The sequence below is a fragment of the Alosa alosa genome, chromosome 14 (assembly GCF_017589495.1).
Source record: "Alosa alosa isolate M-15738 ecotype Scorff River chromosome 14, AALO_Geno_1.1, whole genome shotgun sequence".
Lineage (NCBI taxonomy): Eukaryota > Metazoa > Chordata > Actinopteri > Clupeiformes > Clupeidae > Alosa > Alosa alosa.
The window spans coordinates 25,712,959-25,772,076 of NC_063202.1; the positions used below are offsets into that span (position 1 = coordinate 25,712,959).

Below are 59,118 nucleotides of genomic sequence, written 5' to 3' on the forward strand. Positions count from 1 at the left end.
CTTCACACTGGGTCCGTTTAACTGGACCGTACCCGAGTGCGATTACTCTCCCCTAGCCCTGAACCAGCTGGTCTCCGTTCACACATTACATCATACACAGGTTTGCGGACCAGGGGGTCTGTTTATGTCATAAACACTAGCTTCTTTTCACCAATATTGCTTGGCAACATCGCAAAAACAGCAGTTGGAGTAAATAGCATTTAAACTGCAGCAGAGTTCAAACGAACAGTACCCCAGACCACTGTTTTCTAGCGGACCCTGGTCTGGACTGCGTTCACATTAGCAAAAATCACCGAACCATCGGTCCAAACAAACTCGGGTCTGGGCCAAATGGTCTAGTGTGAATGCGCCCTTAAAGTAGGTATGCTGTGTATAAGTTTTGTGGGAGAAAATATGGTAGAAACCTACAATACTTTTAAGATTTTATGCCATACAGTTTTACTCAGATGTTTAGAAGAATTTCAGAATAATGACACCAAGAAGAACTTTCAGAATAAATTCAGAAGAGTTCCAACAGTTTTCCTCTTGAGGACTAGTAAATTGAAATCCACTGACAAAACATTTTTCTGTGCAATCCAGGTAACAACCGCCAGTCTGGATTTACCATTTGCAGCATTTGCACCCCGGGCCTATGACCTAGAGGAGAATGACCCCATGGTAAATCCATCCCCACTCTTTAAACAGCCTGGTTGCCTGATTCAGCCTTATTCACCCAGTGGCCAGAACGAGGCTACAGGGTATGCTTGCCATCACACTTCAGTCCAGCAGATGGTGGTAATGCACTCCGTTTGCAAACCACCAATATAAACTCGAAGAAGGTTACTCTGGCAGCATCTGACACATCTGACCGGGCCAGCGAACCCTTCTTTTTCTGTGAGCTTTTTTTTTTGTCAGTTTGCAAATAGATTGAGTGCATTACCACCATCTGCTGGACTAAAGTGTAATGGCAAGTGTACCCTGTAGCCTCGTTCTGGCCACTGGGTGAATAAGACAAATTCTTGTGTATCATTGTTTTACTTTGACAGCTGATTTGTGAAGAACATTAACCACCCTCTCCCCCCAAGCCTCCCCTTGCTGTTAATGTCTCAGCTACCTGCCCCTGTCATTCTTGTTTTTCTGGTCATTCTTGATATTTTACTTTATATACAACCCCAAATTAGAAAAAAAGGGAGATTTTGTCAAATGCAAACAGATTTCACATTCTGAAAACAGAATGTGAAAATCTACAAATCTCTAAAACCAATATTTAGCTGCAAAAAGGACAAAGACAACATATCAAATATTGACAATTACAAATTTGACTATTTCATGGAAAATATATGTTCATTTTGAATTAAAAAAAACTTGGGATAGGGGTATATTTACCACTATGTGGCCTTACCTCTTCATTTAACAAAATTCTGTAGATGTTTAGGAACTGAGGAGACCAGTTGCTAGAGTTTTGAGAATGAAATGTTGTCCCATTTCTGCCCGATATAGGATTTCAGTTGCTCAACAGTATGGGGTATTCTAAATCATGTTTGTCATTCCATGATGCACCTAATTTGACAAAAAAAAAAGCAAAAGTAGTAAAAAAAGTAATAAAAGACAAGGTAGAATCATTTTCACAGTGATGAATACCCCTACATCTACTTCTAAGAGACCCTGCCTCTCTGGGATGCTCTTTTTCCTACCCAATCATGTTGGCAATTACCTTAATTAGCTGTGAAATATTCCTCCTTTTGGTTCTTTATCATTACACAACTTTTCCAGCATTTTGTTGCCCCGTCCCAACTGTTTTTGAAACGGTATCAAATTTAAAATGAACATATATTTTCCATGAAATAGTCAAATTTGTAATTTATTACATTCTGTTTTTATTTGCATTTTACACAATGTCCCAACTGTTTTGGGGTTGTAATAAAGTACATTCATATGAAGTTACTGTATGATGTGTTCTCGCCCCAGGTCCACCCACCAGACTCTCCAGCCACATCCTCACCTCTGCAAGGCAGCCTGCATTCCCAGGGATCCAGTGAGACTGGAGAGCAGGCACAGGAGGACTTTGTTATGGTGGATTTTGTAAGTGCTCTCTCATTACATATGGGCCTGAAATCAACTAGGTACTATGTTTTTAACTAACAGATTGATGTGGACGGTTAGTTGGAAATGTGGGGGACATCTAATCTAATGATGTAGAGTTATGAGGTGGATTTTCTTTGTAGCTTAGATGTGGGCTGAGGAATTTCAAAATGTAGTCAAGGAATCAAGAAAACATGCTTTCAAAATGCAGCTTTCAGTTATCTTCAGCATGAAATATCATTCAGTCAGATATTTAGACTACAAGAAAGACAAGAATGCCCCTTTGTGAAGGATTGTTCTTTTATATCATAAATTATGACTAGGGTGGTCCTATTAATTTTCATTGACAAGTAATAACATGGGAAATGCAAATGCTGGTTTTAATTGGGGCAATTTAACAAAAGCAACACTTTGGTTAAAATTCCATCCCCCAAGCAAATACTCAGGGTTTTTTAGCATAAAAGTATGCTAATATCAGATGTTAACACTTTCCTGTTGATATATGTATGAGCCATGCCAGTGCCTAGAGGATATGTAACACAGATGAGCCATGCCAAATCCGCAAGTGGTTACAAGTATAACATTGCAGCACTTACAATTTGATCAATGGGAAGTAAAGCCTTACTGTAATATAAAATAGGCTTACATTGCATGGGCCTACAGTGATATGCAGAGAATAAATACAGTTGAATATTTAAAATAATCAAAACATGAACTGCAATAATGGTATACTGTAATTGTCTCATTTGTCTTACCTTTCAAAGTATATTCCCAGTAATCCAGTTTAATAAGTCTTTTGGCTTCGCTGATCTGATGGATCTGTCCCTTTAATCTCTGTCCAGAAGCCAGCTTTCTCCAAGGATGACCTCCTGCCCATGGACTTGGGCACATTCTACAGGGAGTTCCAGAACCCCCCACAACTGGCTAGTCTTACCATAGATGTCAGTGCACAATCTATGGCAGAAGATCTTGTAAGATTATCACATTTCAGTACTACTTTCAGAAAATAGTGTATGTACAATTATTCCTCTAATGCTTGCAACTGATTTTTTTTTTATCTTCTTTCCACTTTTTTCAGGACTCACTTCCAGAGAAGCTGGCTTTATATGAAAAGAATATTGATGAATTTGATGCATTTGTGGAAACCTTACAGTAGGGCCACAATCAACTGTCACTGTCAGCTCCTCTTCCAAATCTGCCAAAAACTACAGTCATTTGTAAACTCTGTAGTAGGGTTTTTTTAAACTTGTCCCAGTTTTGGTCATATAATGCAAGACCTGCAGTTGAACAATATCGTTGTAGACATGTAGATATTTCTGAAACAATGAATGTGAGCTGTGAGTGCACATTGAGTTGATAACTTACAAGGATATTTGTTTAAATGAAGAGGGATAATACACCGATTCTTGATTAGGGCCAGAGATTCTTGATTAAAATCAGTACCATTACAGTATATCTTATCCTATCCAACAGCATAAAATATTAAATGGATGTGTTTATTCATCCTTTCTGAGACATCTCGACAAAATTATATGAAAAAATATATGTTCATTGCACTAAACACTATTGCAACGCCAGCCCGTAGACTATTTGCAATGCTTAAACTTAAGTGAAAAATATCAGTTGTGTTAAAAGACTGTCCAAAACTTCACATCATGCCTATAATGAACACTAGTGTACATTACTAAGAGCTTTGAATAGGCTAGTTTGTGATTGTTCACGTCTAACCTGCTTTTGTAATCAGAGAGAAAAAACGTTGAAGGTGTTTCCATGTTGTGTGCTTTTTGTATGTAATTAAAGAGGGAGGGAAATCACAAATGTCTGTCAGATTGAGCTCAACTAGTGTAAATCGTCATTTACCGTTTCATGATGCTAAAGTGCACATTATTATATTCTATCTTAGACAATTCATTTGAATTCCTAAATAGGGCCCACTGTATGTTCACCTAGACAATTCCTCTGGCTCTCTCCTGCCTTGTCAATATAGCATGTACATGTTGTGTAATAAATTGTTTTATTTCATATCGTGTGTCACATGGGCCCATAGCTTTTCCTCTCAACTTGTCATATGACGGTTACGAAATGTGTTTACCCTACGTTCATAACACACCCTCCTTCACATGTGGGAGGAACCAAACTAGTGTCAACGTTCGCAGCTTCACGTTTTTGTAGTATCAAAGAATGTCCGTAGACGGGCTCTGGTAGTATGAAGTGACGTTGTGTTACATTCAGTTTGGACTGGAAGCACATGACGGACTGTTTACATTTCGTTTTGAGTCAAAGGCATGAAAAAGAGGAGGATTTGGGAGTTCCTGGCTGACCACGAATAAGGTAAAGGGGAAAAAAAGGTTCAGCCTGTAATGTAATAAACTCAACGTTAAAACGATTGTGAAGGTTTGATATAGCCTATGTGAGAACGTTATTAGCTAGTAACTGGTAGCTTTTGGCTTATTGTTAGTTATATTAATTCATTTTGTGCACACCCGTGACTGAATAATATTTTGCCATAGCAGTTTGTTCAAAGATCCTTGATTACTAGCTCCGCTTTAACTCTCTCTGGTTTGTTCCTTCTTGAAACTGACCAAAAGCCCCTATTTGTACGTTTTCCGATCATTTGTTGACTTCATGAAATGTGACTTTACCAGAGGTGGACAGTAACTAGCCTACATTTACCGAGTAGCCTACTTAAAGCGATGGTTCTGAGTAATTTCACCCTAGGGTCCTTTGCACCATGACTCCGAGCCAAACACCCTCCCAGAACCTGTTTTCCCTTGGTCGAGTAGCCCTGTCAGAAACTAATGAGTTTCTGCAGGCGTAATAGAACCAACTTTTATCTCGTAAATGACTTTTAATGCCCTGAATGGTACGAAACTTCTACAGTATGTTCTTTACTCATAAAACGAGACATTGAAAAGTTTGTAAGTACACCAGGAGTTTATTTAAATAACACTTGCCTGATGGATGCTATTATCTGCTACTAAACCGCTGCGTCGACGTTACTTCCGTGATTTGGGAAAAGCCGGTAAAACTCCTGGCAGGAAGCATGCATAAGGATGTAGATCCAGGAATGCACTAATTGTTCGTAGTACCAGTTTGCAACAATTATTAGTTAACACTAAGTTGTAAACACTTCGGAAAAAAATATATTAAAAGGTCCAAAGGGTGACAAAAGACTTCTCTCATGTCCAGTCTTTAACATGATGGTCTTGCCACGTGCCTGTGTTTTCTTTTTTGACTCATGCTTGTAAATGTATTTAATTTTTGCTTTGTCAATGTATCATGGAATTTGTGCTTAGGTGTATCTGACTCCAGCCTCTATGTCATGATCTTTGCCTGTAGTATGAGCCTGAATCAGATCATCCCTAACCTCTTGTGTTGCTTTGCCTGCTGTAGATATGCAAATGAACTCATGTTCCTCTGAAAATGGATTGATCCAATTTCAGTTTCTGTCTCATCAGATCTGTGTAGAATTTTTAAAACTCTTGTAAATGTATGTACTTGTAGATCAAGTCTTGGAAAATAGTTATTATTTCTTTTCAATGGAAATTATTTTAACATCAGATGAAAGACAATTTTAATTATGATGATAATAATAATAACAATAATAATAATTGTACATTATAATAACAATGTGTAAAGTATGAATTTTCACCAACCAGTTCATCTCATTCCCACATTCTTACTAGTCAAAAGTACAACTAAAATGTATAATGTAGATCATTTTAGCACCTGTGATGCAATTACCATAATTTCCCAACTATTAGCTGCAGCTTATTTATGATTTTGCAAAATGTCTTCAGCTATGAGGTTAATACACGGGGGCAGTTAATATGGTATATGGTTTTGTTTCTTTTAACTTGCATAAAACACTGTCCTGTGGCTTATACACAATACGGCTAATACACAGGAAATTACTGTATGTATTTCATGTGCCCTGGACATTATAAAATTATAATATTTATGTTAAGATGGGTACATGTGGTGATGTGAACAATTTTCATATGGTATTCCTTGAATGTAAAGGTTATATGTGATTGGTAATTATGATGTTTTGATCTCTTGGAATATCTCTTATGGGTAGTTTCAATAAAATACTAATTTACTGAATTTTGGGGTGTTTCCAAATAGTACATTTACAAATAGTAAATAGCATAGCAATGCAGACCTATGTAATCACTTGTATTTCAAGTCTCTGGTGGGAGGTAGGAAGGTATAAATACATTGATTAATGAGGTAGTGGACATTTCAATTAGTGCTGCAACACGTGTCTCTGAAAATGTAGATTTGCTCATTATTACACATAAATCTTGAATTTTATCAACCAAAATGAAGGGCAAAATCACATAATGATTCAAAATATGTATGCCAACATCAAACACCACATATGCATCAGTAAAAATGGGGTTTGGATTATTTTCTGGGCTCTTATGAGTGGTTTAACAAAAAAAAAGCCAATAGGCGGAATTTCCTTTTTTCAAATCAGAGGTCAACTTTGAAGGCCTGTACAGCCACAAAGCTACAAGATCCAACTTGCTATCATACCATTTTATACTCCAGAGATATGTAGCTTTCAGAAAAATATAGTGAGAATTTACCCCCCAAGTCGTAGTGACACGCCCCTTTTTGGGCCTGTGGCTCATGGACTAACTAGGCTATGCTGGCGACCCAAATAAAATCTCCTTTGGGAACCAATGGCTTACAGTATCAAGCGGAAAGCGCGAATGAAGTGGACACTTTTAAATGGAACCCAACCCACTGTACAGTAGCTCAAGGTCTGTGGCTAAATCAGCCATAATGAAAGCGTTATCATTGTTTGGATACTTCACACACACGTGTTTTTTAATCGCATAGACTATAAATACCAAGCTGGAATCAAAGCACACCGACTCCCCTCTCACACCCTAAACACGCACTTTGAACAAACAAAAAGCATCTCAGTCTCACGGCAGCCATAGGCAAAACTGTATCGGACCGGCAGCTTCACAGAAGAGAACTTCTGACGGCAAATTTGAGGAAAAGTTGGTAAACCACCCTTCTTACCTAATTTGAGGGTGCTGATTCTGAATATTTTGTTTACCAAGCTCAATTCTGAGTTCTAAGCCGCATAATCAGCATTTTAACATAAAATAGCGATTATTTTTGCTTATTTTTCCCTAAATTGGGTTGATTTCAAAAGTAATCACTAAAACCAAATAAAAGTGTTCTCTAAATACATGTTTGAGCATTAAAGAAGCCATACTATAGTTTATTAATGTATTTAATGGGAACATGATTACAGTTAACATGTAATAAACTCGGAAATTCTAATTAAAACACAACCATATTTTTATTGCTAACATAGTGAGTCACTCGTGGTGCTAAATGCATTTCATCACAATAACAAATTACACAGATAACCTTCAACTCAGAATATATCCTACTGTAGGCCTACATATGAACTTAGATAGCGGGAATAAGCCTAATGCAGAACTGCATCTACCGTCAGCAACAACCGACAAGTAAAAAACATTTTACTTCTAGTAACACTGGATTTGGCATGTGTGCTTGCCTCCATACTAGAGCTTGATAATGTGCTCTTCTAATATGCCATTGAGCAGCATCACTTGTTGGTGGTAGAGCCTCCGATCCTCGACATCTAGAAAACAGAGTGGCTCTGTCATAGTGTTGTCATGATACCAAAATTATGACTTCGATACAATACCTGCCATAAATATCTCGATACTCGATACTGAAACGATATCCAAATCCTAAAATATCTGGAAAAAGAAAGGACGCAGGCCTCCTCCAAGTGTATTAAGTCATTTGTGTTGAATTTGGTGCACTTTTGGTCAATTCTGGGTTTTAAACTTCTAAACTTCCTACATAATTATTATTTTTGTAGTCAGTAAAATAGTAGTTTGTGTGTGATTATGTCCTTTATTGTTTGTTATAGCTCATTTATATTGTGTGATGTTTTGGCAATAAATTACCTTTAAATAGCCAAAGTAGGCTAGATCATGGTCAGTGTTCAAATTACTGCATGCCAATCACTTAATGCTATGCAGAAGAGCCTAATCTTTAGGCCATCTGATGTAGGATAGCCTAGGCCTTCCTGTGTTTATGGGATTTCTTTGACAGTTGCAAAGGGAAAAAAGTGAAGATAGTCTTCTTTGCTCCCTGTGTTATTTAATAAGTATGTTTCAACCACTCTTTGGGTCTTAATCAGATAGGCCTACACCATTATTACATTACATTACATTACATTACATTTGGCTGACACATTTTTAACCAAAGCGACTAACAACATGGTAACAGTTAAGTTTTAAAGCAATTCTCTCAACAATTTTAGGACAATTTAAAAACGGTAGAGTACAGTAAGAATAAGTGCATCAGTGAGTGCTGTTTTTAAACAGTTGAGTGTCAGTTCATGATGGGTGGTAAGTGCTAGGATCAGCAAGACTTGTTGTAAGTGGTGCTATGAAAGGAGATGTTCTCTAAAGTGCTGGGTCTTCAGGAGTTTTTTGAAAATGGAGAGGGATGACCCTGCCCTTGTAGGTACTGGCAGTGTTCCACCAACGAGGAACAGATGAGAAAAGTTTGGATTGGCCTGAGCGTATCTGTTGCAATATCTGTGTGCATTCCTACATTAGGTCTATTTCTTTGATAGTCAACATCATTTGCTACCACATAACAAATACCAAATAACAATACAAAAGTTTCTTACAAACTTTCCTGCATACTTCTTAAATGTGCTGCAGTCAGATGGGCGTCCTAAAGACATAACTCTTGAGCATCTATTACCAGTGTTGAATGAGCCGTTTTTGCAGTGATCACTACTGGACATTCCACATTGCTAGACAGCACCTGAGTGAGAATAAGACTTATTTCCACTTCACAAATAACCATCGCTATCTGCAATTGCTACAGTACAGGGACATTAATCAGTTCATAGCTGAGGATTCGTTCTAGGTCCACTTCCCTTTCAGCATCATATGCAGTAATGATGCACTGGAGAATGTTTCTTTTTGTTGCACTATAAAGGATATCTTGTCTAATTTTTTTGCAAATAATGCAATCTCCATAGCACTCTTCAGCAACCCTCAAATATGCACACTCTTCCATTTTTTGCATGGCTGGAATTTGAATGATAAAGAGCACCAGTGCGATGTTTTAACTAGGCAAGCACAGTCGGCTTTACAGTAAAAAAAATACAGTGTAAATCCTCTGTAAAGACTGACAGCTGTTCTTAATAGTTAGTGACAGTACTTTCAAGTACTGTCACTAACTTACAAGTACTTACAAGTACTTTCTACAGAAAAATGAGCAGTCACCTACTATTTTATCAATTTATTATCAAGGAATCTATTTAGCTTCTAAACGTCATACTGAATTTTAGCTATTATTTCAATTTATATTTGAATTTTAGCTTATTTTCATTTCCTACATGAGGGTCATTGGGGTAATTCCTGTCCTGTCCTACAACATATCTGATACATAAAGTATATTAATGCCTTATTTTTGCAATTCCTATGATAATGGCCAAAAAGTATGTGAATTATGCTTTATTAAAAACTCAAAATTCCTATTTGATATCAAATTGTGTGAAATAGGACTTTTCCTCAAATTTGCCACCAGGAAAAGCTCTCCCTCTATGTGTTTGTACTGATCATTATTGATTTTTGTATAACGTAAAACAAATATGTGTAGGTACAGCCCTGCCCTGGATACATCTCTCAAATAAAACATTTGGTTTAAATGGAGATGTAGATCATTGTTAATAAATCTACATGGGCGCGAGTTGGCACAAATTATTCACTTTGACAAATGTAGTTTCAGTCCTAGTTACTTTACTTTGGGCCATGCTCTTCCTTACTTGAATCACCTTTGAAAATAGAGGATTGAAGTAGCCTATGGGTGTTTGGGAATGAACGTTGACTCAGATGCTTTTTGAGACTTTGAGCAGAAATGTCCCAGCCCGGTGTTTAGGATGCATCATAGACAGGTTATCTTTTAGGTAGCCTATATATTTTACATTAAAAAACCATCACGTAGCGAACGTGTTGTGGCTAACTCACTTAGCTCCTGTTAGTAGCCTAGGTTATGGTCATAAGCAAATGAGATGACAGTCGAAAGATACAATTAGTGCTGCTATCAATTTGCTTGGTATAACCGCATAGTTTTCTACAAATGCAATCAAATGCATCAACCAATCACTCAACCAATGCTAACGGTAACATTATTGTACCTAGGTCATATAGCTATTGATATAAGATTAACGTACCTGCAGTAAAAACCAAGCATGTCCGATAAACATTCTCAGATTTATTTCGGCTTCAAGAACAAATGGGAATTACATTTCATGTGAAAATCGTCCTATCCTTATTAGACGTTCTCTGCGGTAAACTACAGTCCTTGTAGGAACAAGTTCCAACAAAATTACGTCTCACTGCAACGATGCGCCATCTGGTGGACAAACGACTACGTATCGCCAATACTGGAAATGCAGCCATGATGATGATGATGAATATTTGGTTTTCCTTTAATCCTACTGAATTTGTAATTATGTATCGGCCGTTCTAATTGCCGGTACCGATAGTATGTGCTGTGCCTGTGTGTGTGTGTGCGTGTGTGTGTATTATGTGTGCACCACCATCTACAGGCCAATGAGTGTACAGTCACTAAATGTACACATAACTTAACATTTTTTAGACCCCCCCATGGATGATATTCTACGAAACTTGGCATACCCCCAGAGAATGCCAGGTTAATTATACACATAAAATTTAGTGCAGTTCTGAACATCTTAACTGAAGAGAGGGGTGATTAAAGCAGAATGATATTGCATTTTCATTTTTTACCGGGGGGTGTGCAAATCACAAATGAGTGATTATGGGCTAGGTTGATGTGGGCCCTTGAGACCAACATACCATAAAAATTTCTTCATCCTCGGTGCCACGGTTCAGGTAGTTATTTAGGAAAAACTGCATTTTTTGGGTTTCGGGGGGCCCAGCGCGGAGGAGGAGTGGCCCCCGGGGACCAAACTAAATTTTTCCGTAAAAGTCTAGTGGGGCTACATACCCACCAAATTTCATGTGCCCCGGTGTTTCGGTGTCCCGGGTATCGTTGACCAAAAATTCAGGAAGTAGATGACAGAAAAAAAAGGAAAAAAAAAAACTTTGACAATCATTATATGACATAATAAACTGGTGTACCTACAAACTTTTCAATGCCTCGTTTTATGAGTAAAGAACATACTGTAGAAGTTTTGTACCATTCAGGGCATTATTAGTGGGGTAATTTACGAGATAAAAGTTACGCCTGCAGAAACTCATTAGTTTCTGACAGGGCTACTCGACCAGGGTTCGACCAAGGGAAAACAGGTTCTGGGAGGGTGTTTGGCTCGGGGTCATGGTGCAAAGGACCCTAGGGTGAAATTACTCCGAACCATCGCTTTAAGTATGATTTTTGATCTTTACTTGACTTGAGTATTAATATTTTTGGAAACTTGTGACTTACTCGACTACATTTGAAAGATAAATATTGTACTTTTGACTCCACTCCAAGGCTACTCATTACTTTTAACCACATTTAATTCTTAAATGCAATAATGCATCTTGAAGTAATTATTTTCAATAGTTCAATTTGAACTTTACGGAGCCCCTAAGGGGACAAAAAAAATCTAAAGTTTAGTTTCATGTGCTCGCGAAACTTTCATGTGCATGTGAAACATTCATGTGCGCAGATGCAGTTTCACGTGAGCCTTTTTGTGTGCGCACATGAAAAGGTTTTACGTGCGCACGAAACTTTCATGTGCTCACGAGAAACTTTCATCCTCTACTGTATGTAGCCTGGGTGAATCCAGACAAACCTGTTAGCAATTGAGATTTGAGAAGTGGTCTGGTGTTAACCAGGCTATCCTCCATGATCATTGCGAAATTGGAATGAAATTATTGACCACACAGCTAGATCTTTAGCCTAAATTATTAAACGATAAATAATCTACTCATAATTGAGGTTTTGTATTCTAAGTCGACCGACCAAAGGATGTACACTCTAATGACTAAATAAACATTTCAATACATTAAAAAGGAAAAATACTTGTACTTCTACTATACTATACTATACTTGTACATAAAAACAAATTTAGGACTTATGTGAAAATTTTCACATAAAAACAAATTTAGCATTTAATTTGGATATCAGGGTCCAATCAAGATCCAAAGTCTGGGGGAAGAGTGGAGAGGAACAGAATTCAAATTGCTTGAAGTCCAGTTTGATGTTTCCACAACTTTCTACCAGGAGATTTTAGAGCCCACAGTGCCAAAACTGCTAGTAACTGGTTTCCCAATCATGGTATTACTGTGCTTGATTGGTCAGACAACTTGTCTGACCTGAACCCCATAGAGTATCTATGGGGTATTGTGAAGAGGAAAATGAGGGACACCAGACTCAACAATACAGACGACCTTAAGACCTATCGGCTTGAAATATTTCAGTTTATATGTAATGAATCTAGAACATGAAAGATTCACTTTTTGAAATAAATTAGGGGGGGAAATTTACTTTTCTATATTCTAATATTTTGAGACCTACCTGTACAATATTAGGCCTAGTGGCCTAGTAGCCTTTTGCAGCGTCATAAGGCGTTCTAATAAGGTTGAACGCCGAGGTGTGGCAGAGTACGGAACCCAGGACGTGTCATTGCAAGATATTTTTTGTGTATATCCAGAAAATGTGCGCTCATGTACTAAATTGTGTGCTCATTTTATTCATTTGTGCTCTCAATTTACTAGATTGTGCTCTCAATTTAGCAACTTAAGTAATTGTGCACAGGTTTTACTAAATAATTTGCTCATTTGACTTAATTTTTGTAAAATGATTTAGTAAATTGCGTGCTCGATTTAGTAAAATATGTGCCTGCTTTACTAAATTGAGCGCACAATCTAGTAAAATGAGACTGCAATGTAATAAAAAAAAATCTTGCAATGACATCTCCTAGGCTCCGTACCAGAGAAACAACGGGCTTGTTTAAAACTCCTCAGCCGCAGAACAATGACCTCACATCCAGGACGCTTGGGTCATACGTGGGAGTACTGGCATTGGGATGCGGAGGCCAAGTCCACGGCTGTCCAGCTGTCACCGTGCCAACAGGCTGTTTACTTTCACACTAACATGCTCTTGGAGAGTGAAGGATCCGCAGGGGTCCGTGGTACCAAAGGTGAGGTCACATAGATCTATAGGCTATAACATTATGCTATGCAGTTGTGTTTCTGTTGATACACTGGACAATGTTGTCCCAACTAAATGTCTGCATCCATACAACTGTAAAGAAAGCTTGAGATGAAATAAGTTATTACAGGCCTATATCAAAAAAGTGTATGTATAGCCTATACATTGTGCATCACTCAGTCAAAAGGAAGGGTTCTTTCAGTTCAAACATCTGATAATCCTTTAAATTTGGCAATCCTGCAGATTGTATGCATACAATTAAAATGTTTAGAGCATCCTCTGGCCACTATCTGCAATAAAGATTGTGACGTTAATTAAACAAATTGAATGGATTTTGGTTTTCAGGTTTCTGTTATGGAGAACATTACTGGGAGATAGAGTTCATCGAGCCTCCATATGGGACTTCTGTGATGGTGGGGTTGGGGACAAAGCAGGCTCTTCTGCACTCTGGCAAAACGCCATTTCTTAACCTATTAGGTGAGTCTGTTCTGTTTCTTCTTGTCATCATGGCACACTGTTGATCAACCAGTCAATCAGTTCATCCATAAACATTTACCAACTAGAAAATAATTGCCATGTCATTGAATGAAAACATAGGGAAAAAGAGATGTGTTTTCTACTAAATATATAGTTTATCAACAAGTTTCAGGAGTCATCTGTATCATAATTTAAAAAGATGATGTGCTATATGGTCTTTGTCCCAAAGGGCTATATTTGTGTTACTCAATGTGTGTTTTGTAACTGCTCAGGTATGGATGGGGAGAGCTGGGGTCTGTCTTACAAGGGCTCTCTCTGGCACAATGGCAAGAGTAAAAAATACACAGAAGCTTTTTATGATAAAAGCACTGTTATTGGTGTGTTGCTGGACCTTGAATCTGGAGCACTGAGATTCTACCGCAATGGAATAAGCCTTGGGCTTGCCTTTACTGGTCTAGATAAGGTAGGGGTCAAATACCATTCTGCAAAACAGCCAACATCAAGCCCAAGTGTACATACTTTACTGAGCAGCTTGCATGCCTCATTTCCTGGCCATATTATCAGTAACATTAACGCATAAACTACACAGGTGAACATTAATTTGTTAAACTTTACTCCATACAGGTGGCCAGGCCTCTATACCCTTTAGTGAGCTCCACAGCTCCTGAGACAGAGTTACGGTTGGGGCTGCGCACCCATCGTCTAACTTCACTCCAGGATTCCTGCCTCCATGTCATATCTAAAAGCATTAGGCCTCAGGCCCACCTCGACTCACTGCCTTTACCTCTGTCTATGTGTGAACAGCTTCATATTACCACAAACACAGGACAACATCAGAAGCTGTTTGGTCAAGTGTAAGAGAACCTCTCAAATACATCATGACTCTACACCCACACAACTCACACAACACTATTGCTACAGTCAATCAGAAACTGGTGCCATTATTTCTGAAGGGTAATTTGGCCATTGAGTTCAAATATCAACAATTTTTCTCCAGTATTGGTGACTCTATCTTTAAGGGTTATAAACATGTATATTGTCGTCAGTAGTAGCATTATTTTTAATACTGTTATGGCCAGCTCAGGAACTGCAACATAAAGTGAAGATGGACAACAGAGTTTATCAACAATAGAGAATTTCATTTCAATAAATAATCATTCAGGTTACAATCTAGGGGTTGAATATAAGTAACACACAAGAGCATGGTGTCCTCAAGTGTGGGGAGAAATGCAAGCCTTCTCTGAAGAAAAACCCATAACCTTTTTATCCACACCTTCTCGGGTATAGAGAATTAAGCTGATTCTGCCTAAAGGCTGATGCTGTGCCATTGCAAGTGGGGGTGCAAAGTATGGAGCTAAATTTGTCTCAATAATATTTGTATATGCGCAGAGGGGGATCCACAAATATTTCTTGATTTGCATGTGTGTTTTGATATCTACAAATAAAAAAATTATATTTGTAACTCGTATATTGATTTTTACAAATATAGATGTGCATTTGTAAATAAAATGCCATTTGTAAAAATGAAAATTTGATTTGTGAAATGTGATTCTGCATTTGTGGATCACCAGCACACGCATTCTTCATTTCCAAAGTTACATATTTTTGAGACGTTCTTCACATATCATGTCAAATACCCTAGCAACAGCCTTAGCAACCATGTCAAATACCCTAGCAACAGCCTAGCAACAACTTATACAGTTACAACCTAGCAACCAACATAGCAACCAATGAGTTTAACCTAGCAACCAGCATAGCAACCACCACAACTGACCTAGCAACAGCCTAGCAAACCCACCTAGCAAACCAATGAGTTTAACCCTAGCAACCAGCATATAGCAACCACCACAGCAACCAATGTAGCAACCAAATAGCAACAGCATAGCAACCATGTCAAATACCCTAGCAACAGCCTAGCAACCATGTTAAATACCCAGGCAACAGCCTAGCAACCACTTCCACAGTTACAACCAAGCAACCAATATAGCAACCAATGACTTTAACCTAGCAACCAGCATAGCAACCACCACAACTAACCTAGCAACAGCCTAGCAACCACCTCAAGTACCATTGCAACGGCCTAGTAACCATGTCAAATACCCTAGCAACAGCCTAGCAACCACTTCCAGTTACAACCTAGCAACCAATATAGCAACCAATGAGTTTAACCTAGCAACCAGCATAGCAACCACCACAAGTACCCTAGCAACAGCATAACAACCACCATAACTACCCTAGCAACAGCCTAGCAACCATGTCAAATACCCTAGTAACAGCCTAGCAACCACTTCCACTGTTACAACCTAGCAACCAACATAGCAACCAATGAGTCTAACCTAGCAACCAGCATAGCAACCACCACAAGTACCCTAGCAACAGCATAACAACCACCATAACTACCCTAGCAACAGCCTAGCAACCATGTCAAATTCCCTAGCAACAGCCTAGCAACCACTTCCACTGTTACAGCCTAGCAACCCTAGCAACAGCCATGTCAAATACCCTAGCAACAGCCTAGCAACCATGTCAAATATCCTAGCAACAGCCTAGCAACTATGTCAAATACCCTAGCAACAGCCTAGCAACCACCACAACTTCAACCTAGCAACCACAATAGCAACCAACAGGATTACCTAAGCAACCAGCATAGCAACCACTTAATTTGGCATAACAACCAACATATGTACCCTAGCAACACTATTGCAACTATATCTGCATTATTTGTTTTTACTCTGTATGATATTTTACATCATATTTTTGCATTTTCATGCACTGTATTTCTTTCAGGAAATGCTTTTCTAGTTCTTCTTCTAACGCAGTTAATGCAGCTTCAACCGTTTAACGTAGAAACTTCATTCAAACTATGTTACGTAGGTCTTACTTATGACATGTGGGCTTTGTATTTTTCATCTTTGTAACTTTTATACTTTTTAAACTATTAATTAGTGATGACATCACAATAGAGCAGTTAATCAATTAGAATCCTATGCCAGGTGGTCATGCCACCTGGCTCAACTGCCAGTCTCAGGCTTTAAGCATACAAACTGGCTCTATTAAGACTACACACCCTGTTCAACTGTTCCTCTGCCAAAAACTGTTTCAAAATAAAAGTCCTCACTACAATATTTCACTGTTAAACAATTTAACCCTTTAAACTACTGAACTTTTTAACTGGTCAGCCATTGTAACTGTTACTTGTCATCAACTATAACTCCTACCCACTGTAGCTAGTTAGCATAGTTAACATGTTAGCATTGCTAACATTGTTAGCATTTTTAGCAAAACTGCAAAAAATGATTAGCTAAGTTAGCTAAGTACCATGGTTGGCATAGTTAGCATGTTAGTTAGCATAGTAAGCATAACTGCTAAAAATGATTAGCTAGGTTACCTAAGTCACATGGTTAGCATAGTTAGCATGCTAGTTAGCATAGTTAGCATAACTACTAAAAATGATTAGCTAGGTTAGCTAAGGGCTTTTACATACTCAACGCACCCGACCGGTAGCGCGAAAACGTGACGTCAAAATGACGTAGGTCTTGCTGGCGCGCCAGGATTTAACCCAGGTAGCGCGAGGTAGCGCACCACTCATTTTTTTTCAGACGAGCGCGACAAAGCGGAAACAGGAAGATGGACTAGTTCGAGGGCAAGCGAGAGTTGCATTGTTTTGTTACAGTCGTGAATTTGTAATAGTTTGCTGGATAGGTTAACAAAGTTACCAGCGAGAGTTGCAACACATGGAATTAAGAGGAAAGAATAGAAACAATTTATTTTCAAACAAAGGATATCTATTAAGGCCTGAACAAAATCTCTTTCCACTTCAGGAAATAACACAAACTCAGCCAGCTGCTAACTAGCTAGCCAGCTAACTAAACTGTTTAAATTATTAAAATTTCCCTCGGGATGACTAAAGTATCTATCTATATATCTATCCATCTATCTATCTATCTATCTATCTATCTATCTATCTATCTATCTACCTGTGCACACACCTTGGAAACTAGATGATAATGATGATGGTAGTTGTGAATAGTAGCAACCAAAGTACAATCACAGAGGCTAGCTACTAGTGTTTCTTACTGCAGCTTCTTCTGCTGTGTAACGTAGTTAGCGTTAATATTTTCACAACAGTGACACCTCTGTATAAATGGTTACGGCACTTCTGTGACGTCACATTGTCGCGTTACAGGTCGGGTGCGTTGAGTATGTGGGACGTTTAAGTCACATGGTTAGCATAGTTAGCATTTTAACATTGTTAACATGCTAGTTAGCATAGTTAGCATAACTACTAAAAATGATTAGCTAAGTTAGCTAGGTCACATGGTTAGCATGTTGGCATTGTTAGCATGCTGGTTAGCATAGTTAGGTTAGCATGCTGGTTAGCATAGTTAGCATAACTACTAAAAATGATAAGCTAAGTTAGCTAGGTCACATGTTAGCATGTTAGCATTGTTAGCATAGTTATCATTTTTGACAAAACTATTAGAAAACATTAGCTAAGTTAGCTAAGTAACATGGTTAGCATTGTTAGCATTGTTTCTAAAAATGAATAGCTAAGTTAGCTAAGTCACATGGTTAGCATGTTAGCATTCTTAGTATTTTAGCATAACTGCTATAAATTATTAGCTAAGTTAGCTAAGTCATATAGTTAGAATTGTTAACATAGTTAAGTAACTTGGTTAGCATTATTATCTTTGTTAACATAGTTAGCATAACTGCTAGCAAACATTAGAGCCACTCCAACTGTCAGTTATCGTCAACTATCCACCTATTTAACTGTTCAGTCATTCCAACTATATTAAACCTCATCTACCTAGCAACCAATATAGCTTGTATTTACTCTGTATGATATTTTACATCATATTTTTGAATTTTCATGCACTATATTTCCTTCAGGAAATGCTTTTCTAGTTAGTGATTGATAGCCTATCTTATGCGCTGTGTTTAAGCAGGCCATGAACAAAGGGTTAACTTATAGCCTACAGGTAGAAAAAAGAAAAAATGGTGATAATATAACGTTAGCTAAGTTAGTTTGCCTGCTAGCTAGCTTATTAGTAGGCTATACAGTCTCTCAATGGGAATTTATGTGATCTATTTACCAGTGCAATAGCTACTTCTGTCTAAATAATAGGCCTATTTACCTCTCTTTATTCAGTGTAAACTTGGAAAAAGATCAATTGGGCCTTTCACACGGTCAGTTCTTGCAGTTCATTACCAAGTAAAAAAAAAATGCATAAAACCGTCAGTTTGTAATGTAGGCCTACAAGAAATGTGGTAGGACAGTGATTAGAGGAGTGAGCTCTGACCCCAAGGATTGTTGGTTCAAATCCAGGCTCAGCGCAACATTTCATATACAGTTCCAATTCTATGAGCCCACCTGAACAGCTGTTTTAACGTTGCCAGCTGTTGTTTTTTTTACGGTAATGAACTGCAAGAACTGTGAAAGGTTGCTAGGTAACTATAAACAAACTCAAAGATCATAATTCTTGATTTCGCTTGCAAACTGATGGTTTTATGCATTTACTAAACAAAGATTATGGAAATTAAACACCACTTTTCCATCAAAAAGCTTGTTGTAAAAGGCATAACTTGTTAGATTTAAGAACTAGGTTCGCTAGCTCTGTGTGTTATGAGCAAAGAATCTTTAGTTATGAGTCAGTTTGTGGATGTCAAAACACGAATGCAAGTCTAGAAATATTTGTGGATGTCGCCATCTACTGGATTGCGATTTCTGTGTGCCGGTGAATTAAAGTAGGCCTATTTACGTGTGGATTTGTGTGACTTTCATGTGAAGAACGCCTCAAAAACAGCGTGAACTTTGGAAAGCTTAAGAATCGTGTGCTGGTGATCCACAAATGCAGAATCACATTTCACAAATGAAATTTTCGGTTTTACAAATGGCATTTTATTTACAAATGAACATCTATATTTGTAAAAATCAATATACGAGTTACAAATATGATTTTTTTATTTGTAGATATCAAAACACACATGCAAATCAAGAAATATTTGTGGATCCCCCTCTGCGCATATACAAGTTTTATTGAGACAAATTTAGCTCCATAGGCAAAGGAGCGTAACCATATGTACTGTATGTTCAGGGGTCCACTCCATTACTGCTTTCTTTGGAAGCACAATGCCATAGGCCACATTTCCAAAGTGTACTTCTTATTTATTTCAATTTTGCATGCCTTCATTTTTCTGCGTTAGTGTTTTTTGTTAGGATGAAAAAATTGTTAAGGTGTCTATGGTGCTATTTAGCCATTTCTATTTCTACAACTCAGCATACACAAAAACTGAATATCAAATGAAGTCTCTGCCAACAGTATTTTTAAAACAAATGTATAAATGTATGTGATTATTGGATTTTAGCTGTATTATGTTGATAATTGTGCCATTAATTGTTTGCCATGAATTTCCAATAAAATAGTACTTGTTAATCATCTATTACATTATCTTCTAAGGTTGAAAGTATAGAACATGGAATTTGAATTTTAACTAAATATATCTCTATTGCAAGGAGTCCGTGATGACATGACAATGTTCCTAGTGTCTTTGTATAAGAAACAGACCACCCATGTTTGTTGCCAAAGAGCACAATGTTCTCATCTGACCAAAAAATACCAGTCAATGTACCAGTGGTTAGCTAACTGACCACTGGTGATAGTAAAGGCATTTCCACTAATCTGTTGACATGTCTTGAAGACTGGGTGATCTCATGAGGCTACTTTTGCTCTACATCTTCTACAGTGATTCTTGGATATTTTGCCCCTCTTTCAATCCTCACTATGTGGGGGAAAAGTAAACATGTAGCCTGGCGAGCCAGACCCACATTAAAATGTAGGGTCTGGGCACTCACCGTTCGCAGTGCTCAGTCCGAGGGGCGGGATAATCAGTTGTCTTTCAAATCCCTCTCTGCACTAATGGGGACTTAATAGGATATTTGTTTTCAAGTAGCAGGGAATTCAAGCCAAATCGTTGCAACTCTGCCATCAATCATTACCAATCACCAAACGACTCTAAACACTATTTCAATGCCCTGATTAAGTTTCGATTTCTGGAGCTCACAAGCCAACGGAGAGTTGCTAGACTAGCCCTGGCAGCAAGGGGCACGTCTAGATTTCTAGGCTAGTAAACATGGGGACTTTTCAATGATTGCCTTATATGCACATTTTCAAGTAGCTGTTTTTATAGTCATTCCTTGACTTAAGTCAAGTCAACACACTTATATTGCATGTCTGAATGGTATTAATGGTGCTAATAAAAAATAATGTCAACAAACTTGATTTGTGTGTTCTCTGTCTTTCCCAGGTTGAAAACTGACTAAATTGAGCCTTTGTGTTGCCTCATATTTACCTCAGTGAAACAGGAAGTCATGGAATATTGCATGAAAGTTCCTGTACTCTGATCTGAACTTTAAAAAGTGAAATGAAAGTGGAAAAAGGCTAATTGAAGCAGTTTTGAGTAAAACCAGAATATAGCAAGCCAGCTGAATAGCAGATATAGCAAGCCATTCCATTTTGTGTAACCTTTAGCGAACCTATAAGGAATGTTCCCTTAATGTTACTTGTTTTTTGGATCTCACCCCTATAGGAAAATCTGTTGTGTGAACTTACATAATGTGTAGCTTTGCCAGTCAAAGGGACTCCTGTGCTATGGATGCCTTCCAGAGCGTGCTACCAAGAAGCATTCCCACAGCATAATGCCAACAGCCTTCTTCTGAACTACTTGTACTTCTTTTGAGCTTGAAGTCGTCCATGTCTTGGGTGAACTGTTGTCAAGATTTAGTATGAGCTTTTCCCTCCCATGAATCTTTGATTGGTGAAGAACCATGGGCAAAAGTTGTTGTATGCAAAGTATCTTCCATCTCAGCTGCTGAAGCTTATAACTCCTTCTATTCAGAGTTGTCATAGGTGTCTTGGTGGCCTCCCTCACCAGTCATCTTCTAGTCACTGAGTTTGTGGGGATGATTATTTTACATTATGTATTTCTAATTAATTGATATTACTTTGTAGAAGTATACTGATTCCTATAATAATATATACTGCTCAAAATTAAGGGAACATTTCAATCACTAGATCGGTACTCTGACACTGTTTGGTTCTGAGCACAAGTAAAACTTTTGAAGCGATTGCTTTATTTTGCAAGAACTGTCAGACATTCTGTGAATGTAGTTTGAGAATGGAGAAACGGGTGGAAGGTTTCAAAAAAATGTGTTTTAACAATTGTGGAAAACTGTAAGTGTTCCCTTAATTTTTTTGAGCAGTATATAATATTATATATACTGCTATATTAACACTACATGGGCTTTGTCCCTATTCTTTCTGCAGTGTGTCACAGTTCTGCATGGGTGCAGCCCCTGCGTTATCTGCTCGCCAGGATAGCAGTAATCAGGGTCTGAATCAGTGTGGTCCATGTAAGATGGACTAACTAACACCATCTCTTGACAACCTGGAAGGATACTGAAACCCTGACTATTTGCTTTAGAGCAGCTGGTGTATCTTTATGTGAAGGCATGCTGTCTCCTTTGATTCACATCATGATTAATAAAACTGTTTTAATGTTTTCTTACCATTGCCTGACTGGATCTTCATCTGTTTTGTGTATCAAAATTGAAGTAATTTTCTCTGTAAAATCATATCATACAGCCACAAAATTCCTGAAGGGACATATGCGAAGCATTCTTGGTATGCACCAGAAAGTTTCAGATGTCTACCAGAAACTCAAAACCCTTGTAAGTTTCTGGTGTGCATACACATTTCTGGACAAATGTTCTTACAGGGGCTCCATACACAGTCCTAACAACTGTTTTTTCTTCTACTTCCCTCAAATTCAATGTTCATTTTTTTTTTAAGTTATCTATACTCTGTAATAAATAAATTAAGCAAGTAACTGGGCCATGCTATGAAGGTATTTCTATTTCTTCTGGCAAATGGTCTTATAATCTATAATGCTAATCAGATGGTAAAAGTCAGTAATAAAAAATACAATCAGTTTTTCACCTTTTATAGTTTATTTATCTTTGAATTCACTTACCACAGATGATGTACAAAACTAGAATTTCAAAAGCCAAACATTATAATTGAATAGCCTTGATGCAAACAAAGATCTTCGCATAAAGAAACACTTTTTTCCCCAAGCAGAAAATTGTCCACATCACAGGTAAACAGATTGGTGTTGGAATTACAGTAAAAAACCAAATGGCACAAAATTCCACGGTACTGGATCAGTTGATTTTTTTGATGGCTAAAATAATGTCCTGTCCTTTTTAAGGCACACACACACACAAAGGTTGATGAGCTAGAAAACAACATAAGCCACTGATGTACAGACATGAGTTCATACACTGAAAACAATACGTTCACTTGAATAAGAGACATACAACACTTTAATGAAAACAATTCATCTGGCTTTTTAAATATCTACTACCTGACAAGGTGCAACACGATGCAAACTCTTTCAATTTGCACTGTTCTAAGTTTATTGAAGACAAAGATTGTGAAACTCCAAATACAACTTGAAGGGAGGAAAACCACTTTAAATGCCTTTGCCTGATAAGCAATAGAAACACTCCATCCACAGACTGACACAAGAAAATGTATCTTTTGTACGGAAATATGAATGATCTCAAAAGCTGGATGCACACATCTTGTGTTTTGTACACTCAGAGGATTTAGGTATTGTGTGTTCCTGTAGTGTTTAGGTAAGATACTCTTAACACACCATCAATTAAATAAATGTTGAGATCTTTGTCCTCACTGACTAAAACTACAGTTCTGCTCCAGGAGCAAGGACTACACCTTCACAGACTGGGGTTAGGAGGAATCTACATCTTTGGAGAACACCACAACACAACAAAGCACAAGTTCAAACACAGGACAAGAATGGTGATTGCACAATAATATCTCTATTGCATTGGGTAGGGAACATAGGAGGTATCTTCTAGGGTGCCACAGTCATATCACAGGCCAAGGAAAACTTGGCCCAGTGCTCCCAGGCTCACGTTTATTCTAGACCACTGCCTCGCAATATGGTGGCTGGAGAGCTGTTGAAGCTGATTAATGATGTGGATATAAAGGGGCAAAGGGGTGAACTTGCTGGAGTGACACGGAGGGTGATCAGCACTAAACAAACATCTTGCAGGTAGATGCTAAGATATGCTAAAGATGCTAAAGATATACCCTATCTGAAGTCAATTTTTGGAATGCTTTGATTAATCTGTATGCATATAAGATTTGGGATGCACATCATTCAAATAATTTATAATCAAAAGTCATTTTGGTCCGAACTGCTTTTACAGATTGGCAGTATCATTACAGTCTGTAGTTATATAAACATGCTACATCTACTGTTAGAAAAAATAGTAGAGTTAATGTTTTAAGAGAGTACAAGCAGTGAGCCATCAGGCTGCCCAATGCCACAGGCCTTAAAACTTTGTTAATTTGTGGACAAACAGTCATGAGGATGATGTGATATACCATCCTATATCATCCAGATATATGTAAATATATTGAACTTTTGAAATAGCTGGATACACAAGGGGCAGTATAGCAGCCCCAGACATGCTTTGCAAGTGGATTTGACAGCAGTGGGAAGTAGGACTAATCAAGTGGGACTAATCAGAGCATAAATCTTTGAATGTTTTTACTGATGCTCTGCAGCCCTTGTGCATCTCAAATCAGCATGTACTTTCCAGATCATTAACATTAACCCATGTCATAATATGGTCCCCTGTGGTTACTGAACCGATAGTCTGTGAAGCAGTAAAGTTGTTAAATTTGGATAAAATGAATAAGCTACAAAATATTGATATTGACCCTTGAGTAAGGCCAAAACAAAAACATAACTTACATGAAATTAAAATAATACTAGAAGATGGATTTGTTTAGCATGATTATTTTTGGAAAGGAAAATGCATTATAAAGATAACTAGATGATTAGACTATAATGATCTATAGAGATAATAACATGCCCTTCAAATATCTCAAACCCAAACATCCCCAGACTGATTTACCATGTTGTACAGTCAATACAGCTCACAAAAAGAAAAGGTATCAAGGCAATACACAATGTATACAAGTATCATAAAATATATTCATAAATTTAAAAACCATTCAAGTTTTTAAATTTTAGTGCTTTATATGTGTACATAATTTTATGCAAACTATGTATCTAGGTGAGACAACCATCAGCTATTATTGTCCGTAATTGCAAAAATAAGACACGGAAACAAATTCCCTGACTAACATTTCAGTCTCTTCAGAGGATCCATTACTACTGTTTCATACCTGAATGAAAAATAAGCCCTATGAAAGTCATCTCAACGTGAAATAATTTGCTGAATTTCACACCCCAATTATTCACCCCACAAAACTGATTATACTTCTAATGTTCAGTACCTTCAACGTAATATCGTCTAGGACAGCAGCTCTCAACAGCTGAGGCAGTTCAATGGGAAAGGGCTACAACTGATTGTCCACATGTTTACAGTACCAAAATTATTGACCTTTCATATTTCAAAAAAATTATTTGCTGAGTTGGTCCAGATCAAGGTGAAAATTCCCTGCATCTTCTCATCTTCTCCGACCACTCGTCCTTTTACCCTTAGAATCTTTGTTTTACGTGTGTCCTCTGCCTCTCACAACACTCATGCATTTGGCAACACAGAGTACGAAGGGGAGTAGGGTCACATCGAAGCTACACTGAGATGGATCTAATAGAGGAAGAGCATAGATGGGCCAGTAAGGGGGGAATGGGGTGGGGTAAAGTTCTAAGCAGAAAAGACCTCTTGGTGGTTGTCCAATAGGGTTCTTGTGAAGTTGTTGATGGGTCCGATGGCACTGAGTGTCATGGCAGCATCCTGGCCCCATAGCAGATTGGGCCCAAACACCACGGCCAGGTTAGCGTTGTTCATCTTGTTCACATCACTCCGTGCTGACACCTACAGGAAAAGCAAGCATGTTGATGTAGTCTGATATCAAATATGATCACAAGCATGCTCATATAGTGAGCGGTAAAAGGGGTGAGCATCAAGGGACAACAATTCTAGCTAAAGGTATTTGTACTTGAATTTTTTCCCTTGGGGATCAATAAAGTATCTATCTATCTATCTATCTATCTATCTATCTATCTATCTTGTATGTACAGGTAAAACACATGTAATATTTTGTGGCAAAATAATGCCACTATGGAAAATTAGTTTCCTTCATGCAACTTACCTCAGCTAGAAACTGGCTGAGGTACTTCAGGGAAGCGTAGTTCTCTTGTGGGAGCATTGCCAGCAAGTTTCGGATGGTCCCTACTTGAGAGGTGCCTTCAACATCTGGTGATAAAGCACACATCCGAGTTATAACACATACAGGTAAATGTTACTGTTCAAAAGATTGTAAATTCTGAGAACATCTCAGTTTTGTAAGACAATTCCAATTGTTTTAACTGAAATGTATTTGTTAAATTGATCATAGACGACAGATGACAGATTTTGAACACAGCATTTGCAGACATGTGCGATCTAATTTTTGAGTAAATCCTGACTACAGGCCACAATGTGGTAGGTTAGAGAAAGGTAATGACTTGCTTTGGAAGTTGATGATGTCATTGTACAGCTGGTATGTGAGCAGGGGTTCAGGAAGTTCTCTCAGGAATGTCTTCAGAATGACCGCAGCTAAGTGCACATCTTCCATCTGACCAAAATTTACTTCCTCACCTGAAAACATTCACACAAACCAACCACCATCACAGCCTAGTCCAGGTTTGGGACACTGCAGGCATTACTGGACCATCTCAGTAAAGTGACAGGACAAATATGGACTTAAGGCACAAAAGGAAGTGCACACAACGATAACAAACTGACAGTAATAATAAAGTGCAACAGGCATGATTGCTGATACATGACCACAACATGTAGTATAAGCAATCATTACAAAGCATTACTGAACTATTTAATAAAAGAGCAAAACAAGAAAAATATAAATATAAACAAATATAACACATAATTTGAAATAAAACACAAATAAACAAATATGATTTCTATTTTACTATAAGTACAGCATGAGTTTAGAACTCAAGCATGACACAGGTCAGAAACTCATTCCTCTGGAGTCAACCAATACAACCAATTACTGCAAAGGAAGTGCTAGCTATAGATGACTGGATAGGCACTAGAGGCTTGAATGAATGCAGTCATGTCGCGCTGTTTCTCCAAGCAAGTCTGTTGATACTGGCAGCAATAGTCGCCATATTAGTTACTTTGCATCTAAGCGTTGACAACTTCAACTCTGAATCACCTTTGGTTTTCTGAGAGCTTGGCATGTTCCCATAGTGGGAATTCAGTAATAGATGAAAGAAAACAATCTTCTGAAACCGTTAGCTTGACGCAAGTTAGGGAGTTTTAAGGTAAATAAATCTAAGCTATGGGGAGACTCTTGTCCCTACATGTTCCAAACCGGGAGCCCTGAACTTCTTCCTAATCAGACAACTTACCAGAGTTGTATTTCTCTTGAACAGTCTTCACCAGAGTGACATTAGCAGACCGTCGGAATATTCCCTCCATCTCCAGACCTGATAAGGTATATGAGAGTAAGAATGAACTCTGTGTTGTATACTGTACTTACAATAACTGCCTCTTCAAGTGCCTTCTCAAAGACCACACATACAGTTATTAAAGGAAACAAAACGACAAGCAGAGTAAAATAATGAGAATGAAGCTTACCTTGTTCCTTTAAGAACTCAATGGTATCTCGCATTACCAATGGAATGCCTTCAGGATCTGCGGACCTAAGTTTGAGCCTAAGAAAGAACAAAAGCATTAACTGCATTTAACTGCATTTAGAACAACTTCCTAAATAAGCTGCTCTATTGCAATTCTAAATATTAAAAACAACAAAAAAAAAAAAAAAAAAAAAAAAAAAAATCACCAAAACATTTCAGGTAGACCAAGCAATGCAAAATACTTGTACAAATAAAAAAGAGTCCTGTTCAACAACTTGTGTTCATAGTTTATTATTATTATTATTATTATTATTATTATTAACTATAGTGTCACCTCACATCAACTACATCTCTGACAAAAAGACCACAGCCAACAGACTCTGCAGTTGAAAGGAAATAACTCTATACCAGCAGTACGCTATTTGATGGCAATTGAAGGTGTTTTGTTGGTGTGCCTGATCATTTATTATTGTTTGTGAATGCACATGCGAGTAAAAATAATGCCGTGCAAGTGCAAAAAAATATTTAGGTGCACTGGTGCGAATGACTTCTAGCCAAGTCAATGTTTGTCTACAAAATACACCGCAACATCGCGAAACATTACTGGTCAGACCTGTTCCACAGTGACATGCAAGTTGCCGACAGCTGTATTAAAGTACACGTCTGCTATGAATGACCATGTAAAGATGAAAGATCTGCTGCCAACAGCTAGCACTAGCAGTAATGTTAGCACCAGCACTGCACCAGTACATAATGACTAAATCGACTGCTGCTATGAAATACTTGTCAATTAGTACAAATCAGTAGTCGTGAAGACCCTATTACAGGATTCACGATTTTGAGCTGTTGTCATGACGCCTGCTATAATCTCGCACTTATTGCTTCTTAACAAATTATCAGCTAATACGTCATTCTTGTGCATGTAACTGAATTTAGGTTATGTATGACTCCTAGGTAGTCCAACTAGTCCAAACATACTGTACAGGACACACTGCCAGCCAACACTCACCGATGACTGACAGCTGGCAAAGTGTATCCCAGGCCTAATATGCATACCATAAATAATGATCCATAATAATGGAATATATAAATATAATGATGTGTGTAGTCAGTGATGATGTTAGATGGAGCTGAGAGCACATACGTGGACAGGGGAACTCCAAACTGCTGATTAGGCAGAGGTGGACTGCGTGGAGGAGACTTTGGGACCTGTGCAGAAGGCTTCAAAGCCTGCCGGATCTTTGCATCATATCTGCAAACCAAGAGGCATTATATGAGGTAACAATCCAATCATTTTGTTCAAATAAAGTTGTTGCACAAACAAACATACATGGATATATCCATTTTTTATACATCTATCCTGTGGAAGTGGAGGTAGATGAAACAAACATATCAACATAGTAATTTGACATAATTCAAAGATTTATAAGAAGACACAAAGCTCTTACTCTCTCACTCGGGATGGAATGACGAGCTGCTCACACTTCAATAATTCATCTAGCTCACTCAGGTAGTTGATGTAACTAATCTTGCGTCCAAACTTGAAGCTGAAAAGCAAACACAACAGACATCAGCAAAACACAGACAAGTTAACAATTCAAAGGTTAATTGAAAAGTATGTGTTTTCGAAACCAACATGCATTAACTCAACATAAAAAAATGAAAATCACAGATTTAGGCACTGCAGGAAAATTGTGTGCAGAGGTACTTACCTAATTAGAGGTTTAAATAAGATGAGGAGTGTTCTAACAAACATGGTGGGGTGCACTATGACCAGGGATTTGATGTTCTTCTTGTATCTTAAGTGAGCAGAAAATAATTTGTGTCAAAATTCCAATGCCATAGATGACTAAGTAGACATATGGTGACCCAGGTGAGAAACATCTAAAAGGTTTTTCAAAGGTTTATATGTACTCACTTTCTGTCAAATTCCCGGTAGGCATCCCTGAGCCAGCTGAGGGAAGGCTTGTTCTCGCTGGTGAGACCATGGTGGAAATAGATGAGGGTGTAATCACTCTCCACATATTGGTCCAAAGTGTGCTTCAGGTACCTGCAGTCAGCAAAAGATCAACATATCTGATGCTGTTCATATTAAAGTTAGTTACAACTACATGCACATTATAGTCCAACTAAGATGAGAACTGCGGTGAACTTGGACTTAAAGAGGCTAACTGACTATAACCTACATCAGCAACTTCTGATGGTCCAGTTGGTGGTGTGGAGGCATCCGGCAGGCACTGAACACTATGACCTTTCTGCCAAAGTTGTCATCCCCTAACACAAAAAGTCATGGGATTAGCATAAGATGAAAAGTAGGAAAATATAGCTTTAATCATTAAACGCATCATTTCACTAGCAATCTCATTAGTAGAAACTGGAAGATCTGTTTTAAATAACTGATCATCATTCACCCATGGTGATCTACAAACATTTACCTTACACAATGTTTCATAAAAGGTGCACAAAATCCACACCTCAAGGAAAGTTATACACAGATGTTTTATTGTTAGAAACCACTTTTGTCTGCCTTTTTAAAGGCTATAATGTATTGAGAGGTTGTGCTATTTGGGTGGGGTCACATAGGCTAGCGATTCTTACATTTTGGGCACTGAAATGGGTTTCAATAAATTTAAATTGTATTCAACTTGAATATTGTATTCTCACAACTGACTGGTTTATCTCTGCCAAGGGGGTCATGTTTTCTGTGAAGTTTGTCTGTCTGCAAGCAGAATTATGTCGCACAATCAAACAGCCCAATTTGTCTTAAACTTGGTGGAAAGGTAGCCTGTGCCTGTGGGAAGAGCCCATCACATTTGGGAACAGATCCCACTCAAGGTGACTCTACAGATCTAGTCACTTTAAATAATGTTGTGCGAGGTGCACACTGCCCGAGTGCCCTTCTGGTTATTACTTTTAGGCTGTATGGGCTCAAGATATTTCCCTACTCTGCTTGTGTTTACTGTAAATGCCAATGAGCTAAATGTCACATACTGTAGGTGCGTCAACCCAAAAGGCAGAAGAAGGTCCATGACAGCAGAATGTCCATTTCAAAAGGGTACAGCATTATTAGAGGCGCAAGTAAAGATTTGAGTTTGCACAGACATTTCTCTATCAATGCCAAATTTGCCTCTAGGGGCTACTGGATATAATGCCATTTGTTTTTTTAAAGAAAACTTGTTTAATATTCAGACAAAAAGGAATTTCGCAACCCCTCACTGCAGCTGTCATAGGCTACTGTCACAGAGCAGGCATGTAGGCAAAGCCACACATTACCAGAGGATGGTTTCGTACTGACAAATTGTGGATAGTAAAATTTGTTTTATTCTGACCAAGTTTGCCATGTCTAATCGATCATGTAATTTAAGAAAGCAGACAGCAGATTTTCACAAAACACACACCAACATTTGACATAACTGTGTGCAATTATCCTGCAAAGAACTGTTTTCTTAATTATAGCAGTTTCATAAACACTGAAATATGTTTCTGTCTGTGTAACAAATGCAACAGAACAATCATGTCCAGCACAACCATGGAGGAAACATTACCCATCTCTGGACCAGAACCTAACCACCCTGGCCTAAATAGGCCATTTACCCACTTGTACCAAAGAAATCATTTGCAGCACTAAATGAGTGCATCAAACGGCACATTGTAATACAGCAGTCTACAACTAAGGATAGAACTCACCGGCCACCTCAACGATTTGGTGTCGAGCAATGTCATAGTAAGGGTCATCCCAAGCCAAATGAGAACCCTGACCCAAATGTTTCATATCTGTTTCTGAAAATAGGAAGAAAGGAAAGAATGTGGCAAAACAGTTATTTCAAATATACCAATGAAAACTATTGTAGGTCAGTAGAATGCCTTCTATGTTTTCATAACTATGACATTTTCTGTTAAATACCCTCACTGTTCCCATTTAATTTCAGTCAGCAAAATGTAGTGACTAAAAAGAATTGCTGCAAGATTGTGATATAACTAGGCTCTTTCTAAAAAAATCTCACTGCATCTACTACAACCGAGAAAACTCGTGACAAAGTGTGATTACTACGTGCTGAAATCTAGCTGTCAGCATCACTGAGGGAGGGAGTGCGCTGAGCTGAGCAAACGCACACCATTAGTCACTGGCGCAAAGTGCCCTTCAGGCTTCCATACAACTATATGCAATCATTCACACCAATAATCTCTTGCAGCTCCAATGCTGAATTTCACGCACTGCTGTTTCCTCCAGTGTAGCCATAAAGCAGTAAGACATGCCTTGATGCCTTAACAGAACAACATGCCTCACTGAAACGGATGTCACTGCATTTCATATCATGGTAGCCACCCTCCCTTAAAGAGACTGAGGGTTGGATTTTTTTTTTAAAAATAGGCCTGCACAACAGACATCCACCGTGGCAGTGATTTGCAATGTAATTTGTATGCAGTAGGCTAATTTGATGTATGCAGCATTTGCAGGAATTTGTCTTACAAAAAGCATTGAAGAGAATAGCAAGGGGACTCTTTGACATTACCATGGTGCATTCCTCTGAGGCTAAGCCCAGCATATGCACACACAGAGAGAGAGAGAGAGAGAGAGAGAGAGAGAGAGAGAGAGAGAGAGAGAGAGAGAGAGAGAGAGAGAGAGAGAGAGAGAGAGAGAGAGAGAGAGAGAGAGAGAGAGAGAGAGAGAGAGAGAGAGAGAGAGAGAGAGAATGCAATCATGCTTTTTAACCAATGTATTCTGGGACCAAAATAGATCCAGTTCTCTGTAACAGCTTTGAAATGGGAAGATCTCTTTTCTGTGGTTAATTCAATACTCTCGCATTTTGACAAAGCTATGCTGAGAGCAAAAAGTTGTATTTATGTGACAGACATTTGCTATCCTAGTATTCAATAAAGTACTGTTATACCACTATAACTATTATTATCAATGTAGCCTAAACTGGAATAGGTGCATAGAAACCCCATTCTCTCCACCCTCCAAGGCTCTTACCAGACTTGCTCATGCTGGCCAGGTCATCGGAAGGCCACTGCTTGTCTTCCATGGGTGACAACTTAAGATGGTCTAAGGCAGTGCTGGGGGTGTCATCTACAGCAAGGTCATCCTGGAAGTCGACCAGAATTTCTGAGGCAGAGGACATGGCGGTCCTCTGGCTGTCACTGTGTAGCACTTGCAACAGATTCCTTCTCTATCAGTGCCCTGCCACAGAGGAAAAGGAATTTTCTGTCAATAGTTTTATCAACTAAACAAAGTCTGATTTAAGGTGTAGGCTACACATTAGGGGTGTAAAGGTACACATATTCGTACCGAACCATTTAGGTACAGGACGTTAGGTTCAATATAGATGTGTACTAAATGCAGTCTAATGGTAATCAACAGCAGGTTTTTTGTGCTTATGGACCATGTTTCAAATTTGAGTCCCCACACAAACATAATGAAGTGGTGGACCATACGTCAGTTTACGTCAAAAAACTTTGACACCTTTCAAAACACTATTCCCGTTGCGCATCAGCAATTTTGTAAGTGAATTTTAGGTAAGCATTCCCTACAGGCTTACTGTACCGAAATTTAACTGAACCATGACTTCAAAACCACAGGGCTAGCCAAGGAAAACAGGTGAATCTGAGAGTACACTGGATATGCTCCCTCTCACTGAAAATTATTTCCAAATCAGAAACCTCAAGACCCAATCAAAACTGTTTATCCAGTATGGGACAGGCTTTATACAATGATGGACAGAGGAGCACAACCTATGAGCACAACTGAGGGACTTTTGCAAATAAAGACCAACGGCTGTACTAATGGTGTCAGTATTAAACAACATAAGTATCCATGTTTAAAGCCTTTGTCGGAAACTGAACATTAATGACAGGTGTCTGGTGTTAGCCAGGCTAGGGCTACAGACTCTTGGTCCCTGCTTGAACCCTACATATAAAAAATGCAGACAAACCCAACATAGACTATGTGTGCAAGAAGACTCGCCACTCTAGACAATCCAACCAAGAAATTTCCAATACAGGGTTCCTGCTCCCACATCATAGAACATTTTGATTAGTGAAGAAAGCTTGGCAAACTCTAAATCTGGTTGAAAATGACAACGCTTAAAAAATTAAAATAGGCCTACACTTTCATGCTACATTAAAACTAAAGTGGAGAAAATCTGTAAGTCGCCTTTATGTAATCCGATCTGATGCCACAAGTAGGCCTAATAGACCGCTTGATAAATTACATCTGCTGTGACATTCCGTTTCTTGAAATATCACGGTCATTCTGTAGAAGTCGCTGACCATGCGACAGAAAAGGATTAAGGCAGGATTCTAAAATGCGACACAATCCGAGGTTATTTTCAGTGAATATCCTACGCAGATATCCTAACACATATATAATGAGAAATAACCAACAACTGTACAGTCATAGTAAAGAACATATCCAGGGTGTCTGGAGTGCAGATTCTATAGAATAAGCTATTCTGGTAGGCCTACACTACTCTTGGTACAAGATGCTGTGTGCACTTTTTAATGTTTGCGGTACCTAGGCTACTTTTTCACAAGCAATGCACCAATATTATGTCATCACAACATTTGAAAAGGCGAATAGTAGGCCTAGCGTGTGTATGCTTGCAACCATTTGTATAAAGTATATGCTTGCAACAATTGTAATTTCGCAAATATCCATGTTTGGATTAGCCTATACTGGCCAAAAGGTATAATGTTAATAAGATCGCCATTCTCCGTCTAAAAAAACAAAGTGGACTACTCCTATGCCTAGTGATCACGACAGCATTGACTTGCGAGTTTAAAGGAATGAGAATGGACCTTGTGCAAACGGGTTAATTAAAACAGTCAGCATATGTCAATTTGCCGTATCATCACAAATCCAATGTTAAGACCACAGCTGGTCGCATGGGTCCGTGTCAAATCATAATGCTATTTATTTTCCTTTCGTTCCCTATTCAATGACAACGTTATGCATGTGACGTTAATGACACCAGGATGCAATACAAGAGCGTGATGCTAATCACATACGAAATTTTTCTTTAATGACAGAGTATTGAAATGAGCGTCGCTCAGTCATAGCCATTTTCTTGAGCCCTTTTGTCCGCTGAAAGAGTTAGCTATATGATGACAGCTAACTAAGCTATCAAAAGGCACCAGAACTGGCATCTCGTCGAGCAGGATAATGAAGGAAATAAACAGTAACGTTAACGACAGTCAATCTTAATGAGCTAAAGCTGACCCTGCTTGGCTGGTTCACTGCAGCCAACAAGAAGCGCCAACTGTTACCCATACCCATCTAACGAATCCTACATTGCCGTGGTCGCATATAAGTAACTTAGATGCCAAAATACATTTGCGCTCACATAGTTATGAAAAGTCATATGATAATGTTGACTGATATTAGTCTGTTAATTACGTCCATGTAATGAGCAAGCCGAGTTAGCTTGAAAGCTAGCTTGCAGTGGTTATCGTGACTGTTCTAGCCAACGTAAAAAGACGTTAAACAGCTATCTGTCTGATATCAACTCTACGGATTTGGGTATTTTAGACGTTTGTTTACTATTCGTTATAAAAACGGTTGTATCTGTTTAGGTGTGTACAACTCCGCAGTTTACCTTATTTCCGGTGATAGGGCTATCTCGTCAGTGACTTCCCACTTCTTTTTTCTTTCTTTTTTGACATCCACTGTGTCACAAACATCCGGTAACGAGTAGGCGGTCACTGTATTAAAGAACCAATCACTAACCATTGTCCAAATCCAGCGCGCATGCTGCCTTTACTTGCCTTCACGTGCCCTCCGAAGGTCCGTATTTCGTAGTGGCAAAGGATGTCGACTTTGGTGTGTTCAGGCTTTTAAGTCGGAATGAAGAAACTGCACAAATGTTCCAAATAAGATGTATTGCTCTGTGAAGAGCGTTTAAAGGTAGGCTACATTGTGCAGGTTTATATTTTTGGCGACTGTAGAGCTCCCTCTAGAGCCTTGCATTTCCCCTGGGGATCAATAAAGTATCTATCTATCTATCTATCTATATTTACTCTGCTGTTGAAAATGGCACATTTCTCCTGACTTGCCCCCCCAGTCGAAAATTGTGTTGAGGTGAAAAATCTCCAAAGAGTTATATCTACTGACAAGGTAGGCTAAGGTAGCCTATGTTTCACGACAGGGGTGCCATCACTTGTGTGAAAGTATTGCCACATTTCTGACCAAGCTCAACGTGTTTATTGTATCAGAGAAAAATAATTTGGAGTGGGTCATGCAAGGAGCTTCATTTTCTTTTTGATTGCCTCTATTACATTGTAAAACTACAATCTTGCCAACTCCAAGTGAATCACTGCTGTTTAGCCAGGTGAAGAAACTTTATAACTGCTTCAGGTGCATATATTTCCATCACGACTATGAACTGACAGGTGTAAAACAATGTATTGTTAACAGAATAAAAAAGAAAAGTTACATAAATGGTATTAAATGTACAAGAAAATTGACAGTAAGTGACAATTTGAAAGTGTACAGACTCAGGGGCGGAACCATAGGGGTGGCTTTGGGTGGCACAGGCCATCCTTGAAATTCGATTGGCCACCCCAGGTGCCACCCCGAAATCCTAGTCTACGATTGACCATTATGACGGTCTAAGGCGGGACCTTTCTTGACGCATTTGCAGCGTTAGTTTGAAGTGTCAGACAGACTTAGGAAAGTGGCAAACACGCTTGCCATTATACATGACTTATTGTTTTTAGCATGTGAGTTTAGGCCTACAGGCTACTGCTTGTGCTAACACGCAAAGATATCTATTTACCTATCGCATCCTAGACTAATTTTCCTACCTGCTTATTGTAGGCTACCTACCCTGCCCAGCCAACATTTGTTAGGTCATTAGGCTAAGTGTTAACTGTGGGCCTACTTTTGTAAAAGCGTTTAATGATAATCCTGTCTTAATCAAGGTTTGAAAATCGGAGGTTCACAGGCCACTGTATTTGACAAAAGACAGATGTAAGTTATTGCTAGTGACAAAATATTAACTTTCGGTGTGGTCTCTTTGTAAATTATGTGTAATTAAAACATGTTTTGATCGTCCCAGTTGTCCCCTATAGTGCATGGTGTCCTATATAATATCCAAGGGCAATATTCTCACCCCTATGTATTGCCACTCTGTTTCGAGGGACAAGGGGTAGGCTAGGAGAAGGGGAAGAATGACAAATGGGATTGAGCCTTAGGGTCTGTAGCATTATGAATGTAACGTTATGATTAGATTAAGGTTAGTCTTTAATTGGTGTTTCATTCCTGTTTCATACAAAAATATTTTAAGCATTTAGTTGAGAGGTGTTTGTTGATTTTGGATTACTTTGTTATAGCTCTTTGCCAGCTCAGACAAAAAAAGCAGGTCAAATTATTTCAGCTACAAAAATAGATGGCCATAGATAGCCATATAATATAATAAAATATGTTTTAATGTCCCTATGATGGAATTTGTTTTAGCTCAGCATGACCCATTGATAGACAACTTAGATTTAATATGTTTGTTTATTTGTATTTGCATTTTATTCAAATACAAAGACATTTTACAATATGTGAGGGTATGGTCTTTGTCCTTCAATTGATGATATGGTGTTTGGTGCATGGTTTTCCTAATGTATTTGTGCTAATTTAACATCTTGAGCCTGTTTCTATTTATCTGGATGTTTTGCCTCATGCCACCCTTGAATTAATCAGTGCCCCACTAGGGCCACCCTTGTTAAAAATGTCTAGAATCGCCACTGTACAGACTTGAAAATTATAGAAAATCTGAGCAGTAATTTGACAGCAGCCAAGAAATTAGACAAATGCCTTCCGGGCACATTTGACCACTGTCAATTTAAGGTCTGCTCTGGCAAGTTCATACTTCACAAGAGCTAGTCTAGATAAAAGTTCAGATACAGATTTATATTAATAAATTCACTTTAATAAAATGTGCACTAGGTTAGTTCATGTTAAGACTAAAATTGCTATAATGCCATTTACCTTCATTACTAAGCCAGTCGATACTTTTTGGCTTCATACGCGCATTCATACGGAGCCAGGAGGTGTCATTGCAAGATATTTTTGTGTATTGAGAGAATGTGCGCTCATTTTACTAAATTGTGCTCTCAGTTTAGTAAATCGTGCACACGATTTAGTAAATTGTGTGTACGTTTTACTAAATTGTGCGTTCAATTTACAACAGTTAAAATGAGAGCAAATCTCTCGATTGACAGACAAACAACTTGATACCAAATACCATTGTAAAACAACATGATAACAGGCTGACATTTTTGTATAATAGTCATAAGACATGGGGAACTGTTTTGACAAATAATGAGCAGAAATCTGAGACCATGGTGTCAAGGCTGATTGAACTGATATGGAATGATCTGTATTTGTTTGTCAATCATCTTCGATTTCACTAGACATAGATTCCTATGAGTCTAGAGTCCTATGCTTGGGCAGGGCATCCTAGCTTTACACACCAAGTCAGGATGAGTAGGCTACATGTGACTAGGTCAAGCCAGGATAAGTAATTTGAGATACATGTTTGTTCACAGCTTTCCTCAATGGCTGGAATAAAACATTTGTCTCCTTATATGTTATACTACAGCAGTCCCACCAGAATCTCACAAGAGTGTCTTGTTATTGTTATGCACAACGGTGACTGAATTTGCTATGGGAATTCTCAGAAATGGTGTGACTTTTTTTTTTTTTTTAAGTATATTTTTTGGGCTTTTATGCCTAATGCAACAGGATATTGGAGAATGACAGGAAGTGAGAGAGTCGGGGTGAGATCCGGAAAGGACCACGGGGCGGGAATCGAACCCAGGTCGCCGGTGTATGGTGCAGGTGCCCCAGCCAGTTGCGCCATGGCTGGAGCCAGAAATGGTGTGACTTTTATCAGAAATATTATGTTTACGAGTTAATATGGCAACCTGTAATTGTTATGATGGGAAATCCTTCCACATGCAGGACTGGAAATCATTGTGAACCAACTGAGTTATTTCTTTCAATATTTTTTATTCAATTCCCAGTAAGGGCTTGTAGATGTTCCATAGATGGCATCTTCACTCAGGGTAGCAATGGGAATTGATAACACAACAGGTCAAGCTATTGTTCTCACTTTGACATATTTAAGTCAAACTGGATAAAAATGGGAACACATCTCACAATGGGAAAAAACACTCCATTATTCATCATCGTCATCTGTATCCTCAATGACCTTCCTCATCCACCTTCTCATGCGGAAAAGATGAGTGTAGAATCCATATTTTCCATCTCGGTCACAGCCTTCACCCCAAGACACAATACCAATCTGATACCAGCGATTATCTGTAGGACTCTGAAGAGGACAAAAGCCAAAAAGAAACTATTCTTTATTGATGAATAAATATTAAAAAAAACATAATACAGCAAATGAGTGGCCTATATGTAATCATGCACACAACACAAGACTTGTTTTTCATTCTAGAAATAAGAATAAAAGTTTATGATATAGTCTACCTTCATGACAAAGGGACCGCCACTGTCCCCTTCACAAGCATCACCACTTTTGTTTTCCTCTGGTTGGAATCCTAAAATTTCATAAAAGAAATAATTTGATTGCTCCATTCCATTCAACAAGTATATTCCAAGCAGTATATCACCACCGCTCAATAGTGTGTTAAGCCCCCAACGTTGTCTTCCAGGCAGCGCTGCCACTGCCGACTTAAAGGCACCTAATCCTAAACCTAACCCTAGCGCCTTCCAGGCAGCGCTGCCTTGAAGACAACCTTGGGGGCTTAAAACACCAAGAAACATCACCACCATGCTTTGTCAAAACCATGCAAATGTCACCCCACATGTACACACATGGGCATGTATTCCTAATGCTATTCCCCTGGTAGGAGGAAGAATGTGTGGTAATCAGGTATGTCTGTTTGTAAGTGTGTCTGTTCACTAGTCCAAGTCTAGTCCAATGTACTGCTGATTTTTAAGGCAGAGGGTTACCATATCTCCTTACCATATGCCCATCTATGAGTTTCTGTTTCTCTATTCTTTTAAAACAAAATTGGCCAACTCTACATATAAAATGACAAATAACCGTTGTGCAGTTGTCTGACTGCTGTTGGTTTTTTGTATATAAGTAATATGTACAAGAAAAAGTCTCAGAACTTGAATAGAGGAAAAAACAGTTACAGTTAATGTCATTCGCTAGATGAACACGTTACATCATTAAATGAATATTAACTCAACTGGAAGTAAAAAGAACTGCAGACTAGTGTAACATGTGTGTAATGTCGAGAACTTAATAAAGTCAATGCTAATGGCATGATCTAGGAAATGAAAAACACTATAATATATATTTCTAAAACAAAAATGAACTGATTTACAATACATAACACATACTGTAAATATAGTACCATTATCTGGATTTAGCACAGATTTAAGGGCAACCCCTTACCAGCACAAAACATGTTGTCTGTAATACGAATTGAGGTAGATTTCCGACAGGTTTCTTGCTCGACAATGGGCAGCTGGACTTGCTGAAGGACTGAAGGGATTGCTTTTGGAGAAGAAGACCATGTCTCAAAGAGGTTCCCCCAACCTGTTACACGACCCAGAAATCCAACCATCATCAAACTATAGAACAAGAGAGAGAGAGAGACAATTCTTTTTCATTATCAGCATATATGACAGTGTCTCAATTGTGTTTGATTTTAAATACTACTGTTTTTCCATAAATTAGAGATTTGACTTACTCTTTAGCCACCTGCCTGGTGGGTAGGCAAATTGGATGGATATGAGCTGAAAATTCTATGGGCCTCCTCATATGCAGGAGAGCAATGTCACGATTAAGGTTCTCCTTCCAGTTGTATTTAGGATGGACAATAATTTTATCTAGGGCCACAATCTTCTCAATCCCTCTCTCAAACCTAAGATTTGTCCAAAAAAAATAGACATATGATTACATTCATATATATATATATATATATATATATATATATATATATATATATATATATATATATATATATATATAAAACAATGGTGGCAATCACATACTCACTTTGAGCGAGAGTATTTGCCAAGCCGAACAAGTATGTCATTAATGGTGAAGTTCTTGTTCCATGGAGGGTAGAGGATACAGTGGGCAGCAGTGAGGACCCACTCATCGCTGATCAAACTAGCCCCACACAGCAGCTCCTGGGGACTACGCTTGTACAGCATCACCTGCCTATCACAAGTACAGGTGACAATTTCATTTTCAAAAAAGGTTCAGTGACAAAAAAGGGGTACAAATATGTGAGATCAGATTGCTATATACATCAGATTAGTGGTATTTGCTCTTTACCATGGGGCGCTTCCAAGCTCTGCATCTTCCCCTTTCACAATTCTCTGTTTACGATAAGAGTCAAATAATTCCTTTTCTTTTGAATCTGTTTGACCTGCTTTCTCAAACATTGGGCGCTCTCCACACACTGTGAAGACAGGAAGAAGGATATACATTAATACAACTGTATTCTATACCAGTGGTTCTCAAAGTGGGGTCTGGGGACCGGGACATGGGTGTGACGGAGTGATGTCACTACAGTTGAGTATGCGCTCTGGGCCTGGCTCTTTGGCGTTGCGGTCAAGCTGCAGGTTTAGTGCCCCGGAGACCCGGGTTCAAGACCGGATGGGGTCACTGCTCTCTCCCTTCGCTACATATGGTGTCAGAAGTGGGATGGCTTGCCGTGAGGTCATCGGAAGCTTGTCCAGTGTATGAGCCATATGAGGGACCCCCAGGATAGGTTGACCCTTGTGTGAGGGACCCCAGAGATGGGTGAAGCACTTGTGTGTGGGGCACCCTGGGATGGGAGAAGTAGGGCTGGTGGTTGCGCGAGGGACGCTAGTGTGCGCTCTGACCAACGGGTCAATTGAGTATGCTTTCTGACCAACGGGTCAATTGAGTATGCGCTTTGACCAACGGGTCAATTGAGTATGCGCTCTGACCAATGGGTCAAGCTGCAGGTTTAGAGACCCAGGTTCAAGACCGGGTGGGGTCACTGCTCTCTCCCTTCGTTACAATGGGGGTGCAACCCATAGCTGAAGTTGTAGTTTATCATTTTTAAAATGCATATCTACAGATGATAACCCTTTTCACCAATTCGATTGTGTCCATCCATATTAACATTTATCTTGAATCAGTTAACTAAGAACCATTCCTACAGCTGCTTATGGTTATTTGACAACTAGTTAGCTGATGAATATAGAGTATGTTTGAATCAGACCATGTTGTCAAGTGATGCAAAATCTAAAGTTGACAAAAGACAGATCAAGTTCACACTTGCCAAAAACACAGGATAGTGAACCTGGCCACAACTTCAGAGAATACAAATGGCATATGCTTTCTATAATCATGAGGGGGTCCTCGGAATATTTTCTTCCACACAGGGGATCCTTGGAACCAAAAAATTCAGAACCTCTGTTCTATACACAATAAGTTATACCAAGAATAATTTCTAAAATAAGAATACATAAGCTTCGGACGTAATTATGCTTTTGACTCGGGTACATTCACAAAAACACCCTAGGATGCATTTTGGCGAGAGTTACGCTTTAAGCTAATGCAAGAAAAGATTCATTTATTATTGCACTTTCTATTTATCTTTGCCAGGGTCCCAATAATAATGAAGGGGTGCTATATGCATGGGTTATCTACATCTGAGATGTGACCTGTTTAGAAAAAGGTGATGACCAGCTTGCCTAGCAAATATGTTCACTCTTACTTACCCTGCTCCCCATTGCCAAAACTCCGGGGACTGAAGAAATCCTTTTTAGGACCAGGTCTCACAGTTCGCTGGCGAACTTGCTCAACACTTACTTCACTATCTAGTGGATCCTCTGACAAGAGAAAAACAAAAATGCAAATAATAATAATAAAAACAATGATAATGGCGTGGCAGTATGACTTAATCTAGTATCCTTAATCATATTGAGTTAAAATGCAGTTGAATAGGGAACACAAAAATCATGCCTGTAATAATTTACAAAGAAGTGGATTTTAAACAACCAAAAGGCCTCAAGGTTACAGTCTTGAGAATATTGAGGCAAACAAGACAAGCACTGCATTGTCCCTCTTGGCCATCTTCTTACCACACAAGTCCAGGTCACAATAGTCCATGGTGACATTGGGGTAATCTACAAAGCACCATGGCCCTTCTGTGTCATTATCTGGATTTCTGCAGTAGTTGGCGTCCAGTACAACATTGGGGAGAAACTCCACTCCTGAAGCCTTCTTTTTAGCTTTAGGGGAATTCCAGGGCAAACATGTGAAACCCTTCATAGTGACAGACAGGGTTCCTTTATAGTCTTTGCCATTGTCAGTTAGACAGTTTGTTGAACTGGAGTAATCGATAGTCACAGTGACTTTTGTAGGGGGAGGTACAGCAACAAATGGTCCGTCTGATGACAAAAAAACAACAACAAAATCAGGAACATGTACATGGAAGGCCCTAAATGCATTGTGTAAATGGACTGTAATATTGGATATTTTTCATTTTTAATATGTGTGTGGTTCAGAATTATCATAAATCAAGTCATAATTTCTTTTTGAGCTGCTTTCTTGTTCTCTATCCTTGTCTTTCATAGCAAATATGAACACATGATCCACCATTATTTTGGTTTCCCATTGAAAAACATGAAACTCATATTTTATGAACAATTACCACAGTTTGGAATAGCACAGCTCTCTCTTCTGACTGTGGGATCACGAGTGAAGCACCAAGGTCCATCAGGACTTTGATCTGGATTTCGGCAGTAGTTCTCTTTCAATGAATCATCCAGGGATGTGTTGAATTCTCTACAGATTTGGTAGAAATACAAGGGTACCATGATAATAAGCCATCAATGTGATGATGCAATTCACATTATTCAGAGAGAAATTAGTAATAGGCCTATTGCTCAAACACAAATAAACAGTCTCACAGAAGAATGAGCAATTAAGTTGATAATGCAGTAAGAGTTTAGTTCATACGTGATTCTGTGTGGAAAGTTGCTGCTCCAGTACTGGCATGCCTTTCCACTGGAGGTGGTGGACACCGCTGCACTATACGTTTCTCCTTTTTCATACGAACAGTCGCCGGATGCTGCACATACATTTCATTTAGAATTTCAACACTATTGTGGAGACAACTGATTAGGACTGATAATAACTTGATGGCAAAAATAATCAAAAACAGTGATTTACCATCCAAGCATGATCTGAGAGTCTTTATAGATTTTGGATCTCTGGGCAATGTCAGGCCATTGCAGCCTGTAAAATAGCCAAGCACATCCTCAGTGATTCGACATATTTGTGGTCTACATTTACATGTATTTATTTAACAGTAATATTTGTTGTCTGATCATATTTTAAATATGAAATGGGATATGGAGGTTCTAAATCATTTTCAATTTAACACGATTAATCAATAAAATTGTGTTCTGGTGGTCTGTGAACATAGTTGTACTTTGTCCCTAGTTCAGCTGATCTATTTATTCATCTAGAAATAGATTAGCCTGGGTGTTCCCATGCTGCCTTGCGCGCGATTTGATTCACGCTGCTAAGGCAGCCTGGAGACCATGGAGCAAATTTTCGCCTGAGATAGAGAACCAATCACAGAACAGGGGGGAAAGCAAGACGATGATGAGCTATGCACAGACGCATTTGATAGACATCCGTGGCACCCAATAAACGGATCTGGGCATTTTTTTCAAATACGAGAAAATGAACGTTTGGTTCCCAGACCACGTCTCATTGAGAAGTGGTGGCGCTAGCCAGGCTAGAAATAGATCCTATTTAGACAAAAATCTAACTAAGCATGTTGACTGATGAGACCAATTTAAACAATGACATCTTACCCTGGTATTTCCACCAAAATTGTTTCTAAATGGAAAGGAAAAATAATTAGTTCCTCAACATTGTTATCTGTACTCGGATAAACATTACATTACAAAGTTTTAAACACTGAAATCTGTGGTCTTCACCAGTCTCACCGTTGGCTGAGGTTTTTCAAACACTTCACGGGCTTCCTCATGATCACATATCTCTTCCAGACACTCACGCTCCAGGTTACCAGGCTTCACCTCCTCAAGAAAGGTATTTGCTCGCCTTGCTCTGATGAAAACCTCAGAGGCTCTTTTGGTGTCAATAAATACTAACAACAAAACAAGACCTTAGAGTAAATATCAAGGCCACCATTTGAGTAGTCTTAGCATGTGTACCGCTTTGTGCATTTTATCTGTGAGGTGAAAAACATGTCAATGTTTCATTTGCAGACAGGAATATCTCGATATCTCTCCATCATAATTTCATCTTACCATCTTTACACATGCCCTGAAGAACCGAGCTGAAGAAGAGGCTGAGGAGTAAAGTTGCTGGAATTCCACCCATTTTAAATGTGGCTGAAGAAATCTTAACAAAGCCTGCATGAGACCCTGGACCCCACACGTCCCAATGCTTTGACACAGACCTCCACTCTCAGAAACAGGGTAGTGACTAGTTAATATTTAACTACTGGAGCTCAAAAGTGCCCTACCTGACCTGAAACCTCATTGAGATCAGGGAAGGGATCAGGCAAAAGTGAAGCTACTGTATATTGGTGTATGTTGATCGTGCTTTGCATACTTATTGTAGCAGAAATTATGTTTTTTTTTTTCATTAACAAAAACATCTTCCCATGATAATAATCAGGACATATCTCTGAAATGGCTCCCTGACGTATCACTTTGTCATCATTTTTATTTTACGACAAACTAATTTGCAGAATGAACAACCTGTATCAGTCCACTCAGTATAGAGACTAAAGTGTTATCTGATTCCGTTGTTCATTGACTTGTCCTGGACATCTAAATATTTGTTGCCAAATATTGAACAACTTGTGGCTTTAGGGACATAGTATCCATTGCTGTGTTAAGTTTGTGAGCTGAACATGATTCATTGCATATGTAAACTGAAAGGAGGAGTAAAATACACAGATGAAACTGTGAACTGAGGCACAGAATTTCAACATTGATCCCTGAGCATGTTAAATAACGTGATCAAAGAAATCTATCATCGAATTCTGCCTCTTAAATAGCCAGTGATTTGTAATATGGTTAGTCAATAATGAACAAAGGAGATGGCTCAACATATATGAAGGAATCATTTCAATGTGTCTACCTATTAAAACTTTTTATTATTGCCTAACTCCCTGTTCCATCACTGCTTTGTTGGAAACGTTTCATACAAATACTGATGATACAAGGTCCAGCTCACCAATGTCAATATTTGCATACTTTCAACTCTCCAATCACAAAACAACAGCAAGGGCTTGTATCACAAAACAAACTTTAATCATTTCAGCAACACCTGTACAACAAAACTGATTATATGCTATATACTAGGAAGAATGGACATACATAACATACATAGAATTCAATATTATATCCCTGATTCAATCTCAATGGTTTCAGCCACAGAATTAAGTCCATCCTCGCCTTGCAGAATAACCATGTTACTTTGTACCTCCTGTTCTTGTAACATTATACATTTAGATGCCGAATCTGAGACAATAATCTCAATAATGTCCTCATTTAACTGGATTCTGCTGACCCCTTGCTCTGCTCCATTTTCCATTAGAACCATACCCTCATGGAATGGTCCAGAGCTAACAATCACTTCATCTGTGTGGGGAACGACTACCAGCTCCTCGACAGTTTGAACATACATCATTGTTTGGTTTTCTGTATTCTTCTCGGGGTCATTTGACCACGTGTTTGTTAGACACCTCTGTACTGTCTTTCGGGGTCGCCCTCTTACTGGGGCTGGATGATCTGTCTCCTGAGTTTCCAGGACTTCGTCCAGTTTCTTCTTGTGAGAAAGCTGATGACGAATGAGGCTCTGCATAAGAGTGTAGCCCGCACCGCATTTCTGACATTTATATGGCTTATCCTCCAAATGAGACTTCATGTGCCGCCTCAGTTTTGTGGCCATGGTGTAGGCCTTTCCACAGACATTGCACTTGTGAGGCCTTTCACCTGTGTGCAGGCGTTCATGGGCCCGCAGTGTATGAGGGTCGCGCAGAGCCTTCCCACAAACAGTGCAGAGGTACACCTCACCGGTGTGAGAGATGAGGTGCCGTCGAAGTTCAGGCACTTGGGAGAAGTGCTGGTCACAATAGTCACACTTGTAGGGTTTTTCTCCCGTGTGGATGCGCAGATGCCCGAGCAGGTTGCCTCGTTGGCGGAACGTCTTGCCACAGTGAGGGCAGGGGTACGGACGCTCCCCTGTGTGCAGTCGCATGTGGTTCCTCAGGGAGCCGGAGTTGGCCAGCTCTTTGCCACATTCAGGACACTTGATCTTGGGAGGGTGGTAATTCGCCTCCTTTGCCCTATGTGCCTCTCTGTGGATGCGGAGGGAGGGCCGCCGGGCAAAGGCCTTGCCACACACATCACAGACGAAGGGCTTCTCTCCTGTATGCAGCACCTCGTGTTCCTTCAGGTCTCGCTTTAAGCCGTACCTCTTGTCACACTGTTGGCATTTATATGGCCTCTCTCCCCGGTGCATCAAAACGTGAGCACGGAAACTCTCTTGGGAACTATAGTTCTTTCCGCATTCTGTGCAAAGGTAGGGTTTTAAGTCAGAATGAGTGAACTTGTGCTTTTTCAGGTGACACAACTGAAAGAAACTCTTGTCACACTGATCACATTTGTACCTTCTTTCTCGCATGTTAAGTTGCAAGAGATTGGGTTTCAACGCCAAAGAATCCATAGCCAGTTTCAATGTAGCTTTATCCATCCCATCATCAGTTTTGATTGCATGGCTGGCATCTTTGTCTTCCAAACCTTGCTCTTGGACAGCATGTCCATCATCGGCAGAATTTCTAGATGGTTGCTTCTCCTTTGCTTGCTGCTGCAGGGTCCTGACTTTACGCTCCTGTAGACGCTTGTGAATGCGACTAACAAGTGTGTGGACCTTTCTGGGTTTAGCAGCGAGACGGCAGCTGGCTCTAATAGGCCCAGAGACTGCCTCAATATCTTTCCTATCACAATTTTCAACCACTGTAGTTTGATTCTTTTCAACCATAGTAATATCAGATAATTGAGCCAAGTTCAAGGAGGGTATTTTGACAGTTTGCATATTGATTCTATCTGTATTGTCATTTTCACAACCATCTTCTATATCTTTTTTTGATTGACAGGTCTGATTGGCTAGCTTTGGTGTCTTTTTCATTCTGGAGAAAGGTTTACTCTTCTGGATCCCAAGCTCTACAGAATCTTTTTCTTCATTCTTTGGTGATGGTGGGACTTCGGAATGCTCCAAGATTGGCTTGACCCCGATGTTTGCAAGGTGCTCTGTGAGAACTTCATGGTCTGTTTGGACATGAAAAGCACAGACCAAAAACGTATGTATAAGTTTTATATATATCTAACACAATAACATGCATTCACATTAATCTGATAAAACATTTGGACAGGTCTTACACTACCTCTATTCAACTGTTCAAATGTCACAGTTCAGAAACCAATGATTTATTTATTAAGTAATATAAGTAATACAATGAATACCACCACTTTTTTACTATCAGGATTATATGTATTGTATTGTATTGAAAGGTATCAATTGTCCATGCTCTTCATTGATATTTATTTATATGGCTTTTGCAGCTCGTTTGATTGATTGAAGTGTCCACTAGCCAATTATCAAAAAGCCCAGGTTGTACTTTTGTATTTTTCATATCTTGAAAAAATTGCTGGATTCTAAGATGGTTAGCATCCACCAGTGTCCTTATCTTTCAAAATAAATAAATAAATAAATAAATAAATAAATAAAAAACATAATTAAATCAATGAATTATATTTTGATTTCCTCGTCTGGCTCTGACCATTGCTCTCCCTCGTCTGTGTTGTGCCATCATTGGCTATAGTTCCTTGCCAGTGGTCATTTATTCCTCTGGATATCTAGCATGGTAGATATCTAGTCGTAGCCTGTGGCACAGTGGCAACCAACGTTCATTACATCTTTCATTCATAACGACTTATAACTATAATCTGAACAAGTCATTAGAAAAACTACCTAGGTCTATTTATGAATGATAACGAGTGTAAACTTTTATTGGGGGCCAGAATGATGTTATTCCGTGCAGTTTTGAATAAGACTGAAATTTGCATTTACAACTAAATAGTGTATAGCATGGCCTGGTTCATCACTGATGATGTGTCCGATGGAGAGGATAAACAACTGATTATCTAAAGCAGATACTGTAGTGTTAAAAGCATATGTTTAATATGTCCTTATTTTAAGGTAACAGCGAACAACAAAACCTATTATTATGCAAACTTCTGCAGCTCTTGTAGTATTTTTTGAGTAACTCTATGTTCAACGACAAGTGACAGCCCCAGAAACAATGTTTCATCATACCTGGAGATAACACTTCCTGCTCTCCAATAATATTCTCCAAGGGCTTGTCATCTCCTGATTTGGGATAGATTCCTTCCTGGCAGGGTTTGCCTGGCATAGCAGCAGACCTTTCCTTATCTAATGAAATGTCATTGTCCTTCAACCAAAACAGCAGCTCTGTCCCTGGATTTATATTCTCACAGGCCTGTAGGCACAACTTTCCATCGACTTCATAAACCTTCACATTCTGCTCCTCCTTGTGTTTTGCATTGCAAGCAAACCTGCAATAGGTCAAGAGCATGAGTAGTATCACAATGATAATAAATAACAGTGGAAGAGAGAAAGAAAGAAGAACAGGAAAGAGAGAGAGAGAGAGAATGAGATATGATAGAACATTACAAACCAATCAATACATTTTAGCTGTAGGCTACATCAAGTGGAGAATTGCTTTCCATTTCATATTCCATTTTTCATGTCATATCCTGTGAGTCACTATTATGAGTAGCAGCAGCCAGCAGGCACAGTAACTGTGCAGTGAATTAACATCCGTCCACTTTAAGAGACAGTGCTGCAAGTTCCCAGATACTAGCCTGAGGCTAAACTGTGCAGGCAAATACAACACAGGCTACATAAACCTGTAGTTTTTGCTAACTTGTCAAAAAGGTAAACTTGATATTTGTAATCTGGCCAGAATTCACACATACAAAGTCAAAGCAAACTATTTGGAACCTATCCATATCTCTGTAGCACATAATCCAGAACAAACAATATTGTGATGTTCCATAGCTAATGTCATACATACCTCAACCAATACAGGCGGTCTGACAGCTGCTCCTTAGAAATAGTTAAACAAGTATTTTCTCCAAGTTTCTGGTGTGAGGAAAAAACACAGATACGACAAATCATTCTGTTAACAAAAAACAATGTGATTCTTTCAATACATGTTTTCATAGTGATGACTGATGAGAGACGTTGGTCAGCACCTCAGTGATTTCCTCCACTTCAGCTTGTTCCTCAAGGCATAGGATTGTGCCTTTCTGCAGTGGCTGACCAACACACCACAGACCAAACTCGCCATCTTTTGCCAAAGACGGACCCAATGTCAGCCCACGAGGCACAGCACTCAGAACACTGTGGAGGGATTCCAGCTTCATGAAGTAACTTAGTTCTCTGCACCTGAAAGTTCAAATAAGTCTCACAATATGCCTGTACTCATACAGGCACACAGATGTAAACATATTAAGGCCAACAAAGACTAATTAAAACATACCTAGTGGTTTACTGATCTGCATTAGAAATTATCCATCAGTCAGTTTTCACTAGCCTACACCCGTAACATAATAATTACATTTGGCTCAAACTAGTTCACAGTAGTTGGCACAGTTGTAGTAGGCTACAATAGTTTGTACAATAAAAGTAGTCAACATTTTAAGTGCTTATTTAACCAGAACGACTAATAGCTATCCAATGCGAAAAGGGCACGTTAAGATAAACAGTCTAAAGTAGCCTAATCCGGACGTAAAGAAACCTATTAAATGCAATTATTAAAAGGTTAGATGGGTATTGTATTGCTCAACAGCCAATCAATTTACTCTCCTCTCTTACTTGCCCCTGTTGATTGGTTATAGTGTGGTGTTCGGATCGAGCCACTTTTGTAGCACTGTAGCCTTCTAGCGGACGGTTAAAATAATGTGATGAGATTTTTTTCTGAACTTGTTGAAACGTGCAGCCTAATTGATAAAGGACCTTGCCTTGAATACCCCCGGGAAGCCAATATTAACCTACAAACCTACGAGAGACACAACAGGAAGTAGGAGGGTAACCTATCAAAAGTCAATCAAATACCTCGTAGGACTGATCTTCTAAGTTAGTTATCATTGACTGATATAAACTATTTAACGGTAGATAGCGTTACTGCCTTTTTAATTTCGCCATCTCTGTTTCATTGAAATGCGCACGGGTTTGCTGATGTTAATGCTGACCTGGTGTTATATGGAGACACCGACGTGGTCAACGCCGCGTACAGTTACGCATAGTATTTTAGTAACTCATACGCATACTATCTGTATAATCCCGACGTTAGTAGCCTATGATAAATTCTGAACCAACTCGGGGATATGTTTCCTCAGTGTCTTGGCCAGTGGAAGTTGAGAACTCCGGGAATATCATCTTTTTCCATCAACACAGTAGGAGGAAGTGTAGCCATGTCACTATATTACCCTTCCCCACAGAAACGGTAGGCCTACTAACAGACATAGACAGACCCTGGTTTAATTGATTTCAGTTATAAGTCAATATTAAATTATCTTATGTGAATGTAAATTTGCCGTGCTATTATTGTCAGTATATTGTTGTCTATAAAGCACAAAATGACTCACACAAGTTAATGTGGAACAACTTTTAGGCCCGAGTGTTTGCCACAGGGACGTATTTAGAGAGTACTCCAGTTGAGATTTCCACAATGCGCATGCTCACACGGCTTTGGACCAGAGCCCGTTTACGTACCCTCAGAGAATGTCTAATAATATAATATTCATGCGCAACAAGTAACAATTGTATGAAAGTTGTATCCATGTGCAATCAACACATTGTATCGTTTGCTAAATTACAGCAGGCTCGATCACAAGGTAGCGGTAGGCCTTTGCATGGGGTAAAGAGTGCACATTCTCTTTGAGGGAAGAGCATCGGTTCACTGGCAAAGATTTTGGGGTCCTATGAACGAACTATGGACTCCTCCCATATAGAAATATTGGTCTTTATTTAGTAAATATTGGTAAGTTCCTGGGGCCTCAAGTGCAGGGCCCTTGGAATCGCCCCGACCTGACGGAGGAAGCATGGACAACATTTAAGTTGCTGCTGAAATGCCACAGAAAAAATAGGCTACCCTATTATTTCTATTCCTAACGAAATCCAGACAAATGTGAAACACTAAAATCCAGCAAGCCTGGTAAAGTAAATCCTTCATTTCACAGTGTTAGGCCTACTTATAAAAACTACATCCCTAACTGATAGGTGAAGGAATCCTTTGGCTTAATATTGTTCCACTAACATGTAGGCCCTACATCTTGGATACATGAGAAATTACGCAATCTTCCTTTGTTTTTACCTATATTCCTCACAAAGATTCAGCCGATAACCTCCAAGCCCCCTTTCTAAAGGTTACATCATAAAAAGGGGAGGCAGAGGTTAGGCCACTTCCAGTCAACCTATGAATATCATCAAACTAATTTCCTTTCACCATATGCCAATTCTTCATAGCAAATGGCAGAGAAGTACTTCTATCAAGTGGAAATAAAACACTAGACTTCATTTTGTGACTAGTCGTTGCCCCCACATGGTTGTAACTGTGTTCAACAGCAGAGGTCGCTACAGCCTTTTATAGAGTTTCAGGACCATGAGCTTCCAATAGAGAGGAGAGCTAGATATTTTTTATTTTTCGCTTGGGTTGTGGATGATAGTAGCCTGGAAAGCCAGCCCAAACTTAGCCCCGCCCACAATATTTCAGTATGACTAGAATTGAGTATGATGATGTCAGGCTAGGATGATGGGTTATGGATTGTAATTCTGATTGTAAACACCTCTTCAGTGGAGGTAGAGATCAGTCACTTCACCTAATAGAGTGATGTCAATCAAACGACCCTCTGGATGAAAGTCTGTGCAGTTAATGCACATAGTAGTAGCCCTTGTGCACCTCATGTACTGTAAATCAACCAGCATAGCTAAAGCTATAAGGGCACTACTGATTATTCAACTAGCCATACAGCTTAACTGAAAATTAGTTAACCTTATTGAACTAAGAGACATTGCTGCCGCTAGGGGCGCGTCTAGATTTCTAGGCTAAAGTGACATGGTAATTTTATGACAATTAACACAAAATAAAATGATTTAAATGCATAGGCCTAGTGGTTAAAATTATTTCCTTACAAGGATTCAATGATTTTTATTTGTCACATACATAAAGATACTATGTAACTACTACTATTTTATTTGTCACATACATAAAGATACTATGTAACTACTACTACTACTGTAAACCATGTAGTGAAATGGCATTAGTTGGATAGAAACTCCTCCTCAGTCTTTCTGTTTCAGCCATGTGGCTAGAGGGGCATTTACCAAACCTCAGCGGTCTGAACAGTCCATTGTCAGGGTGTGAAATGTCTTTTAAAATGTTTTGGGCCTTTCTACACTTCTGGTGTAGACGTCCTGTCCTGCAGGGCAGGGAGAGGCATTCTGATGGTACGTTTAGCAGAACCCCTCTCTAAGCACTGTAATCCCGAGATGTGCAATTTTGATATACCAGGTGATGATAAAATTGTTGGGAGAATTGCTTTAAAACTTAACTGTTACCATGTTGTTAGTCGCTTTGGTTAAAAATGCGTCAGCCAAATGTAATGTAATGTAATGTAATGATGCTGTTAGAACACTCCACAGCTGAAAAGTAGAAGGCCTTCAAGATAGATGTTGACAGAGAGTCATTGTCTGGATTTCTTTAGAGTGTGTTGGAGGTTGACAGTCCATGTGAGGTCCTCAGCACCTATACTGATGGTTAATGTGTCAGATGTCAGACCACCTACCCTGATCATGGGCTTTTGTTTTTTGGCACAGGGACAATAATGGATTAGCTGTTTAAAGCATGAGGGGACAATGACTTGAGTCAAAGGTGTATTATGTGTAAACACAGGGGCTAGCTGGTCAGCACAGGATTTCGGTAACCTGCCAGAGACACCATCAGGTCCTGCAGGTTCCTGCATGTAGCCTTCGTGAAGACGTTCCTCACATCCATCTCAGAGACAGAGAGAAGGGTTTCCCCACTTCTGTCAGCATTTTCATCTGCAGCTGTGGTCAACAGCTGTGTCACAGCTGTGGTCAATTGCTTGAGTTTTAAACGTTTATTATTATTATTGTATCCATTATTGTATCTGTGTTAAAAAACAAAAGTCCATCATGCCTGGTCAATTGCTTGAGTTTTAAACGTTTATTATTATTATTGTATCCATTATTGTATCTGTGTTAAAAAACAAAAGTCCATCATGCCTAAATGACTTACCGCCCTGTGGTTGCAATTGTGTAAGCACATAATGTAATCTGGAAACTGCTGCTCTGATTAAAAAAAACAATTCAATTGATCTCAGCTGGTATTCTGTCTATAATGGAGTGGAATGGAAATGTCTAATTACCCCAAACTTTTGACCGGTAGAGTACAAACAAGGGCTTCCTTGTACCTTGCAATAGCATTCACTGTTGGTGAACTGACCCTTTGGGAGGAAGGAAAGCTGCCATATTTTGCATCACCTTGGCAACTGAGAGGTTATTATGACCTTTTGATCAGAGAGGCATGTACTAAAACCAAAGCTGAGCAGACTCAAGATTCTCAAGGCTAAGGCATTCCCTAGATGTGTCTTATTCAATTATGGTCATAGTTTTGGTTAAAGTTCTTAGGCAACATTGTAAAGGCAACATTGTAAAGAAGTCAGAATAGACTATAATAGACTAATAATGATAACAATAGTGCCAGTAAAAAAGATCATCTTCATAATAATAATAACCAACCATTTGACAAATTCAAGTTGAGAAGAAGAGTTTTTAAATGTTTCTTGAAAATCCCAAATCTGTCACTAGAACAGAACGTTCTGGTAAATCATTCCCCCAGTGAGAAGCCCCAAATGGAAATTGATTTGTGTATAAGGCACAGATCAGAGTCCCACAGGTGTTTTTCCAGATAACATTTTAGAGAGGAATGAAATGATTGCCAATGAGAAGAGAATGAACAACAAATTGCATGCCTCTGTACTGACAGCACTGAATGGTTGCCTTTCTGGCCTTGAACTTATATGCTGTTGAAAGGATATAGCCTACTATCAGAGTAGCTCTACTAGCCTGACGTAGTCATACTCAATTCTAGTCAGAATATGAGTCTGATACTGCTCCATTGGGACATAATTCGTGTTTCAACCGATACGGGGGGGGGGATGCCTCTGCACTCAATTGGATAGACCTAACCAATTAGAGCAACGAAATAACTTACCGTGAACACACAAACCATCCTTCTTCTCCACAAATGCCTTAACATTGTTTTCTGGTCTTTTGTAAAGGTTATTGTGCCGTCAATGTCTCCTACCACACTCATTAGCGAAGTCTAAAAGATACGTAGTAGGGTAGGCTATTAGGAAAAAAATGATAGCCTATATCCCCTCCGTTTTTAAAAATAATTCTGTTGAACACTGACATGCTACAAACATGTTATAAACAGGGAAAGGCTATCGCAAATCCCTCGAACAGGTGGTCAATCAGAGATTTCAAACGAACGAGGGAACAACATGTCACAATGCAACACGCTGTTTTCCCTTGATGAAAGTGAAACCATGAATTTTCCCACATCTCAGCTTTGGCCAAAGTTTTCAGAAATAATCGTTTTCAGAAAACCTCATTGAAATAATATGCATTTTCCATATGGGGTCTTAGAAGCCATCTGTCTTCTATAGCCTCAGCGTTTTTGTTGCAAACATAATCAACCTAAGCATGCTCAGATGACATGATAGACAAGGCGCTGTTGCTCACCTGTCCATCATCGTAAAGCCTGATTTGATTGGTCCGCCAGATTTGGGGCGAGCATAGTTGCTCCACAACAGAGCAATGCCAGACCGAACTTCCCGACCTTAAATGTTGTTGGCGGGACTAGGTTCGGCTGACACCCAGGCTATAGCTCTACAGTAATTGCACAAATACATGACCTTATTTATTTTTTACTTTGAGGAGTCCTATAACATTAGAGTAGACCTAAATAGGAAGAAATGCATACAAGCAAATAAGATCACATTGAATTGCAGTGTTCAATGCAGGTGAAAGCCAGACTAGCAGGGCCTGGTTTCCCGAGAGGAATGAATCTTAGCAGTTGCGACGGTCCGACTGCGACTGTCCGACAAAGGATCTAACAGGCGTTGGTTAAGTTTTTACATACGCTTAGAACATGCTCGTAGCATGAGCTGTGAGCTGAGGGGGAGCTGTCCACATTAACAGTGCTGAAATATCGCCTAACTTGGTGATATTAGGTCAGGTCCTTGAATTTCCCCTGGGGATCAATAAAGTATATATCTATCTATCTATGTCACCAATGCTCGTATCTAGGACAAGGCTTCTCTGGATCACATGTAAATCTGTGTTTTCACGTTCCTAAGATACAATAATTTCAGGACGCATCTCTGAAAATCATTAGATGCCTGTGAGAGGGACCTCATGAATTCCATATGCTTACAATGCCCAGTATATGTAAAAGGAAAGAGGTGTCATATATAACTCAGGAGTTGTCAGGTGTAAGAAATCAATATTATCAAAACTCAAACTCAAAAGTCAAAATATGGAGTACAGAGATGGAAGTGCTGTAAATAAGGCTATTGGATGTAGGAAAATAAGGAAAGGTAAACCAAGTTTTTGTTAGACTAGAAATTCACCAATTTAAAGTCAAGATTAGTCTTTCCCTGAAAGTCAACTCAAACAGGCCATTCAGAATTCCCTCAAGTTAAAGAGTATTTTATCATTTTGAGATATAAAAGTAAAACATGATATATTGTACAGTCCATCATCTTTGCTTGAGTGTGGAAGAGATGGACATTCATAGCTCTGGGAACACATTGGAACTGAGCTCTGTGTGCTGCTCTGACACCATTAGTGTCTGTCTATTGACTTGGAGTCATTGTGGGTTTAGGCTAATGGTCAATTATGTGACTGTAATTAGAAAATATAATTAACAAGAGTGTTTTGATAATTTACTTTGTTTGAGCTATAGTGCGAAAGGCAGCTGAAACTGAAGAGAAATAGAACATAATGAGGAGAGAATGTGACATCAGAGGGAGCTAAGACTAATTTGAGCAGGTACAGGAACACAAAGTCTGACTCTCTCTGTGTATGTGTGCGTGTGTAATGAAATGCATCTGTACATTTCTTCTCTGCTCCAGATAGAGGGCAGATTGTGTCAGATTGTTGTTTATATGGATTCTTTTTATTTATTTATGTGTGTGTGTGTTTGTCAGAGAGAGAGAGAGCTATTCTTGCTTTTCTCAAGCTTTGTTTCTTTTTGGTCTTGCTGTCTCCATGGAGGCTGTGCTCTGCCCTGTCCCTGCTTTTTACAGAACCTGATTATAACATTTCCATCTGAAGGAGAGGAGGTTGTGTTCTCATAGTGGTCTCATACTTGTCATGTGTCCGTGTCATGTTGTCAAGATAATCATGTGCATGCAGGTGATTTTTTTTCATACTTGATAGCAGTGATAACATTGCTAGTATATGAACCCTACTGCTTTCAGTAATGACTTTAGTTTTAGTTTAATTTATTAGAGAAATGAATGTATATCAAAATATTTCTCTCAATTTATTTGATATGGTTAAGGTATTCTAATGAGACCACAGACCTTCATTAACATCCCAATACACTTGCTAATGAGCACTGAGCTCATAATTTCCCAACCCTTTGCACATTCATGTGCCAGAGCCTGTGAGCACATTTTGTCTTTGTCTGATGCCGATTTAAATACTTTTGGCCATGCTTGCTAAATTGTTTTTGGTAGAAATATATACATAATATATTATGTAGTATTGATAAGGATTCTGGGTGATGAGGGATGTTGTTCTTAGCTTCCGGTAGCAACCTCTACAGGGTGTCCAGTCAGAACACGGAAACCAGATTGTTGTTCAAAGAGTTATTTTCTTCATTAATGCTTCACACCCACAACACAGAATAACGATGGATCAGGTGAATGAGTGTGGAATGATATGGAATGTGTAAGATTGTGTATGTGTGTGTGTGGTTTCTGAAATAAAGCAACAAAAGACAATTCCTGTCAATTCGTATACTGATAATTTCATGTTGTTTAAGATTCTGCAGTTTTGCAATAAATGTATGTATAAAGTATATATGAATAATTAATTAATTAAAACGTACCTTCACATCCAGAAAGAGTGTCAGATCAAATATAGTCATATCTTGATTTCTGAAAAGCTCCTTTACTGCCAATGACTAACACAAACTGGCAGCCATCTCAGCCAAGTCTCCAAGTCATAGCCACCCCTCTTAAACCAATCACAATTGTTTCTACACAAATGACATAACGGTGATAAAGGACTTTACAGCTTGAAATTCCAGCCGAAGATGTTTTTTGTAGTGTGTTTTTTTTAAAGCATATCATAAATATCATATATCATAATAAATAAAGAAATAAAATGATCAGAGTGACCTTTCACTACACCTACATTTAAACACTAGACCCACATGGGAGTTTTCATTTAAGAAATACAGTACACTAATGCTCTATCTATGAGAACATTCACTTACTTAGGCACAATCAAAATCTCAAGGGCCACTGACCTAGTGTTTTAGTAGTGTTTCACTAAATGTATTTCACAAATTTATCTGCAATAACATAAGTGCTATAAACTAGCTTGTCCTTTCTTTTCAGACAGTTCTATGCAGACATACTGTAAGTCTATATGTTGAAACACTGAAAAACAGATGAATCACCCATATGATCTCTTCCATCACAACAGGACCGCTGCAGCTGCACAGACTTCCCTCTGAGAGCTGATATTTGATCATGTTCAGAAACAGAACTGAGCGAGTAGCGGTGGTCTTGGGTATCAGGATGCCCTTGGCAGCGGTGGTCTTGGGTATCAGGATGCCCTTGGCAGCAGGTTGATGTCTGTTCCCGCTCCTCATGGATGGGACTCACGACAGGGGGCAGGAGGCTTCTACAGCAGCAGCGTTACATACTGTAACAGCCTGCTCTCGGAAGCATTTGTCATTAATGCAGACACTGTCTGCTTCCGTATGATGAGAACAGGAGCAGATCAGATTCCCTTTTTCCTGGGTCTAAGATATTCAGGATTTTTCTCTTATCTATCTACTGTGGTGTCTTGTCAGTTCTCCCATTGGCAAATTACTGATTGACTATTTGACTACAATTATGACTACATAACTGTCTTTGGAGGAGGTAATGTGCAATAAGCGACATAATGTGGCCCAGTACAGTTGTTGGTAGGCCTACCACATTTAAATGTGTAGATCCCAATCAGCATTTTCTCCAAGGGTTAGGGTTTTGGTTGGATACTAGATATTCCCCATCTGTCCAAAGTGTCAGATGTTGGCTGTATGTATGGATTATACCACTTTTTGTTCAAATTCCCATTGTGATGCTCTATTTAGAAAAGTCAATTAACTTTCAAATATTTGCACACCTATGAAAGTAGTTTCTGTTTTTGGCCACATTATTCTCCATCAATTCACCAAACTCATTAAGTTGAAATTAACTGT

General features: G+C 38.9%; 5 protein-coding genes across 15 annotated transcripts in view; 2 read left to right on the plus strand and 3 right to left on the minus strand.

Moving 5' to 3' along the window:
• atg13 (ATG13 autophagy related 13 homolog (S. cerevisiae)) overlaps positions 1-4,083 on the plus strand; it is a 10,869-nt gene extending 6,786 nt beyond the window's left edge. For all 5 annotated transcript variants that reach the window (XM_048262773.1, XM_048262770.1, XM_048262774.1 and 2 more), the window contains 4 exons: positions 580-657; positions 1,948-2,061; positions 2,904-3,032; positions 3,140-4,083. In XM_048262773.1, coding sequence (XP_048118730.1) covers positions 580-657; positions 1,948-2,061; positions 2,904-3,032; positions 3,140-3,217 — 399 coding nt within the window. In that variant the 3' untranslated portion in view covers positions 3,218-4,083. The remainder of the gene's footprint in view (positions 1-579; positions 658-1,947; positions 2,062-2,903; positions 3,033-3,139) is intronic.
• A 145-nt stretch (positions 4,084-4,228) lies between these two features.
• si:dkey-23n7.10 (SPRY domain-containing SOCS box protein 3) lies at positions 4,229-15,160 on the plus strand. 2 transcript variants are annotated; one of them, XM_048262780.1, is made up of 5 exons: positions 4,229-4,392; positions 13,040-13,258; positions 13,615-13,746; positions 14,019-14,209; positions 14,371-15,160. In XM_048262780.1, exons 2-5 carry the CDS (start codon positions 13,093-13,095, stop codon positions 14,602-14,604), a joined length of 723 nt encoding a protein of 240 aa, XP_048118737.1. In that variant the 5' UTR covers positions 4,229-4,392; positions 13,040-13,092; the 3' UTR covers positions 14,605-15,160. The 2 variants fall into 2 exon arrangements, with proteins under 2 accessions (XP_048118737.1, XP_048118738.1); XM_048262781.1 differs by having other exon boundaries at positions 13,083-13,258.
• A 7,577-nt stretch (positions 15,161-22,737) lies between these two features.
• On the minus strand, positions 22,738-35,150 carry arhgap1 (Rho GTPase activating protein 1). 2 transcript variants are annotated; one of them, XM_048263267.1, is made up of 13 exons: positions 35,049-35,150; positions 32,429-32,635; positions 31,141-31,233; positions 29,640-29,727; positions 29,372-29,503; positions 29,166-29,252; positions 28,902-29,000; positions 28,598-28,705; positions 27,455-27,531; positions 27,226-27,303; positions 26,321-26,449; positions 25,962-26,065; positions 22,738-25,684 (listed from the first exon to the last, which is right to left on the minus strand). In XM_048263267.1, the coding sequence occupies exons 2-13, from the start codon at positions 32,574-32,576 to the stop codon at positions 25,514-25,516; spliced, it is 1,314 nt and encodes a 437-aa protein (XP_048119224.1). In that variant the 5' UTR covers positions 32,577-32,635; positions 35,049-35,150; the 3' UTR covers positions 22,738-25,513. The 2 variants fall into 2 exon arrangements, with proteins under 2 accessions (XP_048119224.1, XP_048119225.1); XM_048263268.1 differs by lacking the exon at positions 35,049-35,150 and adding an exon at positions 33,419-33,437.
• A 3,282-nt stretch (positions 35,151-38,432) lies between these two features.
• f2 (coagulation factor II (thrombin)) lies at positions 38,433-44,921 on the minus strand. Its single transcript, XM_048263107.1, has 14 exons — positions 44,756-44,921; positions 44,432-44,592; positions 44,297-44,321; positions 43,644-43,709; positions 43,431-43,542; positions 43,123-43,256; positions 42,551-42,859; positions 42,188-42,298; positions 40,767-40,893; positions 40,482-40,649; positions 40,174-40,347; positions 39,876-40,054; positions 38,936-39,006; positions 38,433-38,774 (listed from the first exon to the last, which is right to left on the minus strand). Exons 1-14 carry the CDS (start codon positions 44,826-44,828, stop codon positions 38,622-38,624), a joined length of 1,863 nt encoding a protein of 620 aa, XP_048119064.1. The 5' UTR covers positions 44,829-44,921; the 3' UTR covers positions 38,433-38,621.
• Positions 44,922-45,593: 672 nt separating this feature from the next.
• znf408 (zinc finger protein 408) lies at positions 45,594-51,052 on the minus strand. 5 transcript variants are annotated; one of them, XM_048263106.1, is made up of 5 exons: positions 50,925-51,052; positions 49,799-49,991; positions 49,618-49,685; positions 48,837-49,096; positions 45,594-47,788 (listed from the first exon to the last, which is right to left on the minus strand). In XM_048263106.1, exons 2-5 carry the CDS (start codon positions 49,967-49,969, stop codon positions 45,858-45,860), a joined length of 2,430 nt encoding a protein of 809 aa, XP_048119063.1. In that variant the 5' UTR covers positions 49,970-49,991; positions 50,925-51,052; the 3' UTR covers positions 45,594-45,857. The 5 variants fall into 5 exon arrangements, with proteins under 5 accessions (XP_048119063.1, XP_048119060.1, XP_048119062.1 ...); XM_048263103.1 differs by having other exon boundaries at positions 50,798-51,052; XM_048263105.1 differs by having other exon boundaries at positions 50,661-51,052.
• Between the last annotated feature and the right edge of the window lie 8,066 nt (positions 51,053-59,118).

Excerpts from the sequence above, each read along its gene's own strand:
- si:dkey-23n7.10 (XM_048262780.1), top strand. The coding sequence starts at position 13,093 with ATGACCTCACATCCAGGACGCTTGGGTCATACGTGGGAGTACTGGCAT. Across the intron at positions 13,259-13,614 it reads AGGGGTCCGTGGTACCAAAG|GTTTCTGTTATGGAGAACAT; the intron begins GTGAGGTCACAT and ends TTTGGTTTTCAG. Across the intron at positions 13,747-14,018 it reads GCCATTTCTTAACCTATTAG|GTATGGATGGGGAGAGCTGG; the intron begins GTGAGTCTGTTC and ends GTAACTGCTCAG.
- arhgap1 (XM_048263267.1), bottom strand. The coding sequence starts at position 32,576 with ATGTCCTCTGCCTCAGAAATTCTGGTCGACTTCCAGGATGACCTTGCT. Across the intron at positions 27,532-28,597 it reads TTTGGAGTTCCCCTGTCCAC|GCTCAAACTTAGGTCCGCAG; the intron begins GTATGTGCTCTC and ends GTTCTTTCTTAG. Across the intron at positions 26,450-27,225 it reads TCAAGAGAAATACAACTCTG|GTGAGGAAGTAAATTTTGGT; the intron begins GTAAGTTGTCTG and ends GAATGTTTTCAG.
- f2 (XM_048263107.1), bottom strand. The coding sequence starts at position 44,828 with ATGGGTGGAATTCCAGCAACTTTACTCCTCAGCCTCTTCTTCAGCTCG. Across the intron at positions 43,710-44,296 it reads ATTTTGGTGGAAATACCAGG|GCTGCAATGGCCTGACATTG; the intron begins GTAAGATGTCAT and ends GCTATTTTACAG. Across the intron at positions 40,894-42,187 it reads TTTTGGCAATGGGGAGCAGG|TGTGTGGAGAGCGCCCAATG; the intron begins GTAAGTAAGAGT and ends CTGTCTTCACAG.
- znf408 (XM_048263106.1), bottom strand. The coding sequence starts at position 49,969 with ATGAAGCTGGAATCCCTCCACAGTGTTCTGAGTGCTGTGCCTCGTGGG. Across the intron at positions 49,686-49,798 it reads AAGTGGAGGAAATCACTGAG|AAACTTGGAGAAAATACTTG; the intron begins GTGCTGACCAAC and ends TCCTCACACCAG. Across the intron at positions 49,097-49,617 it reads GACCGCCTGTATTGGTTGAG|GTTTGCTTGCAATGCAAAAC; the intron begins GTATGTATGACA and ends GACCTATTGCAG.